General features: G+C 29.9%; 2 protein-coding genes across 3 annotated transcripts; one reads left to right on the plus strand and one right to left on the minus strand.

Moving 5' to 3' along the window:
- Positions 1-47,360: 47,360 nt before the first annotated feature.
- LOC110660286 (plasma membrane ATPase 4) lies at positions 47,361-54,516 on the plus strand. The gene is made up of 16 exons (XM_021818537.2): positions 47,361-47,768; positions 49,779-49,898; positions 50,001-50,237; positions 50,526-51,287; positions 51,370-51,492; positions 51,586-51,690; positions 51,798-51,942; positions 52,051-52,215; positions 52,354-52,592; positions 52,675-52,707; positions 52,803-52,884; positions 52,996-53,156; positions 53,253-53,426; positions 53,552-53,734; positions 53,831-54,012; positions 54,142-54,516. The coding sequence occupies exons 1-16, from the start codon at positions 47,718-47,720 to the stop codon at positions 54,236-54,238; spliced, it is 2,859 nt and encodes a 952-aa protein (XP_021674229.1). The 5' UTR covers positions 47,361-47,717; the 3' UTR covers positions 54,239-54,516.
- A 1,157-nt stretch (positions 54,517-55,673) lies between these two features.
- LOC110660285 (pentatricopeptide repeat-containing protein At3g14330) lies at positions 55,674-58,129 on the minus strand. 2 transcript variants are annotated; one of them, XM_058139955.1, is made up of 2 exons: positions 56,104-58,129; positions 55,674-55,948 (listed from the first exon to the last, which is right to left on the minus strand). In XM_058139955.1, the coding sequence occupies exons 1-2, from the start codon at positions 58,038-58,040 to the stop codon at positions 55,930-55,932; spliced, it is 1,956 nt and encodes a 651-aa protein (XP_057995938.1). In that variant the 5' UTR covers positions 58,041-58,129; the 3' UTR covers positions 55,674-55,929. The 2 variants fall into 2 exon arrangements, with proteins under 2 accessions (XP_057995938.1, XP_021674228.2); XM_021818536.2 differs by lacking the exon at positions 55,674-55,948 and having other exon boundaries at positions 55,983-58,129.
- Positions 58,130-72,089: the final 13,960 nt, after the last annotated feature.

Genomic DNA, 72,089 nt, shown 5'->3' on the forward strand with positions numbered 1-72,089 from the left:
GTGTTATCTCAAGTCTAAAGATTATATGCACTGATACGATATATGACAATGCATTGACAAAAGTAAACTCCACGTGCTTGTCATAAGCGTCACTGGTTCGGCGTACTTATTATCTATAAGTGTCTATTATGTTTGTTATGTGGCATGTGACTCACCACTCCAACTTATTAATATCTCATACTAATACTTTAGGAACAAACATGATTACAATCTATCTGGATAAGTCATGTTCTTTGTGAAGTATCCTCGATTGTGAACCAATTTATGATACTTTGTGCTAGAAATACTGTTACTCATATTCTTAACAATTTAAGAATAGAATTTCTAACAAAATATCAATGAACCTTTTCAATTACACATAAATAGATTATGTAAATAGAAAAGTGAAATTGCTTTTTATTAATGAAATATATATAAGATACATATAAAATAATATGCTCTAGGGCATACTACTAACAATCTCTCACTAGCACTAGAGCCATTCATTATAGTATCTTAGACCCATCTTCTCAAGATGTTAGTCTAACTGAGCTTGTGACATAGCTTTTGTGAATGGATCAGCTGGATTTTAGGCTGAAGCTATTTTTTGTATGTCTACATCGCTTCTCCCAATTATCTCTCTGATAATGTGATAGCGCCTTTCTATGTGTTTGGATTTCTGGTGAGACCGTGGTTCCTTAGCTTGAATGACCGCTCCATTGTTGTCACAGTAGAGAGGAACTGCAGACTAAATGGAAGGAACTACTCCAAGTTCTGTCACAAACTTCTTTATCTAAACAGCCTCTTTTGCGGCATCTGATGCAGCAATATACTCGACTTCTGTAGTGGAGTCGATAGTTGTACTCTGTTTGGAACTCTTCCAACTAACTGCACCTCCATTACAAATAAACACAATAGCTAGAGATAGACTTTCTATCATCAATATCTGATTGAAAATCAAAATCAGCATAACCATCCAATTGTAAGTCGCCACCTCCATAGATAAAGAATAAATCCTTAGTTCTTCTCAACTACTTAAGGATATTCTTGACAGTTATCCAGTGTTCCAAACCTGGATTTATTTGAAACCTGCTAGTCAAATTAACAGCATATGCGATATCTAGCCTAGTACACAATATTGCATACATTAAACTTCCAATTGCCGAAGCATATAGAATCCTGGCCATTTTGTCTCCTTCTTCAGGTGTCTTTAGAAACATCTCTTTTAAAAGATGGATACCATGTCTTACTGGTAACAATCCTCTCTTGGAATCGAGCATGTTAAACTTTTTTAACACCTTTTCCAAATAGACTTTGGGATAAACCAATTATTCTTTTCGCTCTATCTCTATAGATGTGAATTCCAAGAATATAGGTTACTTCCCCTAAGTCTTTCATGGAGAATGTATTTGACAACTAGACCTTGACAGTTGTTAACATACCTATGTTATTGCCTATCAACAAAATGTCATTTACATATAAGACAAGGAAAGTGATAGCACTCACACTAACCTTCTTATATACACATGGTTCATTCACATTTTTTATAAAACCAAATGATTTAATGGATTCGTCAAAATGGATGTTCCAACTCCTCAAAGCTTGTTTTAACTCATAAATAGATTGTTTTAGCTTGCACACCTTGGAACGATCTTGAGATTCAAAACCCCTAGGTTGTTCCATGAAAATATTTTCTTCAATATTCCCATTGAGAAAAGCTGTTTTGACATCTATCTACAAAATTTTATAATCATAGTATGTTGGCAACTGGCGAGAAAGTCTCCTCATAGTCGATTCCCTGCCTTTGGCGAAACCCTTTTGCAACCAGCCTTGCTTTATAGGTCTCTAACTTTCCATCAGAATTAATTTTTCTCTTGAAAACCCATTTATTACCTATAGGTACAATACCTTTAGGTGGGTCAACAAGATCCCAAACTTGATTCTTATACATGGAATCCATTTCAGATTTCATAGCTTCAATTTATTTAGAAGAATCTATATCTGATATAGCTTCTTCATCCGTTAAAGGATCATCTCCATGATCTATGTCTTCATGAATAAACAACTCTTGTTCATCTTCATGAATAAAACCATATCTCTCTGGTGGGTGAGATATTCTGGTTGATCTACGAAGAATTATTGTAGATCTTTCATCAATGGGCATAGGTTGGCTAGATGGATCTATATCCATCCGATTTATTGGTTGGTCAGAATTCTCTAATTCTAACTCTATTTGTCTTCCTTTGCCACCCTCTTGAATAAACTGTTGTTCAATAAATATGGCATCTATGCTTATCATAACCTTTTGTAATGAAGGTAAATAAAAATAATATCTAAAACTTTCTTTTGGATATCCAATAAATAGACCCTTTTCTGATTTGGTTTCCAATTTATCAGTCTTCAGCTTTTTAATGTAAACTGGACAGTCCCAGATCTTAACATGCTTAAGACTTGGTTTTCTTCTATGCCATATCTCATAAGGTGTGAAAGAAACTAATTTAGATGGAATCCTATTCAGAATATGTAAAGCCGATTCTAATACAAATCCCCAAAAAGAGATTGGCATGTCAGTATAGCTCATTATGCTACATACCATATCTAATAGGGTATAATTTCTCCTTTCAGATACACCATTTAATTGTGGCATTCCTGGAGGAGTCAGCTTAGAAATAATGCCATGCTCTTTTAAGTATTCATCAAATTCAATACTTAAGTATTCACCTCCACGATCTGATCGAAGAGTTTTAATACTCTTTTCCATTTGATTTTCTACTTCAGATTTAAATTCTTTAAACTTTTCAAAGGATTCATGTTTGTATTTCATCAAATACAAATACCCAAACCTTGATTTGTCATCAGTAAAGGTAATAAAGTAATGAAAACCGCCTCTAGCCATTTCCTTAAATGGACCACATACATCACCATGTATCAGTTCCAAAATATTTTCAGCTCTTAACCCTTGTCCAACAAAAGGCGATCTAGTCATTTTACCTTGAAGCAGGATTCACAAGTTGGAGTAGGTTCAGAACCCAATGAAGATAAAATCCTCATTTTCTCCAGCTTTGTAATCCTATCTTCTACAATGTGACATAATCTTAAGTGCCAAAGACGTTTTGAACTGGAGTTGATTTTCATTATGGCATTACATTCATTTAGATTGCTTGCATTGGATTTATATTTATCATTATTATCCAAATAATAAAGTCCATCATGCATATAACTCGAGCCAACATATTTATTTCTAAAATAAATATTATAAACATTATTTGTGAACTGAAATTCATAATAATTTCTAGTTAAATTAGATACAGAAATGATGTTTTTAAACACATCAGGTCCAAATACAAAACATGTCCATACATGTACAAAGATTTAGATCCTATGGCTAAAGCTTCAATAGTTGAGCCATTGCAATCCAGAGTCTAACATCTCGTGCTTGTAAGCTGCTACTACTTGTTAGTTTCTACATATCAAAAGAAATGTGAGAACTGGTATCAATATCTAAAACCCAAGCTGTAGATAAACTAAGAGCATCATCAACATCCAAATAACAAGATATAGATATACCTTCTGAAGGTTTATCTTTCTTGTCCTTCAGGGATGCAAGATACTCTGGGCAGTTCCTCTTCCAGTGCCCATCCTTCTGGCAGTGGAAACACTTTCCTTTGCCTTTGTCAGCTTCGGTCTTGCCTTTCTGTTTGGCTATTTTCTTGGAAGGTCCAGGAACTTGAGGTTTCCTTTTCTTATTGCCCTTCTTCTTCTTAGACTTTTCAACAGAAGAAGAAGATGCAACCAAAGCTACCTCTTTTCCTTTATTGCTCGGCATATTCTTTTGGGCAATAATCACCATGTTAAGCAAGCCAGCCAAAGTGCATTCTTGCTTAGTCATATAGAAATTCATCACAAAATTTCCAAATGACTCTAGTAGGGACTGAATGATCAAATCCATCTGTAGTTGGAAATTCATGTGAAAATCAAGATGTTCCAGCTGCTCTATGAACAGGATCATCTTGTGGACATGATCTCCTACATTCTGTTCCTCTGACATCCTCATTCGGAATAGCTATCTAGATATCTCATACCTAGCATTCCTACTATGTTCACCATACGACTCTTGCAGGTGATTAAGGATCTCATTTGCACTTTGCATGTTTTAATGCTGCTTCTGTAACTCATTAGTCATAGAAGCAAGCATATAACATCTGGCTCTCATATCATGCTCCTTCCACTTGTCCAACGTCTCTAATTCCTCTGGAATAGCTCCTGGAGGCAAGGGACCAGGAATCTTTGAATCTAGAACATATCCAGTATGTTTTAAATTCAGGATAAGTTTCAAATTTCTGAGCCAACCAGAAAGATTAGGTCCTATCAACCTATTATGGTCAAGTATGCCCACAAGGATATTGGATGGTGGTGGTTGTTGTGTGCTCATTATTATCAGAATATTTACTGCAGAAAATAATAAGATCAATTAGTATATGTATTAAGTTATTAACCAAAATGATTATAGTCTTTTAATCAAATTGGTCCTCCCACTAACTTGGTGAATCCTACACTTCCATGGTAGGAAACGAAAATCCTAGTTGGATGGATTTCTAGCGGGTGATTGAATTCTTATAGTCTTATTAATCATCCTCAGGCACATCCATTATTGAAATCACAATAAACTATAAGTGAGTAACTCCTTGCCCATCACATCTCATATTAGGTAAAATCATTCATCTGGCCCCTAATGCTCAAAACCTCAGGCACATCCATTATTGGTTTATCTTGCATTAGTTAAGTTGATCCCATTGAGCCAGCAAGCATGCAAATTAACTCAATGACCTTAGGCACATCCATTATTGGCCATTAAGCATTCACGTACTTATAATATCTCATGTTTAACAATTGCTCTTAAGAAAATCTCTTAAACAAATGCATCATTCCCATGTCTCCATAGCTAATAATGCAAGTGCTTAAAATTCCTTAAAGTAATTGCCTCAATGGAGAGCCATGATATAATTACCATAATTATATCATTACCAACTCAATCATTTGTTTGGAAGATTTTGTGGTTGGCTTAATTACTATTATGGTCTCACTTTGCATATTATCCAATTTGGCATGCATATATCACATATTTGCATACATTCATACACATCTCATGTATACATGGATAATCAAACAATATGGTATGATCATGAACTTTCTAAGGGATTCAATTCTGAGCCACCAAGAATTGAATTAGGGCATTCCTAGGTATATTTCATCTATTTTATTACAAGAGATGCTGAAGGAGTACATAACTAACATCTTGATCTAGATCTCCTCCCACTGGTCCGACCAATACTCTTAACCTCCTTGTGCTTCTTGCAATCCATTTACATTGTAACCCTTGGCATACCAAGGTGAATTTACAAGAATTTGGACTTTAAAGTCCTTAAATAAATGAAAATATATCCTAAATTATCACAACATTTATGATATATGCCACTAAAATAAAATTAATTATTTTACATCCTAAAGAAAAATAAAAGAAATAAATCTAATCACATTGGTCTTTTATTGTCCATGATCATCCATCATGCATATTAAAATTTAACAATTAAATAAATATACATGTTTAAAATTAAATTGAATATCACATACTCAATTAGCATTCAATTTGAATCTCATTCAAATCAATTCTAAATTTTAGGAATTTTTCTCAAATTTAATTTCATGAAAACAATTTTCAAAATTATTTGTGTAATTAGAAATCCTAATTAAATTATTTAATTAGGTCTAGGCTTAATTTTGGGTCAAAATTTATACAACAATTGCACAAAATATGCCCAAAATAGCCAAAACACGCCCTAAGTACATAACACGGCTCGTGTAACCATTACACAGCCCGTGGTGCCGATCACATGGCCCGAAGCACGAAATAACATGGGCCGTGTCGTGTGACTCTATCGGGCAGAGAGAAACATGACCCGAGGCTCAAAAAAACACAGCCCATGTAACCATTACACGCCTGTGCCCCTGCCAGCAAACCCAGAAACATGGCCCGTGGCCTAGGACATGCCCAGGCCTTGTTTCTTGCGGCAATTAGGTTTTTCTAGGGTTTTTTTATTTCAAACCTTATCCAATCACACAATTGTGTCCCAAAATCAACCCTGATGGCAAATATAGTGGCTTTGATATCAGTTGAAGGCTTGGGAAGTGTGGGTTTGGGCCATTAGTAGGTTGGATTTCAAAATTTTATCTAGGGTTACATGCTAGCATACCATAGTAGCTTATGAACCTAGCCAACCTCCTATGCCCATGGGTGTGCTAAAACACCTTTTAGCATGTTTTATTAATTCATTTGCCATTAAGGATTGATATTTAGTATTTAATCACATTAAATGCTAATTAAAAGAGAGATGAAGTTCAACTAACCTCCAAGGCGCTGAATCAACCTTCTTAATTCCCTTTGGGAGTTTCCAAGAGCTCTAATTGTAGCTCCTCTAGCTTGTCCACCACAAGCTCACCAAGGATCACTGAATTGCAGCCCCAATCCTCTCTTGAAGCTTGCTAACCACTAAAAACTTAGGGTTTTGCTTTTGGTGAAGGTTTTATGGATGTAGATACACTAGAAACTCTTTTTAGTATTTTGATTCAAGAGAAAATAAAACTTTCTCTTCCTTATCTATGGAAGAAAAATGGAAGAAAGAGAGAGAGCTAATGTGCTGGCCAACAAGAAGAGGAAGAAGAAGATTGCTTCTTCCTTTTGCCTTGCATTTATATATAAGAGACAAAATTTAACTAATTGGTGTCACATGTCAACTTATGATTTAATCTTGCTTTTTCTTGTCTTAATCCCATTAGGCCAAGTGTCAAGCTTAGATTAAATCTCCATAAAGTTGTTTTCCATCATAGGAAGACAAGTGGCACAATCATATGGGTGGCACATGTCACCATGTGAAATTACCATTTTGCCCTTGTATATAATTTTGAGTTCTCTACTCAAAATTATATTTTCTCCCTTAAATTAATTTATATCACATATAAATTAATTGATTAATTAATCTCCATTACTTAATTTCATCATTTGATTTATATTTAAACTCTTTAAATATAAATCTAATTTATGTTATACATCCCATAACCTTGATTTGGTTTCAAGTCATGCTAGAAACTTTGCAATCTCATTACAAATCAAACCTATTTAATTAATTAATCAATTAAATCACAATATACTTAGGGAATTACTTGTGTAGGTGTGTGACTTACTAGGCTCATTACTAATTGGCAATGAGAAATGATATCAACTCTTAATATCATTAGAACTCTTTCTTACCTAAATGATTTCTCTAAATCATTTTAGGCATCTCATAGACCATGGTTAACATCTAGCATAGCATGCCATGGCCATCCAATCAGTAATAAGGAATACCTTAAATGAACTTTTAATCATATGTTACCATGCACTAAAATCTTTCCGTTATAAAATCCCAATGCTAACTGGAGTCATGGTAAATGTCAAACTTCATTTGCTATGAATCTTATGTTCTCTTTTAATTCCAGTTCTTGATTAATTAGACTTTCTTGTTAGAAACACCTTTCTGGCTAAGTCTATCTGTCATGGCCAGGAACTTGAATAATCAAGAATAATTAAATGAGCATAGGATTTTATCCCTATTTACTTAGGGCAATGGATCCCATCTTGATCAATACCTATCTTCATATATAACTAGTAGGAGCCAACACATGCCCGTATACCCATACACAGTACGAGTATGAAAGTAGTATCAAACTCAAACCAGCTATATACAAGATAACTGTGTTATCTCAGGTCTAAAGATTATATGCACTGATACGATATATGACAATGCATTGACAAGAGTAAACTCCACGTGCTTGTCATAAGTGTCACTGGTTCGGCCTACTTATCATCTATAAGTGCCTATCATGTTTGTTATGTGGCATGTGACTCACCACTCTAACTTATTAATATCTCATACTAATACTTTAGGAACAAACATGACTACAATCTATCTGAATAAGTCATGTCATTTGTGAAGTATCCTCGATTGTGAATCAATTTATGATACTTTGTGCTAGAAATACTATCACTCATATTCTTAACAACTTAAGAATAAAATTTTTAACAAGATATCAATGGACCTTTTCAATTACACATAAATAGATTATATAAACAGAAAAGTGAAATTGCCTTTTATTAATGAAATATATACAAGATACATATAAAATGATATGCTCTAGGGCATACTACTAATACTACATTTTAAGCCCTTCCCAATCAAGCTTTGTTCCAGGCAGACATATTTTAGATAATATAATCATAGCTCAAGAGGTGATTCATTCAATGAGGAAGAAAAAAGGAAAGTTGGGATTTATGGCTATTAAAGTGGACCTTGAGAAGGCATATGACCGGATCAATTGGGAGTTTTTACATGACACTTTGATAGATGCAGGCTTGCCCAATAACTTGATTTCGATAATTATGCAATGCATTTGTACAAGTTCTTTGAGAGTTCTTTGGAATGGTAGTACAACGGATGTTTTTACTCCTAAAGGGCTTAGGCAAGGGGATCCCCTCTCCCCATGCTTGTTTGTTTTGTGTATTGAGAGGCTTGCTCATGGCATTCAACAAGCTGTGTCTCAAGGAGCTTGGTTTCCCATTCAGCTCTCTAATAATGGACCCCGGCTCTTCCATTTATTTTTCACTGATGATTTGGTCTTGTTTGTTCGAGCTTCCATGGATAAAGTAGATGTGATTAAAGAAGTCTTGGAGGATTTTAGTATTTTTTTGGGTTAGAAAGTGAGCCTAGCAAAAACTCAGGTTTACTTTTCTCCAAATGTTCGATCCTCTTTGAAGAATGCTATATGTAGAAGATTTGGGTTCAAAGCTATTGAGGACTTAGGCAAATATTTGGGGGTACCATTGTTACACTCTTGTGTTGTCAAAAAGACATATCAATTTTTGTTGGATAAAATCAAGAATCGGTTGTCTTCTTGGCAAAGCTCCCAGCTCTCTCTTGCTGGCCGTGTCACATTAGCACAATCGGTCCTCTCGGCAATGCCTATTTACACTATGCAAACCACCAAAATTCCAGATACTATCAGTGAGGAAATTGAGAAAAATATTAGTTGCTTCATTTGGGGATCTTCTCCGCATAATCAGAAGTTACCTCTTGTGCCTTGGGAGGTGGTTCAACGCCCTAAAGAGCTTGGAGGATTGGGCTTTAGAAGTCTTTCATATTTGAATATTGCTTTTTTCATGAAACTGGGATGGAGCTTGCTTAAGGATCGGGATTCTCTTTGGGTTTAGGTTATTCGAGCTAAATATAAAGTTGATAACTCCTTTATGCCGAATATTGTTGCTAGTTCGAATTATTCAGTTATATGGAGAAATATTTGTAATACGTGGGCTGATGTCAAGACAAATATTCTTTAGGCTTTGGGAAATGGGAAACAAGTGAGATTCTGGGTTAATTGTTGGGTGCCTAGAGTGGCTTGTTTAAAGGATCTTACTATTACTCCCATTCCTGATAAGTACTTAGATAAAAAAGTTGCGGATTATGTTACTAATACTGGATAGTGGAACTGGTAAGCCTTTAGCGCCTTGCTTCCCAACAGTGTGGTTCTCCAAATAGCTGCTATTATGCCTTCTTGTCCTTCATTGGATGAGGATTCTATTTTTTGGCTTGCAACTCCCTCTGGTAAATTTTCTCTTAAGTCGGCTTACCTCTTTCAGATGGGGTACGGGGATTGGAGACGTGATCCAATTTGGGCTAGTGTCTGGAGGTGGAATGGTCCACAATAGATACAAATGTTTTTGTGGTTGGTTCTTCATAATAGGCTACTCACCAATGTTGAAAGGTGCAAACGTCGTCTCAGTTCTAGTTCTTATTGTGCTATTTGTAATGAGGGCGATGAAAATGTGCTTCATGTTTTGAATAAGTGCACTTATGTTGAGCAGGTCTAGAGGTTGCTCTGTCCTTCTTACTTCTGGTCAGATTTTTGGGCTAGCGATGTTGATGTTAAATATTGGGTTGTTAATAATTTAAAAAGGAGTGACATGGTCAATGGATTTCGTTAGAGTTTGATCTTTGGTGTTGCAGTTTGGATGCTCTGGCATCGTCGGACTAAGTTTATTTTCAAAGCATCTCATGATTCAGTTATGTCCCTTGTGAATAATATTTGGAGTCAGGTTGTTTTAATCAATATAGCAACTAATTCTCTTCGAGTTCAGCCTCTTAGCAATAGTGGAGTTCCTCATATGGTTTCTTGGCACGCCCCTCCTCCTCATGTCGTTAAAACTAATACAGATGCTTCATTTATTTATAATGAGGGGGTGGCTTTCGGTGGTGGTTTATTGCGTACTCATCTTGGCAACTGGCTTAGTGGTTTTGTAGTCAACATTGGTAGATGCCATATAGCCCAAGCAGAGCTTTGGTCTGTTTATTATGCGGCATTGCTTGCTAACAATATGCAGTTGAAGAAAATTGTTATTGAATGTGACAATATCCTTGTGGTTAATATGCTACTAGGAAGGTGGGAAGCTTTGAGCTGTTACATCACTATTCTCTCCATGATCAAGCTTTTATTGCAGAACTTTGATGAGGTGCAGATTTATCACATTTTTTAAAGACGCCAATTTTGCAGCTAATTTTTTGGCAGATTATGCAAGAAACTTTTCGCTAGGTTTTCATGTTCTTGACTCTCCACCGGCAGGGATTTCTTCTTGGCTCCTTTATGATATTATGGGTGTCTCTTATTGTCATTAGTTTGTTTTTGTGAGCTTTGCTCACCTTTTCTTACAAAAAAAAAAATAATAAAAGTATGATAATTGATTTTATTTTGTTAGAGATTTTAGATTTTAATTTGCATATGTGAATCTTCTACAAATGGAGCTTGGTAGTGCAGCCTTTTTATCCATTGACGCATTAAGATTTTGGAAAAACAGTTTAGGTATGAAAGATTTAGAAAGATTATTTTTTTATTCAAATCAAACAAATGATTATTGGCTACTTGAAAAATATATATCTTTTGTTAAGATCATTTTTAAACAGAAAGATTCAATATCATTATATTAAAAAATCAATTAATTTTATTGTTTATGATAATAAATTTTATATCTTATTTATGATAGTGAGATCTTGTCCCTCCTATAATTATTTATAATATTTAAAGTTTTAATATTATTAATGAATTAATATTTATCTAAAAAAGATTATACCTTATTTCTACAAAATTATCACACACTCAATTTTTTGTATGCACATAGGGCCTGTTTGGCAGTGCTGTTAGAGCTGCTATTGAAAAAATCACCCTTTTAGACATACAACCTATTTGGCATTGAGTTTTAAAGGCTGAAACTGCTTTTCTAAATAAAAGCACCATTTTAGATATTGTTGAAAAAAACAGTTTGGAAAAAATTATTTTTGTTATTTTAGTGTCTTACGACTAAAACTTATCAAATTTAATTTTTAATTATTTTTTAATACACTCTAACTAGCATATTTAAAAAAGTAATTTTCTCAACAGCAGTTTCAATAGTAATGTCAAACAGGCCTATACTAGTTATAGAGTATTAAAAAATAATTTGAAATTAAACTTGATAAATTTTAGTCATAAGAGCACTAAAATAATAAAATATTTTTTTTAAACTTCTTTTTTCAACAGCATCTAAAATGATACTTTTATTCAGAAAATAATTTTGGATCTCCAAACGCAATACCAAACAGGGCAATATATAGGGAGATGTTCACTAGTAACAACAATCTTTGTTTGTAAACTAACATCCTTAAGAAGGTAAATATTGATTTTATATTTACAAATTGGATGCTTTCTATGTATATGATCTCACATTGCCAAAAGGATTAATTATGTGCAAAGATTTTCTAAAATTTTTTAATAACAATATAGACTTCTTTTATTTTCTTAAAATATAGGGAAATGACCATTTAAATTTTATTTCTATACCTATCTATACATCATATAGGATTATCAAAGTGAAGATTAATGATTATTATTTTTTATTTTACTTATCAACCTAATCACATCACCTTCTCTGTGTTGTTCGTCCCTTCCCAAAATGGATGGGTCATGCATTTTGGACCCCCCAAAAAAAATTAATTGACTTGTAAATGGCCAACTCTAGGGTTCAAAAATTTATGATACTTGCCTTTTCAGTTGTCAATTAGGGACATGTCCATCATCATCATAATAATAATAATAATAATAATAATAATAATAATAATAATAATAATAATAAGTTTATCATAATTACTATTATTTTAATTAATTATGTAAAAATATCCATAATTTTATGATTTAGAACATTTTTAAATAAAAATCTATATTTTTTGGCAAATCAATAATTTGTGATTCCATGAGCAAATAATAATTAAATTATTACTACATTTTAAATTTAAGACAATAGTTATTTTATATCAATTTATAATTATTGTCTTTATGCCTAGAAGATAACAATTTTACAACAATTTAAAACCATTATAAACTAATTGATAATTATAAAAAATATTTAAAAAAATTACAATTAAAATTATTAAAATAATAATGATTTACCTCTATTCAAGGGAAAAGGTTTGTATCTATTATCAAAACATAATTAAACCTTATTTTATGCTATGGTAATGAAAGTAGGTGTAGCGGTTCTTAAACTATTGCCATTGGCTTATGGCTATGATTTAAGCATATAAGATAACAGTTTTAGACTAAATTAAAATTCATTTATAATAATTTTTTAACTATAGTTTCAAATTACAACGTTGCAATTTCTCAATTGAAATATTATAAATGTTTTATTTAGTGCCAAGCAATTAATTTGGAAGTCCAAGCCTATCATTGGTCTAGTGAACTAAATAGGCCTTCTTTTTAGCCCACTAAGGTAAACCCAAATGCAAATCTAACTCAACCATTGCGCTAAAAACAATATATTTTTTTTTTTGCTATAATAAAATTTTTTTACGCATTGTTTTTAAGTTTTTAAATTCTAATCTAATTTTTTAAAAATATATATATATTAAAAATATAATTTAATAAACAATTGAACTTTAATTTAATAGTATTAGAATCATTTTTAAAATATATATCTTTAAATTTAAATTTATCATATATACTAACTTTACCACTTATAACAAAATTGTTATGGTGAGGCTAGTAATAAATTGGTTGAATGTTTGTGTGGTAATGTAAAAAGTTAAAAAACTTTTATACCTCATGCAATATGAGTGAAAAACTCTCTAAAATTCTTTCTCCATGAAAACTCTCTCAACTAACAATGGAAGGGTTGCTTTTGTTGGTGATAGTTCCTCTCTCTCCTCCTTTAAATCTTTTCTTCTTTCTTTTTTTTTATTTTTTTATTTTGTATTTTCTATTAATAGCTCTATGAGGAATGGATATTGAGAATTTGTTACAAATCTATTCTTCTTGATAGATCTTGAATTTATTTCTCTCAACTTTTATAGTTATCCCTTATATTATACGGGTTTAGTTTTTAGTTACTATAAATAAAAGTATGATAATTGATTTTATTTAATTGGAGATTTTAGATCTTAATTTGTATATGTGGATCTTCTATCAATGGAGCCTAATAGTACGACTTGTTTATCCATCGATGCATCAAGTTTTTTGAAAAACAATCTAGGTATGAAAGATTCAAAGAGATTATTTTGTGATTCAAATCAAACAAATGATTAATGACTACTTAATTAGAAGATATATATATATCTATAGTCAAGATCATCTTTAAGCGGAAAGATTTAATATCATTATATTAAAAAATCAGCTAATTTTATTGTTTAAGCTACTAAATTTTATATTTGATTTATGGAAGTGAGATCTTGGCCTTTCTATAATTATTTGTAATACTAAAAATTTTGATATTATTATTCAATTAATAATTTTTTTTTTTAAATTATACCTTATTTCTACAAAATTATCACACACATTGTTGTGTGTGTACGTATATAGAGAGATGTTCACTAGGAACAACAATCTTTGTTTGTGAACTAACATCCTTAAGAAAGTAAATATTGACTTTATATTTACAAATTGGATGCTTTCTATGTATATGATCTCACATTGCCAAAAGGATTGTGTGCAAAGATTTTCTAAAATTTTTTAATACAATATAGATTTCTTTTATTTTCTTAAAATATAGGGAAATGACCATTTAAATTTTATTTCTATACCTATCCATACATCATATAGGATTATCAAAGTGAAGATTAATGATTATTATTTTTCATTTTACTTTGGTTGTTTGTCCCTTCCCAAAATGGATGGGTCATGCATTTTGGACAAAAAAACAAATTAATTGACTTGTAAATGGCCAACTCTATGGTTAAAAAATCTATGATACTTGCCTTTTTAGTTGTCAATTTGGGACATGTCCATAATAATAATAATAATAATTTTATCATAATTACTATTATTTTAATTAATTATGTAAAACTATCCATAATTTTATAATAATTTAAAACCATTATAAACTAATTGATAAATTATATAAAATATTTAATAAAATTACTATTAAAATTATTAAAATAATAATAATTTACTCCTATTCAAAGTAAAAGGTTTTTGTCTGTTGTGAAAACATAATTAAGCCTTACTTTGTGCTACGACAATGGAAGTAGGTGTAGCGATTCTCAAATTATTGTTATTGACTTATGGCTATAATTTAAGCATATAAGATATCAGTTTTTTACTAAATTAAATTTCATTTACAATAATTTTTTTAACTATAGTTTCAAATTACAACGTTACAATTTCTCAATTGAAATATTATAAATATTTTATTTAGTGCTAAGCAATTAATTTGGAAGTCCAAGCCTATTATTGGTCTAATGAACCAAGTAGGCCTTCTTTTTAGCCCACTAAGGTAAACCCAAATGCAAATCTAACTCAACCATTGCACCAAAAACATCATTTTTTTTTTGCTGCAATAAAATTTTTTCACGCATTGTTTTTAAGTTTTTAGTGTTGATAAAAGATGAGGATATTAAAGAAAGTTGTAGAAATTATTTTGATAATCTCTTTAATAATAGTCAAAATGGTAATAGCGTGAATATAAACTACATAGCAATAGAAAAACATGTGAATTATACTAGAAGGATTAGATCTTTAGAAGTAAATGAAGCACTTAAGAGAATGAAAATGGGTAAAGCCTGTAGACCCGATGGAATACCAATTGAAGTATGGAAGTGTTTGGGAGATGTGGGAGTGGCATGGTTAACTAAATTGTTTAATAAGATTCTAAACTCAAAGAAAATGCCTGATGAATAGAGGATAAGTATTTTAGTACCTATACAGAATTGCTTAAACTATAGAGAAATTAAATTCATGAGCCATACTATGAAGTTGTGGGAGAGAGTTGTGGAACATCGACTATATCATGATACTTCTATCTCTCCCAATCAAGTTGGCTTCATGCCTAGTCTTTCAACTATAGAAGCGATCTTTCTTATTAGAAGCTTGATGGAGAAATATAGAGATGTGAAGAAAGATCTACACATAGTTTTTATCGATTTGAAGAAGGCTTATGATAGTGTTCTAAGAGATATCTTAGGAAGAGTGTTAGAACAAAAAAGGGTATCTATTAGGTACATACAAGTGTTGAAAGATATATATGCTGGAACAACTATTATTGTGCGCACAAGGGGAGGGGACATAAGATATTTTCCTATCTCAGTTGGATTACACCAAGGTTTAGCTGTATGCCCTTACCTTTTTACATTAGTTTTAGATGAATTGACGAAACATCTACAGGAGAGTATCCCTTAGTGCATGATGTTTGCGGATGATATAGTTCTAATTGATGAGACGCGAGAAGGAGTCAATAGAAAGCTAGAGCTTTGGAGAAGTACTCTAGAGCCAAAGGGCTTTAAGTTAAGTAGAACGAAGATAGAATATATGCATTGCAAGTTCAGTAAATGCCAAACTGGTAATAGGGAAGGAGTTAGTTTGGATGGAGTGGTATTGTCCCAAAGTAATCACTTTAAATATCTCAGCTCAGTCCTTCAAGTAGATGGGAATGTGAGGAGGATTTTAGTCATAGGATTAAAGCTGGATGGTTGAAATGGAGATGTGCCATAGGAGTTTTATGTGATCGCAAGATTCCCAATAATTTGAAAGAAAAATTTTACCGTACAGCTATACGACCGGCCATGTTATATGGTAGTGATTGTTGGGTACTGAAGAAGTCGTATGCGTCTAAAATAAGAGTTGCAGAGATGAGAATGTTAAAGTGGATGAGTGATCATACTAGACTAGATAAAGTCTGTAATGAGAGTATTAGAGAAAATGTAGGAGTTGTGCTAATTAAGGATAAATTGAGAGAAGGGAGATTGAGGTGGTATGGTCATGTGAAACATAAACATACGGAGGCTTCAGTTAGATAAATAGAACATATTAGGTTAGAGGATAGAAAGAAAAGAAAGGGCAGACCTAAACTGACTTTGAGGAGAGTAGTACAACATGACCTAGAAATATTACACATTTCCGAGGATTTAATCCAAAATCGTTTAGAGTGGAGAAAGAGAATTCATATAGCCGACCCCAAATTTTTAGGATAAAGGCTTAGTCGAGTTGAGTTGAGTTGTTTTTAAGTTTTTAGATTCTAATATAATTTTTTTTTAAATAATATATTAACAATATAATTTAATAAACAGCCGAGCTTTAATTTAATAGTATTAGAATCATTTTTAAAACATATATCTTTAAATTTAAATTTATCATATATACTAACTTTACTACTTATAACAAAATTGTTATGGTGAGGCTAGTAATAAATTGGTTGAATGTTTGTATGATAATGTAAAAAGTTAAAAACTTTGATAACACATGCAATATGAGTGAAAAACTCTATAAAATTCTTTCTCTATGAAAACTCTCTCAACTAACAATGGAAGGGTTGCTTTTTGTGGGTGACAGTTCCTCTCTCCTCCTTTAAATCTTTTCTTCTTTCCTTTTTTTTTTTTTTTGTATTTTCTATTAATAGCTCTCTAAGGAATGGATATTGAGAATTTGTTACAAATTTCTCTCAATTTTTATAATTATTCTTTATATTATAGGGGTTTAGTTTTTAGTTACTGTAAATAAAAGTATGATAATTGATTTTATTTAATTGGATATTTTAAATCTTAATTTGTATATATGAATCTTCTATCAATAGAGCCTAATAGTACGACTTGTTTATCCATCGACGCATCAAGATTTTGGAAAAACAATCTGGGTATGAAAGATTCAAAGAGATTATTTTGTGATTCAAATCAAAAAAATGATTAATGATTAATTAATTAGAAGATATATACATTTTTTGTTAAAATTATCTTTAAGCAGAAAAATTCAATATCATTATATTAAAAAATCAGCTAATTTTATTGTTTATGCTAGTAAATTTTATATTTGATTTACAGAAGTGAGATCTTATCCTTTCTATAATTATTTGCAATACTAAAAATTTTGATATTATTAATCAATTAATAATTTTTTGAAAAAAAAAATTGTACCTTATTTCTACAAAATTATCATACACTTTGTTGTGTGTGTACATATATAGAGAGATGTTCACTAGGAACAACATTCATTGTTTATGAATTAACATCCTTAAGAAGGTAAATACTGATTTTATATTTACAAATTGGATGCTTTCTATGTACATGATCTCACATTGCCAAAAAGATTGTGTGCAAAGATTTTCTAAAATTTTTTAATAACAATATGGACTTCTTTTATTTTCTTAAAATATAGGGAAATGACCATTTAAATTTTATTTCTGTACCTATCTATACATCATATAGGATTATCAAAGTGAAGATTAATGATTATTATTTTTTATTTAGTTATCAACCTAATCACATCACCTTCTCTTGTTTGTTTGTCCCTTCCCAAAATAGATGGGTCATGCATTTTGGACCCCCACAAAAAAAAAAATTAATTGACTTGTAAATGGCCAACTCTAGGGTTCAAAAATTTATGATACTTGCCTTTTCAGTTGTCAATTTGGGACATGTCCATCATAATAATAATAATTTTATCATAATTATTATTATTTTAATTAATTATGTAAAACAATCCATAATTTTATGATTTAGAACATTTTTAAATAAAAATCTATATTTTTTGGCAAATTAATAATTTGTGATTTTTCCATTAGTAAATAATAATTAAATCATTACTGCATTTTAAATTTAAGGTAATAGTTGTTTTACATCAATTATAATTATTGCTTTTATGTGTATAAGACAACAATTTTACAACGGTTCAAAATCATTATAAATTAATTGATAAATTATATAAAATACTTAACAAAATTACTATTAAAATTATTAAAATAATAATAATTTATCGTTATTCAAGGTAAAGGTTTTTATCTACTGTGAAAACATAATTAAACCGTTACTTTATGCTATGATAATGGAAGTAAGTGTATCAATTTCCAAACTGTTGTCATTGACTTATGGCTATAATTTAAACATATAAGATAATAGTTTTTTACTTCTTCCTTATATTCATTAAGTTGTAGTGAATATACTAATATTTTTAAAATTGTACATGTGACATTTAAAATCACATTTATTTATTTATTAACTTTTTTTAAAAAGTAATTTAATTAAATTTCATAAAAATTAAAAAAGGTATTTTTTTAATTCATTTGCTTCTTTATAATATGATATTTTTAACAAAAGTTAATACATTTAACTCCTAACTATTAAAAAAAAAATTAAAACTTTGAATTGTTTAAAAATACCATAAATTCTTCCTTGAAAAGGTGCTAAACCACACACTTTTTTTTTCCCCAATAAATTATCATCCAAGAGTTTCATACTATAATTAGCATAATTGAAAGGTTAGGTTGAAATTGATACAAACAACATTAAAATATGTTTATTTTTAATCATTTACCCTCATTAGTCAAACTTATAGACATTGGATTTGTTAAATTACTCTAAGCTCTTAATCATGGATTTTTTTTTTTTTTTTTTTTTTGGTGAAGGAATAGAAATTCATTGCTGAAGGAGAAAGATCATCACAAAGCAGAGCTAAGAATCTATCTGGTAGCTCTTAATCATGTTGTTAAATACTTAAATTAATGATTATTTAATTAAAAATATCTTGCAAAATTTTTTAATCAAGGTCTTAGTAGGATCTCAATAGACAATAGGACAACTAGTAATTACATAATCATTCACGAAAATTGCCATGTTCTACATGATTTCAAGACAAATTTGATAATCCTTAAAATAATTTAAGATTAATTGAGAGTAAGGCCCAACCAATGATGCATTAAAAAAAAGTTATTAGTTGGTAAGTTTAGTACACTAAAATAAACTAGAACAAAATCTACACTTCATATTAACAAGATTCTTTAAATTTTTTTTTTTACATTAAACAAATATTAAAAATTATTAGAATTTAACTCTTTAATTTTTTATACTATTAAATATGCGAATTCAAACTTAAAATCTCATAATTTTAAGTATGAAAATTTAAAATTTATTCATTACTAAATTCATTTACCACTCATATCCATTTTTTCATTTAATCAAAAGATGCACCACAACAAATGTTAAAATTAACGGTAAAAGTTTTACGGTAATATCAATTTTGCTACCTATAAAACTAATATAAAGCAGCAATATGGACAATTGCTATTAATGATATATGAAAAATATATGGCAATAATTGTTATTATTATGAAAATTTTTGTCAGTAATAATTATTGTTGTCAATTATTTTTTTCACAGCAGTCATAATTTTATTATAAAATACTTATGACTACAGTTTTACAGTAGCAATTTATATATTATTGCCATAAATTTATGACAATAAGTTTTATAATTTTTATAGTTAATTTTTTTTATATCAAATCTAAAATTTCTTGTGGTGATATTATATGGATTACTCATAAATTAGTACTAATATCACTACTATCATGACTATTATATAACATTGATTGTTATGTTATCATTAATTTAAACATTAAATAATATAAATGGATGGTTTAAATCTTCTTGAATTAAATACACATAAATTTTATATTAAAAAAATGGACATCTATGATCGATTTACAATTCAATTTATTTTGATCAAATTTCTACCCATTTATTTGCCACCTTTATTTATCACAAATGCAAGCCTATTGTGGAGCCCAAAGCATATTCTCACAATTCTTAAAAAAAACAATTGGGTTTCAACTACTCTGGAAAAAATTGTGGCCACCAAAAAAGAAAAAGAGAGAAGACCTTTATCAAAAGACCATGAAAACATCTCATTCCCACTTGGCTAGTGGAACTTGTGCACTTCCTAAATTCTCCAAATAATTCAAAGACGTTTCCATTTCAAAGAATCTAACCAAAGATCATTTTAAAGAAAAAAAGAAATCTTTTAATACTGCACTTCTGCAGTAAAGATCTGTATACATAATTATCAAGAATCTCCATAGAAAATACTAAAAAAACTGAACCACGCAAAGAAGAAAAGCAAAGAAAAGAAAAAGAAAGCAAGAATTGGTAGACAGAAATAGGTGGGTCGGTGTACACATAATTCTCTATAGAATGCTTGGTTTCTTTAGTGGCAATTATTTCCCTTCTCATCCTTTTCTAGACTCTAGTCTATCTACAATATTGTGATCAATAATTAAATCAATTTAATAAAAAATTATTAATTTTGAATAAGGATGAATCTGATATGAGAATATGAATTTTATTTATCATTACATTTTGTATGTTCTGCTCTCTATTGTCAAAATTTGGAAAAATTCTCATATAGTCTCAGTCCACTATGTGTATTAGAAAATTTATTTTTAAAATTTAAAATATTATAATGTAATTATTCTTTCTTACTAAAATTATTCAAATGACATATGTTATATGATATTATTAATCAAATGCTACATAATTTTTACTGATGAAAATTATCTTTTTAATTTAAAAAAAGTGGTAATTTTAGAACATATTTAGTATTAATTATGTTTTTATTTTATTGTTTAATTTTAATTTTTTTTTAAAAATAACTTTTTATGGGTTTTACGTCTTGAATTAACTTATTTAGCTTTACCTCCCATATGCTCAAAAAGCAAACCCCTACCTAAGGTCTTGAGCAAACGACAGTTGTAAAGAAACTAAAGGAAATGGCACAAAAACCTCCTCATTTAAAATAAAAGAAAAGTCAAACATGTCTTAGTAATTTTGTGCCATTTCCAAGATGCTCAAAAAGCAGGCTTCCTATCCAGGGTTTTAAGCAAACGATGGCTGTAAAGAAACTAATGGAAATGGCACAAAAATCTCCTCATTTAAAAGAAAAGAAATGCCAAACATGTCTTGGTAATTTTGTGCCATTTCCAAGATGCTCAAAAAGTAAGCTCCTATCTAGGCTCTTGAGCAAACGATAGTTGTAAAGAAAATAACGGAAATAGTACAAAAACCTTCTCATTTAAAAGAAAAGAAATGTCAAACATGTTTTAATAATTTTAAAGAGTTGGATGAGAAGGGCATATAAACTAAAGAAGGGATAGGTCATACCTAACTTCTTTTTTTTCATATATTTTTTAAATATGTAATTTTTTTTATTCACGTTTATAATTCTGATTGATGAAATTCGAAATAAATTATCGAATTATTCTCAATCTTATACAATATTTAACTTCAAATTATTTCAAATTAAACATAAATTTTAATAAAATTATAAAGTACCTTTATAATGAACGAATAAAATAATAAAATATCTTGATAGCTAAATATTAATAAATGAACTGATTTTAGAGATATCTCCTTAAATCAATTATTATTAATAGATTTTGAGTGAATAAATTAATTTATCTTTATTGATAGATCTTGAATTTCATGGTTTTTTTTTTCTCTCTTTTAATAAATTTTTAATGTGTTTTTGTTGTTGGGTTATTTTATTTATTAGCTTCGTAGTTTACAAGGTGCAAATCATTTCTTTGATAGGAAATTTAAATTTAAAAATCATTTGAACGGGCTTGTAAAAAATTATAGAGTCAAAAAATGAAGCGCACAGTTTATTTATTGGCTAATCTACATGCTCTGTGATTAACATCATCAGATTTTTTAAATTCTTTATATTATTTTTTTATAAATAATTAGTTTTATTTATATAAAAATATAATACACGATTCATATTTCTCTTTTGTACTAATTAATAAAATATTTTTTATTTTCATAAAAATATAAACGAAAAGAAAAACTCCACCCGTCCAATCTAGATGGACAAGGTGTGTGTATATATATATATATTTGCTAACCAAGAATGAGGTGGGTCAGTGAGATGTGAAGATATGGATGATATGGATTCCAAGAGTTGAAGTAGTCTGTTTTTTGCCGTACTTTTTTTCTTGTTTTACAAGGAGTACTCTTTTTGCTTGCCTTGGCCTTATATGCTTGTCCCTTACTTTGCCACATTATTCACTGCATTCTTTTCATAGTGAGGTATCTCAGCACATGTATATATAATAAATAAAGCTTAATTATTTAAAAGCTAATTAAGATTGAGGGCAATTTTTTTATTATTGTGTACATGTTATTGTACAATTTTTATCTTACATTCTTAAAATATGAAAACTTGCTTTCTCAACTTTAGGTATTAGAAAGAATATAGAATTCTTTTTATCTTATTTTTAAGAATAAAGAAGATTTTTAAAGTTGTACAAATTATCGAGGTATTAAAGTGATATGTCATATTGAAAATATGAAAAAGAGTGATTAAATGCAAACATAGAGACATTAGTAAAATATTAGAGAACTAATTTGACTTTATACCTAATAGATTTACAATAAACCCTATCATTTTGTTAAGAAGATTAATGAAAATTAATAAAGAAAGGAGGAAGATTTTCATATGGTATTCATTGATCTAGAAAAGACATATGATAGGATACTAAGGAAAGTTCTTTAGTGGGTGCTAGAGAAGAAATAAGTCAATCTCAAATATATAAATTCATTAATGACATGTATGAGGGCATGGTTACAAGTGTAAGAGTAGGAAAGGATATGGACGAGTTCTCCATAACAATGGGTTTATATCAGGGATCAGCTTTAAATTACTTATTTACTATAGTTATGGATGGGCTAACTAGTCACATTTAAGATGATATTCATGGTGCATGTTATTTGCAGGCAATATTCTCTTAATAAATGAAACTAGTGAAAGGGTTATCCAAAAGTTAAAGTTGTAAAACTCTTGAGTTTAAAGGTCTAAGGCTAAGTAGAAGTAAGATGGAATATATGCATTGTGAATTTTGCTTTCTCAGAACGAGTGGAAGGGAGGTTAAATTGGATAGAGTTTTGGTGCCAAAACGCAACCAATTTGAATATTTAGGTTTTATCATGTAGAAGAACATAGTAATATATGAGAATGTAATTCATAGGATTCAAACAAGATAAATGAAATGGAGAAGTACAATGGGTACATGTGGCCATAGGATTTTTGACAAAATGAAAGGTAAGTTCTATAGAACTATGGACAGACTAGCTATGCAGTATGAGAATGAATATTGGACATATAATTAAGGTATAACATACAAACTAGTGTGGCAAAAAGGTGAATGTTAAGATATGTGTTTAGTATTGCAATAATAGATGATAAGATTAGTAATGACCACATTCGCTAGGGAATGCATGTAGCACACATTAGGGATAAAACAAGAGAAGGTCTATTAAGATAGTTTGGTCATGTATAGTGTAGTGTAAGCATCAAATACCTTGGTATAAAAGTGTGGTATAGAAGTGTGATGAGTTGGTAATGGAAGGAGTGAGAAGGGAAAGGAGAATACCTAAAATAATGTGGAGAGAAATAGTATTATAAAATATTTATAACTTTTTATATTATTGTGAAAATTGATTTCAAACAAAGTCAAATGTTGAAAAAGAATACATATAATTGACTCCATTAACTTGAAATTAAAACATAGTTGTTTCTAGTTTGATTTTCAGTTCTCATCTACAATTTGCTAATCAAAAATTCTAAATTCAACCTCAAAATGATTAGGGTTTTCAAATTTTTAGTTTTCACTATTTTTAATTAATAAATTTCATTTTTGTGAATTGCTAATAACTCTATAATTTAATTCTTGGCTCAAAATTTGGTTTCAAATGGTGAACATAGTAATCAAGAGAGTATCAATAAAATTATATAAAAACAGCTTTTCTCTAACTTTTTGGGGTATGCATATGTTTTATTGATACTATTTGAAAATCTAATATTCATTCATTATTTTTAACAAGTTTCTTTCTATATATTAATAGAAAAATGTTGACAATTTGTTACTATCCATTTTTGAGCTTAAACTCTCAAAATTTATAACATAAAATGATGAATGAACGCAACATATAGGCGGTTAAACTAGCTAGTTATTCGTGTTACAATAACATTTTAGAATTTCTTACTATAAGAAATCATATAGCTCGAGCACTTAGAAAAAATAGATGAACACAAATTAGCATTTAACTTAATTAAACATGATATCTATAATCTAATTAATATGCCATTCTTTACTTAGCTAGTATGATTCCTTCCTATACATGGAATGCAACTTTAATACTAATCACCATCAAACAAATTCACTAATTTATGGCTTGGCTTAGATATATTATGTGTCTATTTGGGATAGAGTTTCAGAAGCTAAAAAGTACTTTTAAAAAAATATATCATTTTAAATATTATTAAAAAAATAATTTATAAATAATTTTTTTATTATTTTAATGTTTTTATTACTAAAACATATCAAATTTATTTTCAAATTAAATTTTACCACTCTCCAACCAATATATTTAAAAAAAATACTACAATAATTTCACTAATAATACTAAATTGACCTTATATCTTACTAGACTCAAAGACTCAACCAACCAATACATCAAATGGGAATCACAACCATCTATTAGGAAACACAACATCAATTCACATTCATTAGAGAGCACAAAAATCCCCTCATTCATTTATGGAGCACAACATCCTAATAGCCTTTCTAATTTCTCTCTCTCTTTTCTTTATTCCCTAATTACTTTAGTATGATTGAAGAAATAATAGTCAAGAAATTCGTGAAATACAAACAATAAATAAATATTTATTTCAATATTAATCTTATTGTATACAACTAAATTGTATGATGCAAGATCACATAATTAAAATACGATTGATGTCATGAATTTTTTTTTCTTATATACTCATAGTATTTTAACAAATTGCTCTTTTTATCATGCACACAAAATGTAGACAAAATGTCCAAATTTTTAAAGAAATATTTATTAAATATTTATAAATACTAATTTTAATAAATAAAATATATTTAAATACAGATTATATATTTAGAATTAATAGTATTCTTTTCAGAATTTATTTACTATATCTGTTTATTTTTATTTATCACATTTATTTTTTTTTATTTAAATTTATTTAAACTAGGAAAAGAGAAATTACCTTTCACATTAAGACTTATTTTTAAAAAAATAGAGAAAATATATAGTTGTATTTTTAAATTATATTAATTAAATAAAATTTAAATTAAATTTTGAAATAATTAGTGGTGATACAGTAGACTTCGAAATATAAATATTATTCACGGGGAAAACATCCCATTTATCTAGATTTTTAATTTTATTTTAATTAAACTTACTTTAAGATAATAATCTGCTATAATCACATATCTCATTCGAATAGGAGTGTACTTAACGTCTCTGTCACGACCCAACCTATGGGCCGGACCGGCACTAGGACCTGGGCCAGCTTAAAGCCCCCGAGGCCCGTAGTAAGCCTAACTGTTCATTAACCCAACTCTAAGGCCCATTTGGGCCCAATATCAAGAAAACAAACGGACAGAGTCCGGCCATAAAATGGACTTTCCAATGGGGAGTTTTCGACTCACCCGACCTGTAAACACAATATATAGTCAATTGAGGAGCTCAGCTCACCCTCCACATACTCATCAACATAATAATAAACGGGAGCTCAGCTCCCTCATCCAATCCATCAAAACAGACTTGAAATATTAAGTTTACAGGTCCAACATGAATATAATATTACAGACCAAATTCAAATAATTACTGCTAACACATGCGGAAATTCTAGGAGTAATTAAAATTACACAAATATTAATAAACAACCTGCGAAGTAGAAAAGCAGGTTAACCCAGAACAAAATATCCTCCTGTGGCCTGTAAAAATTTTTGAACAGGAGTGAGCGTTCGACTCAGAGAGTAAAATATCAATTTTAACCATAATCTCTATAACTATCTATAACTAATGCACCCTGTAGAGTGAAATGCAACATCAACATCATATTCACATCATAGCATCAAAAAGGTAATTTGGAGCACTCACGCACCCTGTAGCATCAATCATAATATATTGGGAGCTGATCCCCTATACAGCTCTCTTAAATCCAACCTGGTGCCAGCGAAGAACTCAAGCCGGACTTTCGCTTAATAAACCAAATCGAGGGTCCCAGCGAAGAACTCAAGCCGTGACTACCCCTCGAAGGAACGGGTCCCAGCGAAGAACTCAAGCCGTGACTACCTCGTCCTATCCATAGTCCACACCACATCACACGCACGCCAACGCACGCACACTGCTCCAAATTACCACAACAACACTCATGGCACTTCAACAGTTATCAATGCAACATAAATCGTGCCTAGAGTTTAACTACATAAATATATGCATATAAGTGATGCATGGGCATGCTGAACATATAATAATACCGAAATTACAATTAAAATTAATATTTTACTCACAGACTTGACGACAATCACCGTATGGCGGTGGACGGAGGAAGAAGGCATCCGCTCACACGACAATCATATTAAATTTATTTAATACAATCTGACTCAATACAAACAAAGAAAAGACCAATTACGTCCTAAGTCGTGCCGAAAATCCGGCAGAGTCTCCCCTATACCTAGGACCTACCCAACCTGCAAAAGGGTTCAAAATACACTTTTATACTCACAATCCATACATCCACAACTCAATCATATCACAGAGCCCCTCCTGGGCCCATCAAATCAGTCATCCATCACAATACGCAAAATTTCAATTTAGTCCTTATTATTGATCATTTTTGCAAAAACTGGCCAAACAAGCTCTAAAAATTATAAAACTTTGCCTCATGGTCCTTAGCAATATTACTAAGCTATTGCAAAAGAATCGTAATTTTCTAAGCTACCACGAATATTTTATGGATTTTTAATCCTATTTAAGCATTAGAAAATTACGTAAAAACAAGGTTGGGTTTACCTTTGCCGATTCCGACTTGAAACGCGCGCTCGAATGTCGACAATGGGGCTAGCCAAAACCTCGGTCAATTCGGAGACTTTTCCGTGAACGGGTCCGTTCGGCGAAATTTGCGAACCGGCCAATCGTCGAATTTCCGCTAATCGAGGATACCTACGAAGCCCATAACACGGGGTTAGTACATAAATTTTTCAGAATTTTCTAAGCTCATTAAATGCTCGAAAATACACCGCGGTTCGTGGGACCCACCAAAAGCGGTGTCGGAAAAATTCGAAATTTATGTCGCTGCGAAGCTCTCGACGAATGGAGCGTGCTGGTGGCCTCGGTTTTCGTGGGATTCACGGTTTCGAGAAATCTAGCCCAAAAGTCGAAATGGGCTAAAATCTTCCCGAGCAAAAATCGGACAATCCGCTCTATGGATTTCGCGTTCTTGGTGTCTATGGAAAGCTCTCGCCGAGTAGATGATTTTGGACACAAGACCGGTCCAATCGGTGGCGGATCGGCGGATTTGGCCGAGAAGAAGCTGGCGCGCGCAGGGCGTTCAGCGCATTTTTCCGGCCGTTGGCGGCCACTGGTCATGGGTCAGTGGCCGTGGTGGAGAGGAGAGAGAAACGAGAGAGAGAAGAGGGGAGGGAGCGTCGCGCGCGGGAGGAAGAAAAAGAGAAGAGACCGGTCCGATTCGACCGGTCCGATCCGGTCCGGTTCGATTCGGCCGGTTCGATTCGAAATACAAAATTTTAAATTTTTACTCTGCCTTGGGACCGAAAACGAGGTCCAAAAATTTCGAAAAAATTTCATAAAACTCAGAAAAATACATAGACTCCAAATATATTTTTAGTTTTGCCACGTGATCTTTAAATTAATTTTTAAAAATCATCAAAGTTTATATTTTCGGAAAATCGAACCCGATTTTTAAAATCCAAAAAATCTCAAAAAAATTCCTAAAATTTAAATAAAATTAAAATATCAAAAATACTCATAAATAATAAAATTTAAAATCTTGGGGTGTTACAATCTACATAAAGAGTTCAAATTTTTATAGTCAAATACGCTGCCATCTTCAGTTAATTTTTTCATAATTTTAATTTTAATTAATAACTTAAGTATCGGAGAGTTGCTCAAAGTAATTCACTTTATGTTTTTTTTTTTTATCTTGCAAAGTTGTAAGAAAAATTTAAGATTAATATTAAAAGGGATTAAATAATAAATAAAATAAAAATATAAAAATTAATTCATGTATTTTTTAAAATAAAAAAATTAAATAATAATTTTTCTAAAAATAATAGCTGCCATATTATCCATCCGTGGGTATCACGGGGCAAATAGAATATTTTTATTAGAGTCGGATAAAATGATTATCTAGTGGGCAAAATGCCTGCCCCTACTTCAAAATAGAGGAGTTGAAAGTAAAATAATGTCATTAAATATTCAACAAATAAAAACTTTCATGGCCTACCATCAATTTCCTAGGAGCTTCCCTCCAAAAGTACCCATTAAGGAGACTATGCAAAACAATCATTACCCAAATGAAAATAACTCAAAAAGGTACAATGATTTAGCAAAATGTCTAACACTTTAGCCCCACAAACGCCCTGTTTAATAATTAAAAAATATTTAAAAATTTTAAATTAAATTTAATAAATTTTAATTATAGTAATAATAAAATAATTTTTTTAATTATTTTTAATGATGATTTTTTTCTAAAAAATAATTTTGACCCTTTAACCTAATTGCCAATTCCATCATTGATGTTCTCCATATGGTGCACTCCACTATCTCATAACTTTTTATTAGTTACTTTCCTTTGTTTTGAGCATTACCCTAGAAGCAATTTAAATAAAAAAAATTAAAAAGAAAAAAATTTACCCTAGAAAAATCATTTCAATCCCTCCCCAAGGTCCACAACCATGGGCTCTCCTAATTTCCTTTTAGCAAATTAGTCTTATTGGTATAATTTCCTAGGTCACAACCAATACTTAAGTTGACATTTTTAGTGCGATATTGAACCATGTTGACTATGTAATAATAATGCCATTATGTTTTTAGTAGTAGAATTTTGATTCGAATTTTGTTATTATGCATTACTATGTTCTTAAAATAAATAAATAACTCAATTATTAAATTATTATGTCAATATAATTTTTTTTTTTTTTATTCTTGTGGCTCCAATCACTTTAATATAAGCTTTATAACTAGAATTTTTGTTGTCCACACAAAATTTCTATCTACCAACCCATTAGTGCCTTGCCTATCCTTGGTTTCTCTATATGCTAGCCCACAAGTGGCATATTGGTTGGATCAAATGAATTTAAATTTTTTTTATATAATTGAATAATTAGAGTTTTTTTTTTCAATTTTTAATGAATTTAAATTAAATGTTTTAAATTATGAATTATTTAAATTATTTATTGAGTCATTATAAATAAAAAAAATGATATTTAGAGTAATTTGTGAATTATTTCCAATTAAAATAATTTTAAACAAATTAATATTGAGTTAAAATTTAAATTTATCAAATCAATTAAAATAAGTCAATATTGAATGAATAGAATAAATAATAAATAAAATGAAGAAAATTAGTTTATATATATATATATATATATATATATATATATATATAATGCCTCTAATTTTTCTTATTAAAAATAAACTAGAAAAATAAAAATATTGCGGTTGAGATAGTAGAGGGCAGTGGGGGGTAGGAGGGCCCAATGATGGTGGAGAGAATACGTGAAAGTGCCAAACTGTTTTTGCAAATGAAGCTATCCAAGCACGACCAAATGAATCTTTAGGTAAGGTGTACTTGCTTATGCCATTAATTAATCTCACGTGTTCCTAATTATTTTTCATAATTTCTCCTATTCTTCATGCCAAATGCTAACACAACCTAATTTTAATTTATTTTATTTAAAGATTAAGTTAATAATGTAGTTATTTTTTTCTAATTATTGTTAAAAATATCTTTAATGAACTTACAAGTTAATTAAGATTAAATTCCCATTCAACAATACTTTGTGGCTGCTCCTTCTCTAATTTCTTGTAAGCTATTTAGGGTGGTGACTAATGAGAATTTTCATTGGTAATTATCTTTTCTTTTTGTATTTATTTTATATTTTTCTCAATAATTTTCAAATGTGTATCTTTTTGGAATAGATGTATGTTTATACTCAATTTATTCTTGTTGATATATTTGAATTTTATTTTTTCTTTTAAGAGAATTTGTTATCTATTATTTTGTGAAAATTTGTTGTTTCTTCCATCGTGAGGATTTTTTTTTTAAACCGTAGAGTTATTAGATATTTTGTTTTATTGTAAAGGTAGGAGTGCAATGATAAGAAATATATATTTTCTCTTTATGATGATATTAAAATTAAATGTTTTTCAAATTGGACTCGTAAAAAGACCATTGAGACAAACAGTAATAGATTACAACCAAATGGATCATTGATAATATAACCACTAAAGTAATACCATGAGACAAGTAATGAATAACCAAGTAAATTGGTAAGAAGCAGTCCGAATCAAATGATACTCGAACACTTAATAAGAGAATTACCCATCCAGCTATACTATTGATATTTAGATCACTTTCAAGGATAAGGATCCCGAGATATCCACCAAAATTAGAATTTCATCTGCGACTCAATCAGTGGAGTAGACTCCTGATTTCACTCAACCGGAGACTCCTAATCCTAATAAAAAGTCACATTAAAGGCCTATATAAGGGCCAGGTATACATGCTACTCATTTTTACCCATTCATCTTATTATCTAATTCTCATTACTAATTTAGACATTGGTCATTTAACCCACCTGATGCTCTTCTTTCTTGCAAATTCAATTCCTAAACCCAACATTCATAATCCTCTAGAAAGGAGAACAACATTAACCATGCTTTATGTCGATGGTAAAATCAAATACTCTATCAATACAATTAGGTCATTTAAATTGAAATAATTGCTATTATATTTTATATAAATGATTTATCTTAAATTTTTTATGTAAAATTATAATATAAAATTTTGTAATTAAAATTTATATTTTGTCTCCATTTAATAAAATTTTATCTTTTTATTTTCTAAAATAAATTAAATTAACATTACACTTGCTTATATATTCATAAATGATCCCTTGAATACTGACTTCAAGAGTTAATAAATTAATGGTAAATTCTGTAGTTATTTGGCCTTAGTAAAGTAAACCTTACTTTATAGATAATCATCATTAGAAGAATGAACAATGGTTTATTTAATGATAAAAGTAACAAAGCGCAAACAAAGTGAATAAAAATAATAATAATAAAAGGCCCTAAAAATTTATAATATATTAATTAAGTGTCAATTTTATATTAAAAAATTACAAATATAAAATTTTACGGTTCTCATGCTCTTAAGAATTTTTCATATATAAAAATAAATGGAAATTGTGGCTTAAAATATAATTAAATTAAAGGTGTGGCGTGTGGGAGAGATTATTAAAATTTAATAATTTTTTTATTAGTAAATGAATTTGAGAATATCTCACTGAGTAAACCTGGCCTGGTTGAGAGAAATGTAACTGGGGTAGAACATATGCAACCCACTAGGCAAAGCTGCCACTATTATCCACTGAGCAAAGTTGCCACTATTATTATTATTATTACTATTATTATTATTATTATTATTATTATTATTATTATTATTATTTAGGAAAAGTGAGAATTATCAATAATAGATCATCTATTAATAATGATAGTTACACTATTTAATATATAGTTTATTATATATGCATACAAGCAAAAATAATAAAAAAAAGAAGCTAATGTTTTTTTAATATATATATATATATATATATATATATATATATATATATATATATATAAAGAAGCTAATGTTTTATTATATAGAAAATTAATTTTTTAAATTTAAAAATCAATTTTATGTTATTTTTTATTTTTTTATAACAAAAGTTATATTTTTTAAATGAAAAAGTCACTAAAATTATATTGCAATTGTTTTATAATTAAAATTAAATCATTATTTAAAAAATATTTATTTACGTGATAAAAATTTAATCATATTATTATAAATAAATAAACTAAATATATTAAAATTTTCTAAAATAAAATAATTTTTTAATTTATGACAATTTATTTTTTATACTATTAAAAAATATAAATATTTTTATTTTTAAATTAAAAAATTATTTTGTATAATTCACAGGTAAATTTATTTTTCATTTTTTTTCTTATTTTTCATAAAAAAAAAAAAATTTCCTTACAAAATGAAAAATGACAGATAAAATACTATTTTTCACAAGAAAAGGCGGAATTGAAGTTTGGAGATTAAAAAAAAAAAGCTTTTTTTAACAACTATTTTAACTTTTTTAGAAAAAAAAATATTTCATTATTTTAAATTTTTATAATTAAAATATATTAAATATAATTTTAAATAAATTTTTAATATTTCCTAATTAAAACATTTAAAAATCTATTTTTCTAGATAATAATTCTAACAGTAACATTGACTAATAAGAAAAATTTAGCATTCTCTTGCAAATAAATGGTCTATGATTTAAAATTTCATTATAAAAACAAATATATTTTAAAGAGTGTTCTTTCAACGTTTCCATCTCAATTTTATATATTATTTATATACTTGATGCTAAGGAAAATTCATTTAAAATATTTCTTATTAATATTATTAGTAAGTTTTATTTTACAATCCACGGCCATGCGAGCAGCTTAGACAGAACGATACGCATACGTCCCTTTCAAGCATGGATTGGTCAAAGCAAAAAATAAATGGTAAAATTCACAAGCGTGGCCTTGGCGTTAGCTTACCAATTTTGGCTTCTTATTATTTTTAATATTTTTAATAATAATTTAGAATTTTGTACTCCCATGAAAAAAGTATATATAAAAAGGAAAGTTCTGTATCAATGCTATGATAATCATTTGATTTTATCTTATTTTATTTTTAGGTTCTGATTAAATCTTTTAATCTAACTCAAAAGTCAACTTGTAAGTTAGAAGTTATAAGTTAATATATAAGTCAGACTGACTTTAAGTATTCAAATAATGTGAGATTTTAGCTTCATACGCCCTTCATCCTCGACTCTAATAATACTTAAGCCTTTAGATCTAATTCAAAAATCGATTTATGAGTTAGAAATGCTCAGTTAGTATATAGTTCAAGCTAGCGTTAAGTATTCAAGTGATGCGAGATTTTAATAAAAGTTTTTTAAATATTTATCCATTTCAATATATAATCCGCTATCATTTTTCTTTGATGCTAAAAGTTTATTAATTATAAATGAAAAATTAAATTAAATCATTTTAGTTTTATTTATTTTTTTTTGGTTTAGCTGCTTGGTTAGTCATGTGGTTCAATTTAGTAAATATATTTTGAAATTTTTTTATTTTTATTTAATTAGATTGTTTTTATAAAAAGATTGAAAAATTATATCCACAAATTTGGCTAATTTATAACAATTTTTGCTCATTTTACCAACTTTGATAGAATATAATGTATAATTTATGAAATTTATAACAACCCTAAAGAATAAAAGTACATAAATTAAAAAACATCAATGCAATAGGCTCAAATCAATAAATCAAATTAAATTAAATCTTTTTCTTTTTTTATTTGATTCGGTTCTATTCATATTTCAGTTCCATTAATATTATTTCTTAATTTGATTTTTTAATTACTTTGATTCAATTTAATTTGAATCGAACCAATTAATTACACACCATAACTATTAGGGTTTAGATTTTCTTTTTAATTTACTCAAAATATTATAATAATAGCTAAGTTGTAATATTAAATTAATTGAGATTAACTAGTTTGAATTCTAATTAAAGCTAAATTAAAAAAATAATAATAATAATTGTGTGACACTTAAGGCATGTAATCTCTAAATTATTGACATTTGAGTTAAATAATCAAAACTATCACCGGTTATGATGTTCATAAGAAGCTTTGCTACTCTTAGCTTGTCTATAATTGAATATTTACAAGTGGCAAAATATTAAAAATGATAATTGTTTATTTTTGGAGATTATTTGACTCTTAATTCATGCCTAAGTAAATATAAAATTGTAATATTAAAAAAATAATTTAAAATAATAAATATAAATAAAAATAGTGTGAATTCATTAGCATGTGTTCCAAAAAAACATTCACACACAGATGGCCTTTGCAACTATTTGTTGGGATTTTTTTTTCCCTTCTTCTTCTGTATATTATTTATTTATTTATTATTAAAGCTAAATTGGCAGAAAATGGTAGGTACATTGCAGCATTCTTTTTCTTCTTCAACAAGAAATGGTCATGGTGATATTTTATTTTTGTTATATTATTTTTTAAAAAATTTTTATAATAATTTTTTAATTATGTTAATAATATGTACATTACTTTTTTTTCAGATTGTCAATATTTTTTAATTTATTTTTTATTTTATAATTAATTAAAATATTATTGACTAATTTTTACTTGCCTTTCAAATTTTTGGCTATTTTATAATTTAGTTTTTAATTTATTTAGCATTCATAAAAGTTAATTTCTTTTTTTATGAATTTAAATTAGTCTCTAAATTATAATTTTTAATAATAAAATAGATATTTTTATTGAAATTTATCATTGGTCAATCATAATTGAATCTGTCAATCTAAATTTAAGAGATTACGAATATTAAAGTAAAATGTGATGGAGTAAATTGTTATCTTTTTTAATTTATTAACGGTAAATCTGAACATATTGATTATTTTATTTTTGACATATTTTATGAATTAATTTGTTTTTTATAAAATATAAAAAAATAAATTATAATTTCATCATAATTTATACCCTAAATTATATATTATTCTAAGTTTTTTTAACAAAATTTTATATTCCAAATATAATTCCAACTGATGGGTAATTATTTTTTAAATTAAAAAAATATTAACATTGGATTTTCTATATCTTTTATTGATTTTTATTTAATAGAAATACTGGAATTCATTAATTAAAGCGCACGTTTGGACAGGTAAAACGTTGTTGCCTTTGACCTGCCAACAAAAGTGGTGATTGCATGTGTCGGTGGATATCTCAGCATACATACAATTATATATATATATAACTTCACTTTAAAAATTAATTAAGGAGAGAGAATTTATCTAAATTTTATATATAGTATAAACACTTTATCTCAGATTAATATAGGATAATACACTTTTTTCTATTTAGATATAAATATCTAAAACGTAAAGTTTATGGATAAATATATTTATGGATAGCTTAACATTGAAATATAATAAATTTCAGAACCACATAGAGAAAATAAATCGAATTTAACTCTATTTTAAAAAATAGTTCAAATGATCCAAGTCTTGTATATAGTACAAACACTTTGTCTTAAGTAATATGAGATAATATGAAAAAAAAAAATTTATAATTAATTTTTTTTTTTAACTTTTTAACTTTAAATTAATTTTGAACTTAAAGTTACAAACTTAATAAGCATAGCATTTGAAATATTTTACGTCTATTTTTTTCTCTTTAATGTAATGGAAATTAATTTTTCAATATTTCAACACATAATTTTTTTTTTTTTTTGTTATTGGTTTGATTTTGATTCGTAATTTTAGAAATAATTTTAATATTATTAAATTAAAATATATTAAATTAACAAATTTTAAATTAATATTAATAAATTTAAATTAAATTAATATTAGTAAATTTAATTTAAATTTATAAAATTTTAAATTAAAAATCTGTTTAGCATTATTGTTAGAGCTGTTATTGAAGAAAATATATTTTTAAATATCTTAATTAGAAAATATTAAAATAATTTAAAATTAAATTTGATAAGTTTAGCTATAAAATCATTTAAATAATAAAAAAAAATTTTAAGCTATTTTTTTCTAATAATAGTTAAAATTATATCAAAAAAACAATTTTAATCTTCTAATTTCAATGATAAATAGTCATTAAGTATTAATCATAATTAAATAAATTAATAAAATATATCTAACACATAATAATTTAATTATAAAAGTCAACTGCATTTGAAATTGTTTAAAAGTTATACACTCGAGGGGATGAAATATTTTAAATAGTAGGAGACAATTAACCAACTTTTTTTTGTGTGCATCAGGGCATGTGCTGAGCCTTAGAAGAAGGCTATTCCTATTTTTTTTTTTCTTTAATTGGCAAATAATTGCACCAAAAATTACTTTTTTTTTCCCTAAAATCCTGCAACTAGCTTCCATTAGAGTGTATAGCTTAACATACTCTAATAGTTGAATTCATATAATTTACCTGATAGATTTATATTTAAATTCTTGTTCTCTAATTTCTTTTATATATATATATAACTTCCACAAGATCAATTGAAGCCTTGAATTGCATCGTATCAAAAATTAAAACTTATGGATTAATGGTTTAAGAATTCAAATCAAAATCGGATTAATTATAGAGAGGTTCGATTTTGGCTCCCTCCTCAAGTAATGAATTGAAATTGAATCGTTTTCAAATCAAAATTAATATCGTCAAATTTTAAAATTAATGCATTAAATTTTTCATATTTTTAACAATTCCCACATGTTTAATTTTGAAATTTGTTAGATGATAAACAACTTGTCAACTTAGGTTAATGCTTTTTTGATTTTTTTAATTTTGATTCTATTAAAGATTTAGAAAGTTCAAAGCATATGAAAGAATTTTTCTTAATGAATATTGTGAAAAAACATGCCATAAGCTTAACGCAGCATCAAATCCAACCCATAACTTTTAGATAATGAGTTTACGAGTCATTTTTACTTATATATCTTTCACTCATTTTATCTTTTTTCGATTTAAAAATTTTAACACTTAAATATTTCTATCATATCCAAAGCATTGTGAAAAGTGAAAAGGAAATGTATTATATATATATATATTTTTTTCCTTCCTCTTTTATCTTAGAAACCAAGTCAAAATTGAAATACAAAATATTTAGAAGTAGTTCCATTATTGAATGAATGACTTCATCTTGCAAATGCAAATATAATTAATTAGTCAAATTTGAAACTATTCAAATTATTAAGGACAAGTGTGATTGCAAGCTCATCATGCACGCCATGGAAATTTAGGAAAATTCTAAGAAAGTTCCTTCTGCTCCAATTTTTCTTCGTCTTCTCAATTTTTTATTTTTTTATTTTTCTCACCACACAATTGCGTAGCGAATTTGATTTATGTTTAAATTGAATATTGCTTCAAGTCAACTCATAACTCAAACATGTGCATCTAAATGGATAAATTATATATGGATATGGTTGTGTAAATATCACACGCAGTCACTCAATTTTATGAGTATTTTCATAAAGTTATTAAACTTTATTTTCTTTCATAAAATTTATTGAATTTTAATTTAATTTTATAAAATCCACTATAATAAAAAATTAAAGATTTCAAGTTAACCTACTTACTGCATAAAATACGTTCAGTTATCTCCATTGCAATCAAACGCCTCCCACTTTTCTATTTCTTCTCCACCAATAACCACTAGTTAGATAATTTTATTTGTAAGATAATTGACATGCCAGAAGATTAACTTAAAAATTTTTAATTTCTGGTTTTAATGAATTTTATGAAATTAAGTTAAAGTTTAATGAGTTTTTATAAAAGAAATTAAAATTCAATGATTTTTTATGAAAATACTCATAAAATTGAGTGATTGTGTGTGATAATTATCTGGTTATGTTTCATAACTTGGAAGCTGCTCAATTTACTGCTAGAGAATTTAAATGAGTGAAGTTATTTTTGAGTTAATTATTTAAATTTAATTTGCAAAGTATTTGAATTAGATTCAAATTTAAAATTCAAAGTAGTTTGAGTAGTAAGTTCAAATAAATTTATAGTATTGCTTACTTGATGAGCATTTAGATTTTTATATATTGATATTTAATTAACTTACAATAATCACCTCAATTTTTTAAACTACCCTCAAATTAGTTATAATTCATAATTATTTTTATTTATATAAAAAATCTAATTACATTAAAAAAGAAGGGTTGGATCACAAGAACAAAAGGTGGGGAGGAAGTTAGCTTAAAAGCTTTTTTAAAATATGATAATTACATATTTTATAATATTTATATATTGTGTTTATATTAATTTAAATTTTCATGTATATTAATATATTTAATATCAAATAATTTGATTAGACATATTAGTAGTGATGTTATAATTTTTTTCTTTTTAAATAATATTAGTAATAATATTTCTATAGTATTTTTTGTAAGTTTTTTATTTTTTACTTGTAATTTGTTATCTTATTGATTAATTGATTTTCAATTTTGGTTAAAATTTTTTGTTATCTAAAGGATAAAAAAATAAAAAATAGAGGAAATTTTATCCTAGTGTAATGTTATCAATTGATTAATTGATTTTCAATTTTGGTTAAAATTTTTTTAAAATTGAAACGTTTCAAAAATTAATATAAAATTAAAATTTTTAAATATAATCGTAAATTGACACAAACATTTGGATTTTTTTATACAATTAGCTAATTAAATTTTGTACAGATTTTTTTTCAAAGGCCAGTAAATTTTAAAAATATTAAACATAAAAATGAATTATTATAATTAAACCAACAGGCTAATCAATTTATGATTAGGGCAAATTTTATTTCTTTTGTATATAAGGATTAGAGCAATATTGACAAAGAAAACATGATAAATGGACTATAAAATAATATATTAAGTAACACTTTTTTGTGCATTATAATTAATATTAACTTAATTAACCTAATAATAATTAGGTTGGATGCCATTCATAAAATCTATCTTATTCTTAGCTAAAAAAAGGGAAATCTTTCTTAAACCATAATAAAATAAAACAACAAAATGTGTTTAATTATTGATACTTTTTAACCAATAATAAAAAAAAATTAGCAGTACAATTATAATTTTAAAATTGTTATAATTAATTTAAGAAAATAAATTAATTAAAAATTAACTTTTAGCATTTAATCAAATCAAAATTTCTTTCCAAATTTCTTAAAAATTTTTATTAATAAAAACCAAAATAGAAAAAAAAAAAAAAGTCTACAGGAACAATTTACTATCAATTCACATGAAATTTTGACATGAACTCATATTATAATTATAATAGTATGGGTCAACAGAATCATATTCTTTGTCATACTTTAAGGATTATAGCCTTTAACATGCCCAAAAGCTTAATGAAGACAAAAGGCAATAGGCTATGGAGGGAGGGGACACAAAAATCAAAAGTTTAATTTAATATATGCCTTTTCTATAATATTATATTATATAATAAAATAAAAATACCTTTTAAAGGAATCCAACGGTCAGGACGCCACCTCTATTTGGTGCGCTAATGGGAAACGGAACGGGATGGGGGCGGTGGGGAACGGGACGGGATGGGATGGGATGGGACGGGACTAAAGGTTCAATTATTTGTATTAATTAAAAATTAAAAGAAAATCCTAAAAAAAATATATTATTGGTGTGATACTTCTAAAATATAAGGGCCCACCAAAATTAAAAGTCAAATCTTTTACCCAAAAAAGAGAGTATTTTACTTCATTTCTATCAATATTTTTTAATTATGCAAAAGAGAAATGTTCCCCCGTAATATTAATTATTTTAATAATTATTAATAATTTTATTAATAGTTAGTTGAATATTAATTAGAGTTAAGTATTTGAATTAAATCAAACTAGGTCGTTAAGATCAAATTATTATATTTTAAAAAATTGAATCAAATCAAAATAAATAAAAAAATAAATTAAATTAAATTATTTTAATTTTGTTTAGTTTGATTTGAATTAATTTATTTTTGAGTTTTGATGTATTTTTTAATTTAGACTTAATTTTTAAATTATTTAATCTGATTTTGATATTAATTTAAATCTAATAATATCAGTATATATATAATTTAAAATAAATAAAGTAATTCGGTTTTAGTTTAGGGCTTCATTTATTTTACGAAAAATATTTTTCTGTTAAAAAAGAAAACTAAGTAATTTTTAAGGAAAATAACTTCAATTTTTTGAAAGAGAAAGTTATTTTTTGTTTTTTAAAATTTAATAATCTTATTACAATGTGAACATACTATACATATATGAAATAAATACATACCATTAATTTAACATTATAAACAAATAATGGAAAATATATACAAATTATTTTCTATGAAACAAATAGAGTTTAGTTCAATCGATTTTTCTTTTTTAAAATTGAACCGAATTAAAAAAACTAAAATTCTTAAAATTCAAAATCGAACATAACTGAATTATTTTAAAAATTAAACTGAATTATTGAATTAAGATGATTTGATTTGGTTTGGTTTAATCAATTCAAGCTAAATAGTATTTACCCTTAATATTAGCTGTTAGTATTTAGTTGCCTATATAATTATTTAAAGCAAAAGCTTTGGGTAAAAATATCTATTATTGATACTGATCAAAACACTTTATAATTTCTGAAAGCTATAAAAGGCTAAGTTTTTATAAACTAATCTTATAACCTCTAAATATTAATATAAATATTATGTAACCGGATAATATAAATTAAAAAATTAATATTTTAATTAAAGTTAAAATATTAAATACTACCTTAAAAATTATTGCTAAATAAATTATAAATTATGCTTTTGCATTTGCTGACTCTCTTACCTTTGATGATTATGTTGGGAGGAGCCTCATCAACTTTTTTTTTTATTATTATTATGTAACGATTATAAATTTTTTTCAGAGATTTTATATGAATAATTAATATATATATATATATTAAATTTAATTTTTTATTATAATTATTTTCTGTTAGAATTCAAAATCAAGACCTTAAAATCTGGATATGATTCTGGTAATAATAAACTAAAGTTTATAGATTACTAATTTTTTATTTATAAAAAAATTGAGTATTGAATTATATATTTTTTTTAAGGAAGAATGAAAATATAATAGGCAACCAAGCTATTTTCATATGCCTAATTAATAATAATAATAATAATAATAATAATAATAATAATAATAATAATAATAATAATAATAATAATAATAATAATAATAAAATTATGCAGCACACATGCATATAGTGGAATTTTCTCTCTTAAGTCTAAGCCAAATTACAATAGTGGTTTTATTAATTAGATCTTAGGACGTAAATTTTTCATCAATTATAGTCTTTAAATTATACTATTATAGGAAATAATAATTAATAACAAATTAACTTTTAATTGAATTTAATTGGTAAATTTTATTATTTTACATAATTAGTATTGTTAACAATTCGTTAATTAATTAAAAATAATGTATTTTTTCTTACAAATGTATAAAATAAATTACTTTTCATGCACCAAATATATCTAAATAATTTTTTAAATCAAAATAAAAATGATTTTATATAAGGTGAATAATAAATAGATGAAAGATGTAACACCCCTAATTTTTAAATTTATTATTTTATGGGTAATTATTTATATTTTGTTTTATTTAAATTTTTGGAAATTATTTGAAATTTTTCAGATTTAAAAATCGGGTTCGATTTTTCGAAAATATAAAATTTTGATGATTTTTAAAAATTAATTTAAGAACCACACGGTAAAACTAAAAATATATTTGGACTCTATGAATTTTTTTGAATTTTTTAGAATTTTTTTGAAATTTTTGGACTTCGTTTTTTATCCCAAGGCAAAGTAAAAATTCAAATTTTTATATCCTGAATCGGACCGGCCGAATCGAACCAGACCAGATCAGACCGGTCGAATAGAACTGGCCATCTTCCTCTTTTTCTTTCCTCTTCGCGTGTCCTCTACGTCCTCTCTCTCTCTCTCTCTCTCTCTCTCTCTCTCTCTCTCTCTCCCATTTTCTCTCTCCTCCCTCCGCCTCTCACCGGCCAGCCGCCACCCAGCCCTCCCCAAACTCCGGCGCACCTCCCTCGCCTCTCCCCTACCACCGAAAAGCCTCCAGGACGCCGGCGCAAAACCCACCCAGCGCGCGCACACTGTTTCACCTTCCCGAGTTGATTTTGGCCAATCTAGCCACAAATCAGATCGAGTCTTATCCCAAAACACTTCTACACCTCGAGAGCTTTCCATAGACACTAAAAACACCAAAATCCATATAGGCTTTTTCCCAATTTTTGTCCGAAAAGTTTTAGCCTATTTCGACTTTTGGGCTAAATTTCTCGCAAACAGTGAACCCCATGAGAAAACCGAGATTACTAGAGTGCTCCACTCGTCGAGAGCTTCGCGGCAATACTAATTTCAAAATTTTCTGACACCGTTTTTCGGTGGATCCCGCGAAATTTCGTAATATTTTTTTGAGCACTAAATGAGCTTAGAAAATTTCATAAAAATTATGTACTAACCCCTGTGTTGTGAGCTTCGTGTAGGTACTTTCAATTCAAGGAAATTCAATGATTGTCCAGATCTATAAATTTCAGGCCAGACAGATAGACTACCTAAAAAGCCTCAAAATTGGGTTAAGATTTTAGCAACCCTACCATTGTCAGATGTCTCGAACGCGTTCCCTGGGTCAAAATTGGCATAGGTAAACCCGAACTTTACTTTTTCTTAATTATTTAGTGCTTGAATTCGATTAAAAATTTATAAAATATTCGTGGTAGCTTAGAAAATTATAATTCTTTTTGCATTAGCTTAGTAATATTGCTAAGGACCGCGGGGCAAAATTTTAGAATTTTTAGAGCTCATATGGATAGTTTTTGCAAAAGGGATTAATTATAAGGACTAAACTGTAATTTTTCACATTGTGATTGTTGATTGTTTGGATGGGCCCAGGAGGGGCCATGTGATGTGAATGAGTTGTGGATGTATGATTTGTGGATATAGAAGTGTATTTTGAACCCTTTTGCAGGTTAGATAGGTCCTAGGTATAGGAGAGACTCTGCCGGATTTTCAACACGACCTAGGGTGTCTTTGGTCTTTTCGAAGCTTGTATCGAGTTAAATATATTAAATAATTGCTATAAAATTATCAGGTGAGCCGGGACAGCCTTCCTTCTCCGCCCAGCTACCGCAGTGACTTTGGTTAAGTCTGTGAGTAAAATATTAATTTTAATTATAATTTCGACATTATTATATGTTTAAGCATGCCCATGCATCACTTATAAATATATATCTATGTAGTTAAATATTAGGCATAATTTATGTTGCATTTTAAATTGATGAAGTGTTATGGATGTTGTTTGTGATAATTTGGAGTAGTGTGTGTACGCTGACGTGCGTGTGGTATGGTATTGGATATAGACAGGACGGGTAGACACGACTTGAGAGACACTCATTGGGACCCAGTCCTTTATGGATAAGTCTAGGTAGACACGGCTTGAGAGACACTCGCTAGGATCCCGCACTTAGTTTATCAAGCAAAAGTCCGGCTTGAGAGACACTCGCTGGCAGAGGTTGGATTAAGAGGACTGTATAGGGGATCAACTCCCATATATGTATTGCTTGACAGTATTGGATGTGTGAGTGCTCCAAATTGCCTTTTTGCTGTTATGATATGAATTGTATGAAAATTATGAGGATGTTGCATATCACTCCAAATGGTACATTAGTTTTAGATAGCTGTAGAGATTATGATTAAAATTGGTGTTTTACTCTCTGAGTCGAACGCTCACTCCTGTTCATCTATTTTTTCAGGCTACAGGAGGATTATTTGTTGTGACTAGCCTGCTCTTCTTCTTCGCAGATCCATTAATAGTGTTTAATGTATTTTGTACAATTGAGTTACATTTTAGACTCTGCATGTGTTGAAAGCACTTATTTTTATTTTAGGCCTGTATTATAAAAGTTATGTTGGATCTGTAAAATTATTAACTGTATGCATGATGGGATTGGATGAGGGAGCTGAGCTCCCATTTGAGTTATGACATTTTGATTATGTGGAGGGTGAGCTGAGCTCCCCAATTTATTATATATTGTGTTTACAGGTCGGGTGAGTTTTACTTTAGGCTTACTACGGGTCTCGGGGGCTTTAGGCTAGTCCAGGTCCTAGTGCCGGTCCGGCCTATAGGTTGGGTCGTGACAAAAGAAAATTTTATAACAATTAAAAATAATTAAAATAGTTTTTTAAATTTGTGAAAATTTGAATTTTAATTCAAATCACAATTAAATAATAAAAAAATGAATTGAAGAATTGAAGAGAAAAATAATTAATTAGTTAGGTGTAACACCCCTACCTGGTCTACAGTGTAGCCGAGCAAAGTGTGCTACATTCGGTGTCGGAGCACCCTATTCTATCTTGTCATGTACAATAAGACAGTTTGAATGTTTGGAACTACCTAAAGTGAGGGCGTTACAATAGAAATTTAAACAAATAATATATGTCTCAATACATGTTATCATTGCTTACCAAAATTTCTAGTGAATCAAAAAAGGATGCTTTTAATAAACAAGAACGAGTTAAATAATTATTAAATTAAATATTTATATTAAAATATATTTATATTAATGAAAGTGTATATTTATTTATAAATATTTAATTTAATAATTAATGAGCTTGTTCTCATATATGTTTGAACTCTATGTAATCAACCCATAAAAAAAACCCTAAACATCATGTAATAATATCATATTTTATGAAATTATTTAAATTGTAATATTTTATGAAATTATTAAAATTTTAAAATATAAATTATTAAAAAAATTTATGTAAATTTTTAAGTAAAATATATAAAATTAAACGAGTTCAAGTATTTTATGAGTAATGATAATTAGTTTGGAATATGTTCAAATAGTTAATTTTGATCAAATTTAAACGAATTTAAGTTTTAAAAATATTAATTAAATTTGAATTCAGATAGGGTAATTTTTGTGGGTGCTCTACCGTTCTCATCCCTACCTAAAACATCTAGTTGACCAAGTTCATATAATTAATTGAATAAAATTATTGAATAATTAAGTCAATTAAATCATACTTTTATTGTCAATATGAAACAATAATAACATTCATAGGTGGACCTAATTAGCATGGCGTGCAAACCACATTGACTTCAATATATAGAAAAAATATTTCTGAATTTAGAATTATAGGTTAACTTTTATTGAATTTTCAATATTATATTAATTTTATCATGTGTCCACACAAAATCATATTAATTTGACTCCTAAATTGGCACTTTAGTGTTGGTATTAAAACTAAATATAAGAACAAAATACTGGTTACCTAATTATATTTATATTTTTTTAATTAATTAAAACTTATAATAATAATATTTTTTTTATTTAATTAAAAGTTTAAAAATTATTATTATTATTATTTTCAAAAGTTTAATTTAAGATTTTAAATTTTTTTATAAATTACTTACAGAAAATATATTAAATTAACAAAAATGATATTTTAAAATATATAAATATAATATTATTATAAATAATAAAATATTATATTAAATTAAGAATAAAGGAAATTATTTAATTTTAATAATACTGTTATTATTAATTCAATTTAAATAAAATTTTATTATATTATTTATAAAAAAAAATGCTATATCTTCATTTTTTTAAGTTTTACTGATTTTAAAATAATCTTATAGAGTGTCACAATTTTTTTATTAATCTAATAAATTTTTTAAAAATAATTACTTTACAAGAAATTATTATATATATATTTTTAAAATATATTTTTTATTAATTTAATATATATTTTATAGTGATTACTTAAAAAATATTACTTCAAATAAAATTTTATGGAATAAAAAAATAAAAGTTTTATAGAATTTTAATTTTTTTTTATATTAAATCATTCAATTTTATTTAAAATAAAGTACCACACTCGCAACTATTTTGAGCTTTTATATTAAAAAATAATCCCATAGTAAATGGGTATGGTTGTAAGTTGCCATTTATTATGAAAGGAAATCAATAGTTGGTATAGGCAAAATAAAGGATAGAAAGTGAAAAATATCTTCACAATTTTGGGAGGCTAGTAAAAATATTATTATTATTATTATTATTATTATTATTATTATTATTATTATTATTATTGTTATTATTATTCAAATAAATTTTTATTTAATCTCTATATTTGATTAAAATTAATTATTTAGTCCTATTTTTTAAAATTCAATAAACATTCATTTATTTTATAAAATTAAACTATTTTGTTTTATTCAAAGAAAATGTTAATTAATGTATTTTAACATTGAACATTAATTTATACTATTTAATGTCTATAATTTTAACTATTTCTACTATTTAATCCTTTGAACAAGATTAAAATAAATTAAATAACAATTTCATCTATAGAAATTTAATAATAGAACTAAAGAATATTTATAAAATATAATTAAAAATGTTTTAATTGAGTTTTAAGTTTAGCACGAGGTTAATAAGAAGATAATTATTACCTTTTATTATTGTTGTTTGGATATTTAAAGATATTAGATTAACTTTTTACCTCATTAATGTTGTAGAATCGACTATTGTGTCAAAAGGATCTAGGCAGGAAGCTGGCTTACTGAGTTATCCCCACTCACTGCCAATTCAGTAAGCGAGCAATCGCCTCCAAGCACTTGTTAGCGATTCGAATCTTACTGACCTATTCCCACTTATTGCTAACAATCTCCTCCAAGCACCCATTACGGATTCAAAACCATAACTTTGACTTTGATACCAATTATAACATCGAGCACTTGCCATCATGTCAAAAACTTAAATTATTAATAGAGGCGCAATTCTAACTCCTTATAACATAGCAGTCATAGTGCTATGGATTTAAAGGATCTACACAGGATGCTGGCCACTGAACTATTCCCACCCAGTGTCAACAACCTAGATTAATTATTATTCATTTTAAAGATTAAAACTTATAGCATTTAATCTTTAATTTTTTTTTAATTCTTTATCAAAAATATAAAATTAAATAGTTAATTTTGACAAACTATAAAATCTAATAATAATTTACCTTTATTATTATTATTATTATTATTATTATTATTATTAATGTAGGGGCATATGAAGTTTGGACTCCCTAGGCATCATCAACATCACCATCAAGTGTGAGAAGGAAGAGAAAAAAGAATTTAAAAAAAAAAAAAAAGCAAACCTCCCCAGGGCAGGGTCCCAGGTTAAACGGCGGGGTCATATTAGCTAAGCTAAGCTTAGCACAACCACCCCTCTCTGGTTCAGAGAGAGAGAGAGAGAGAGAGAGAGAGAGAGAGAGAGAGAGAGATCTACCATACATACAATACACTCCTCACCAACGTATATAAAAGGAGAGGCATGCAGCCTCTCTATAAAGAAACCTCATCTTCATCACCACCATCATAATCATCCATCACTCTCTCTCTCTCTCTCTCTCTCTCTCTCTCTCTCTCTCTGCCTGTTGCCTTTCTTGGGATAGCAAAATCTCATTTAATGGCCCTTAGCTTTCTTTCGATCCCCTCTCTCTTTCTTCTTTAACTGACTTCTTCATCTTCATAATCTTATTAGGCTACTTGCAGAGACTGTTCTTTTTCTGCTTTGTTCTCGTGGGGTTTTGCTATTGCTTGAGATATGGCTAAGTCTATCACTCTTGACGAGATCAAGAACGAAACTGTTGATCTGGTATATATATTCATTCTCTCTTTCTTTCTTTCTTTCTTTCACTTATTAACTTTACCTGTTTCTTGTGCATGTTCTTGCTTCTTTTCATAGCGAATGAAACGAGATTGATCTCTTGTTTGTAGCTTGTTTTTCTTAGCTTTGGTTCAAATCAGTATCTTCATGAGCTATTTAATTTCACCAACTTTTTTTTTTCCCTTTTGATTGTTTCAATTAATTGATGAATTTGAATGATTATTGCCCAGAAAGTGAAATATCTTAAAGAAAATTAATTCTTTTTGGCTTTATTGGCTCTGGACATTAATTTAATTGCTTACTGTTTCCATTTTCTTTTGAAATTTTCATTAATTTTCTCTCTACCCAAACAGACTAAATCGTTAATTCTGAATGGATCTTCACATGAGAAATGGAAAGAGAGAGAAAGACAGATAAGAATAGTTGGCTTCTGTCTCTCTCTCTCTCTCTGCTGATTTAAAACTGTCTTTCTTATGGCATATAAAAAATATAAAGGACTACTTTAATTTTTATTCTAAAATTATCAACTTTCCTTTACCGTTTTATTTTTAAAATTAGACTATTCAAAAATTTTAAAATTCTGTTATATTTTAATTATTTTCTAATCTATTATACATTATTTTTATTAAAAATTACTTATAATTATTTATGATAAAGGGTATGTATTTTTTATTTAATTTTTACATATATACTAGATTTTTCTTACCTAATCTCTTATTACAGTAAAACTCATATGAATCTTATTATAATTCTTATATTTTGAGTATATGATAAATCGAATTTAAATAAAAATTTTTTATAAGGTTACTCATATTCTTATATTTTAATAATATAATTAATATTATTAGTTTAATATTTTAAGAATGTAAATATAAATATTTTCTAAATAAAAAGTTTTAAGTATTCAATTTGTTTTGTTTTTATGAGATAAATATTTAATTAGGGAATAAAAAGACAAAAAAAAAAAGAAACTAAAAGTTAGGATAAAAAAAAAAAAGTATTTTTTCTCGAAGAACAAAAAGAAAGGCGCTCCTCTGTGGGTTTTGTTGGTTACTTTGAGGAATTTTTGGTACCATTCCGTGGTACTTTAGCCTTTTCTCTCTTTACAAAGTAATAGAATTTTTATTTATTTGTTTATTTATTCCTAACCGCTTCTTTTCATAACTCTCACGTTCAACGGTACTGACACTACGGTTTCATTTCAAAAAAAAAAAAACACTATGGCGATTTGACAACTTTAGCCCTCCATTCTCTTGAAATTTGCACCGCAGACCTATAATGCTGTTTGATTGCATGGCAAGTGCGTGGAGCGTGTATTACACGCGCCACTCTGATTGGGAGTTAGTGGGGGTGCTGTCCCATGTGAGTCACAGCGCCTTTTTCCTGTCATCCTGTGAGTCAACGCTTGTTTTGTTTGATCGGCTCTATCAAGACAACTCGTCAGTCCGAGTTGGCCTGTGACTGTGAGTCTGACTCGCATGCCTCTCAGTACAACTCGGATTATTAATTTTATTATTTATTTTACGTTTATCTATTAAATTTATATTTATAATTGACCACCAGAAAATAAATATATATTCACATAGATAATGTGACTGTTCTATCTATTAAATATTTTTTTAGTATTTTTTTGTAAGAAAAATATTATTTTAAATATTGTCAAAAAATATTTTGAAAAAATTATTTAACTATTTTGGAATTCTTTATAATTTAATCATGTCAAATTCAACTTAACTAATTTTAATAACCTTTAACTAACATATTTAATATTGTGTTTTTCTCAAAAACAGTTGAAATAACTATGCTCCAATCATAATTAGTAAATAATGAACCAAGAAATTAGTATAATCATTAGTATTAAAGCACAAGCACTTACTAAAATTATTTTTTGAATGATCAGATGAAATTTATTTCGATATATAGGAAAGGTATCATGCTCATAAGCATAGTAATCTAGCCAAGAAATCTAATATATTGGTAATAATTTTTTTATTGCAGGAAAGGATTCCCATTGATGAAGTGTTTGAGCAACTGAAATGCACCAGAGAAGGTTTATCTTCAGAGGAAGGAGCCAACAGGCTTCTAATCTTTGGCCCCAACAAACTAGAAGAGAAAAAGGTTCTTATTAATACAATAGCATCAATTCATAGGTCATTTTGGACTGCTTATCACGTTCAGTTCTTTATGGACTAATTAACACTCTGTGCTTGTAATGAACAGGAAAGCAAAATTCTCAAGTTCTTGGGGTTTATGTGGAATCCATTATCATGGGTCATGGAAGCTGCAGCTGTTATGGCAATTGCATTGGCAAATGGTAGTGGGCAACCCCCAGATTGGCAAGATTTTGTTGGTATTGTTTGCTTGCTTGTTATCAACTCTACTATCAGTTTTATTGAAGAAAATAATGCTGGTAATGCTGCTGCTGCTCTTATGGCTGGTCTTGCTCCTAAAACTAAGGTAATTTGCTAGACCCAGGAAGCTACCTTTTTCTTGAATATGTAAAAATTTGATGGCTTGGAGCTATTGCCTCTAAATTATCTTTCATGGTTATTTTTAGTGGAGGAAGTGTCAAATGCTACATGTATTCAATCTCAGCAAAAGAAAATAAGAGGGGAAAATTATCTGTGCTGATAAATTTAAGTTGTCTTTCAATACTGATGTAATTATTTTAGTTATCTTTCATTTTTCATTATAATTGTTTGTATAAGCTTTTTCACATGTCATGTGGTGCTGGTGCATGTATAGGTGCTTAGGGATGGAAAATGGACTGAGGATGAAGCTGCAATTCTGGTTCCTGGAGACATCATTAGTGTCAAATTGGGAGATATCATCCCTGCTGATGCTCGTCTTCTAGAGGGTGATCCGTTGAAGGTTGATCAGTCTGCCCTTACTGGAGAATCACTTCCAGTGACCAAGAATCCTGGGGATGAAGTTTTCTCTGGTTCCACTTGCAAACAAGGAGAAATTGAGGCTGTTGTCATAGCAACTGGTGTTCATACCTTCTTTGGAAAGGCTGCACACCTTGTGGACAGCACCAACCAAGTTGGGCACTTCCAGAAGGTGCTTACTGCTATTGGGAACTTCTGTATTTGTTCCATAGCAGTAGGAATGTTGGTTGAGATCATTGTGATGTATCCAATTCAGCACCGCAAATATAGAGATGGGATTGACAATCTTTTGGTTCTCTTGATTGGAGGTATCCCAATTGCTATGCCCACAGTCTTGTCCGTAACAATGGCTATTGGGTCGCACAAGTTGTCTCAACAGGGGGCCATCACTAAGCGTATGACTGCCATCGAAGAGTTGGCTGGTATGGATGTGCTTTGCAGTGACAAAACTGGGACCCTGACCCTCAACAAGCTGAGTATTGACAAAAACTTGATTGAAGTGTTCGCAAAGGGAGTGGAAAAAGATCATGTGATCCTGCTTGCTGCCAGGGCTTCTAGAGTGGAGAATCAGGATGCGATCGATGCTGCTATGGTTGGAATGCTTGCGGATCCTAAAGAGGTAAAATCATGTGCTATGAGCATTCTGAGAAGGAAAGTAGTGAATGCACTATTAACTTGAAAGTTCATGCATATAATTGCAGGCTAGAGCTGGTATAAGGGAGGTGCACTTCTTGCCATTCAATCCTGTGGACAAGAGGACTGCTTTGACTTACATTGATGCCAACGGCAACTGGCACCGTGCAAGCAAAGGTGCCCCTGAACAGGTAACTATTTACAGTTCTTTTACACACAACTTGATTTGATCGTTACTTTAAAAGTCACTTTTTTCACTTCTTCTAATGTGTTTCCGTGAATAGATCTTGAACTTGAGCAATGCAAGGGAAGATCTCAGGAAGAAAGTTCATTCTGTTATAGACAAGTTTGCTGAACGTGGGCTTCGGTCATTGGGTGTGGCTAGACAGGTTTTAATTCCCACACTTGATGTTCCGCATTATTCTATTCTGCATTCCCATTTCAGGAAAAAAAATAAAATTCTTGTCTGATCTCTATTATTTTTCTATGTTTGCAGCAAGTGCCTGAGAAATCAAAGGAAAGTGCAGGTGGTCCATGGGAGTTTGTTGGTCTGTTGAACCTCTTTGATCCTCCTAGGCATGATAGTGCAGAAACTATCCGCAGGGCTCTTAACCTTGGTGTGAATGTCAAGATGATTACTGGTAATTTAGTTCATTCATTGATTAACTGCTTGGGGAATGCCTCTATTATTGTCTTCTTCTCCTTCATCTCAAGTTTGTTGCTAACTTTATGTTTATGATAATGTCCAGGTGATCAGCTTGCCATCGCAAAGGAGACCGGGCGAAGACTTGGAATGGGAACAAACATGTATCCATCTGCTTCTTTACTTGGTCAGGATAAGGATGCTAGCATTGCTGCACTTCCTGTCGAAGAGTTGATTGAGAAGGCAGATGGCTTTGCTGGAGTGTTTCCAGGTGGGTGATTTTGCTATTCTGGCTGTTCATGAACAAGAAAATAGGCACTTTTAAATCTTGATTTGCTCGGATGATACGTTCCTTCTAAGGTCAATTCCTCATAAGGTCCATTCCTCATTTTCCTTTTCTTCTCTGCAGAGCACAAATATGAAATTGTGAAGAAGTTGCAAGAAAGGAAGCACATTGTTGGAATGACTGGTGATGGTGTTAATGATGCACCTGCTTTGAAGAAGGCAGATATTGGAATAGCTGTGGCTGATGCAACAGATGCTGCACGAGGTGCATCCGACATTGTTTTAACCGAACCTGGATTGAGTGTTATTATCAGTGCCGTGCTGACTAGCAGAGCTATTTTCCAAAGGATGAAGAACTATACTGTTAGTTGCATTCTTATCATCTTGAAAACCTTTATTTCTTTTAAGTGGAAGCAATTAGTGACTTCAATATTTTATTCTGCAGATCTATGCAGTTTCCATCACAATCCGTATTGTGGTAAGTAGACGTTAAGTTCGTTCAATTTTGTAAGTGTAATTTGCTATTTTAAACGATACATCAATAACCATTTGGAGCTGATTCCAATTTTGCAGTTTGGCTTCATGCTTATTGCTCTGATATGGAAGTTTGACTTCTCTCCTTTCATGGTTTTGATTATTGCCATCCTAAATGATGGTGAGTTTTCAGTTCATGTACTTGTGTATGTTTTTGAACAGTCTTCTGTTGCTCTGCAAAACAATTCGTAAAACAAATGTATTTTATCTGATGCAAAATCATGTTTCTTAGGAACAATTATGACAATCTCAAAGGATAGAGTGAAGCCATCACCCTTGCCAGATAGCTGGAAACTAAAAGAGATATTTGCTACCGGAATTGTGCTTGGTGGTTATTTGGCACTGATGACAGTTATATTCTTCTGGGCTATGCATAAAACTGACTTCTTTCCAGTAAGAAAGCACTGCATTTTGCTTTACCAACTTACAATTAATTGAATTATTCAAAATTTCAGTTTTATTGTTTAACTCGGCTTTTCACAAATGCAGGACAAATTTGGTGTAAGGCATATACGAAATAGCGAACATGAAATGATGGGTGCTTTGTACCTTCAAGTCAGTATCGTAAGCCAGGCTCTCATTTTCGTGACTCGATCTCGCAGCTGGTCGTACGTCGAACGCCCTGGTCTACTACTAATGACTGCATTCATAATTGCACAGCTGGTATGAACTTTCTGCCCTGCAGGCTCTCTATTGATAATCGCCATTGATTTCTCACTTGATTTGGTCATGAGGCTAAAGGTTCTTCTTCATGCTCTTAGAAGCTAAATCAACTCTGGTTTTTTCAGGTTGCAACTTTGATTGCCGTATACGCCAACTGGGGCTTTGCAAGGATCAAAGGAATTGGCTGGGGATGGGCTGGAGTTATCTGGATTTACAGTGTTGTTTTCTATGTCCCACTTGACTTCTTGAAGTTTGCCATTCGTTACATCTTGAGTGGAAAGGCTTGGATGAACTTGCTAGAGAACAAAGTATATCTTTGCAGTTTAATTACCTTTTTGATGAACTTGAATTATGGATTCAAAGATCAGAACTCAATCTGCTTTAAATTTTTCCTCGTGTAACAGACTGCATTCACCACCAAGAAAGATTATGGTAAAGAGGAGAGAGAAGCTCAATGGGCTCTTGCTCAAAGGACCTTGCACGGACTTCAACCACCAGAAACTGCCAGTATCTTCAATGAAAAGAACAGCTATAGAGAGTTGTCTGAGATTGCTGAACAGGCCAAGAGACGAGCAGAGGTTGCAAGGTATGTCACTGCAGTTCTTTAAACCTCACTTGCACACAGATAAATATTCAAGAAAAAGAAAAGAGAAACAAGTTTTTGTTCAAACATTTTGTAGCTGAACTTTTTTCTTTTTTAACCTTCTAATAATAGGCTTCGGGAGCTTCACACGCTGAAAGGACATGTCGAGTCAGTGGTGAAGCTCAAGGGTTTGGACATTGATACCATCCAGCAGCATTATACAGTCTAAAAAGACAGCCTGCAATAACATTTGCTTGACAAGGAAAAGGCTACAGTTCAATGATGAACCCAAATCAAGAAAGCAGAGAAGGATATATAGTTAATGCCTTCTAGAAAGAGAAGAAATGTCTATGCCATAGTTTTCCTAATCTATTTTCGTTTTCTCTTTCTTTTATTTTTCAACTGCTGAAAGAAAGGATTGTGTTTACCAACTTCTTGCTCTGTGAAGAGCAAATGTCATCTTGTTACACCGTTTTCAAGTTTTAATTCTACTTTTCTTCTGCCTAATTTCTTACATGCCTACCGTTTCTATCCATGACGTCTTACTTTTCACTATTACCTTCAATTGCTTTAACCATTGTGTTCTTGTCTCAGCCTGTTCAGTTAAATTTACTAAGCAGGTAGTCTAGTTTCTGAGAATTAAGGGAAATCAAACCATTAACATTTCAGGAAATAAACAAAATCAACTATTTGAACTTCTTCAGCTTATTTATAATGACCAAAACAATGCCAGAAAGTCGGAAACCCCTACTTCTTGATGAGTAATGCCAACTAAAACATCGAATTCAATAATCAAATGACCTTAACTGAAGGGTTCCCCTTGTGGAAAAGAAATTGAATCGTTTAAAGGGACATGATGCTTTCTTTCAAAGGTTGACAACGATAATAGTTTATTAAAATATGCATTTCACATTTCTGAACAATAAGAACCTTCATTTTATTCTTTCCAATTAAAAGATAAGGTCTATATATGCAAAATCATAAGCAGCAACAATATACTCAGACTAGTTTAATTATCAGGGGGAAAAGAAAGTCCTTTCCATTAATGCTGATATGGAATAAGAGTGTGTGTGTGTTTTATTTATTTATTATTATTGCATATGGATGATATAAAGGGACGATTAACTCCTGCACACTACACTGAATTCACCTTTAACATTTCAAATGAGACCATGCATGTCATCTAATATGATGGGCTGGATTGATCTTCATTAGAGTTGGCACCAAGCTATCAACATATTCTGACAAACATTGTAGATTTTCACTATATTTACTTGGTTCAAGAGAATAAAACATATCTTCACTTATTCGCGTGTCCCTCCACACAAGAAGGACAAGACAATGCAGACACTAGACAAAGAAGGATGCGTAGGAACACGCTAGAATAAGAGGTAAAACATAATTGAAAAGAAAAAGAAGACAAACCAAATAACTTAAGAGAAATTTAAATAAGTTCAAATAATTATTTGCAAGACAAAGAAGAGTAGACATAAAGAATGGCGTTCAGAAAACCAAGAACCTAGGTGGAATCACTAGGATTGTGAACAAAGAATTGTGATTTTGACATTGACTATGCTCAACCAAATATATTTTGACATATGGATTGCCAATACATAAAATTAATGCATTCACACATCCCAGAATTTGAGAGCAAATTATGGAAGTAGAGTCAATATGAAGTTCCCGAACAAATAACAAAAACATAACATTCATGTGCAAAAATATTAGGCAGTCTACGTGAAGTGGGCACGCGGCCTCACATGCTTTCTTTCTTTGTTTACTCCCTTGTGCATTGAGAATATCAGGACAACAAATAAATGCCCTGATATGACTACTTGCTGTTGCTGGTGCTCTCGTTTTAACTTGTCATTTAATTCTCTCTTACAGGCCTTTTCTTCTTGATATCCTTATCCCCTTATTTCAAATCAACCAGCTTAGCCTGCCACTTCATTCCATCATATATTGTTATAGAATTCACTATCAAATTATAATGTGAGATTTTATTAAATGCTAAAAAAATGGGATAACAAGAAACAACAAAGAATACAAAAGATTCAAATAATTATGTATTTGTACAAAGGCTTTACTGATTACCAATAATCCTTACAAGAGCATACACCTTCTTTGAAGTGGTGGAACCGGTTTGTGTCTCTTAGAACAATCATCCTTCCAGTTACTCTAGACACAACCTTAATCCAGGAGTGACAATCTATACAGACACGAAGATTCTTTGTAATCCTAATAGGCATTCCACTGGTAGTATTAATGAGTGCAAAAATTGTTGCTAGCCGCTCACTATGCCCACATACCCACATTGCTTTCGTTTCTTCGTTTACATCATGGAGAACAACGCTTGTACCAGGGACATAACCAATTTTTTTCATAGCTTCTGACAATTCATTCCACATCTTCCTATACTCAGCAGAATTACGGAACTCAAAACCCCCACCAGCCACAAAAGAGTGAACTCTATTCTTTACTTGTGTCCAACTACATCCAGCCTCTTTCTTAATTCCTCTTTTTTGCATAAGCTCTCGAACCTTATTTACAGAGTCCCACATACCTGCTTTTGCATAAATATTTGAAAGTATTACATAATTCCCAGAATTATTTGGCTCATGCTCAAACAATTTCTCCGCTATAGCCTCTCCAAGAGAGACATCACCGTGAAGGTGGCATGAGTTGAGCAATGATCCCCATATGCTGGCCCTGGGCTTCATGGGCATGTTTTTAACTATCTCCATAGCCTCCTCAATTCTTCCAGCCCTACCCAGGATATCTACCAAACAAGCATAATGCTCTAAACATGGTGAGACGCCAAAATCTATGTCCATTTTATCAAACAATTTCATCCCATCTTCTGTAAGCCCAGCATGGCTGCAACCTGATAACAATGCAATGAAGGTAACCTCATCTGGTCTCACGCCAGATGAAACCATTTCATCAAACAATTCCATTGCTTCTCTCATGCGCCCATTGATTGCATATCCAGTCAACATAGCATTCCAAGATGCCAAGTCCTTGCTTCTCATTCCATTAAACAGTCTCCTGCCATAATCAAACATTCCACATTTGACATACATATCAATAAGTGCATTTAACACTAGGACATCTGGTCTTTTTGCTGATTTAACTATTTGTGCGTGCAACTCTTTTCCACTGTGAAGAGTTGTCAATCGTGCGCAAATTGGCAAAATTGTTGCAATGGTAACCCAACTAAATCCCGTTCCCTCACTCTGCATCTTTCTAAACATATCCAGTGCCTCAAACAATTGATCTTGCTTAGCAAAACCTGCGATCAAAGAATTCCAAGAAACAACATTCCTTTGAGGCATTTCATCAAACATCTTCAACATTTCACTAGAACACCCACATTGCGCATACAGTGTTAAGAGGGCGTTATTCACCACCTGATCAGGCTCTTCACTAGACTTTATCACCTGACCATGAACCCCTCTACCAAGCCTTGAATCTTTCAAATTCACACACGCCTTCAAAGCCACAGAAAAAGAGAAATAACCCGGTTGTATATTATGCCACAACATGTCAATGTAAACAAGCAAAGCCTCTCTAAAACGTTCATTTTTGGAATACCCAATTGCCATTGCCACCCAAACCGACTCGGGCGCCCCATGATTCTCAAGGCCATCTTCAAAAATATGGCGCGCCACTTCGAGACGGCCACAGATGGAGAAAAGGGTAATGAGCTTGCTCTTTAAAGTGGGATTTTGAATAAGGTTGTGACCTTCTTGGCTTTCAGAGAGGAGTTGCAGATAGATTCTTTGTCCATAGTCTAATGATTTATAGGAGATACAAGCATGAAGAAGGAAGGCATACGTCTCAGGATCCGTAAACTTGGACGATGAAGATTCGATCCGACGAATAGCCTCGTCGAGTTTGCCTGATTTGGAGAGGGATTTTAGGGTTTGATTGAGGAGAGGCTTTTGTGGTTTGGACGATCTGGGGCCTGAGATAACCGTTGCCTCGATTGGGCTAGCTGTGCTGCTTAAGATGGAAATGGCGGGAATCATTATCAGAATGTGCACGGTGCACCGTTATTAGCTGGACTCGAGCATACTCGTCCCAAATAGTCCCGAGAAAGAGGAAGTGAGAATAAATAGGTCAAAAGTCCAAATTAATCCTCAATTTATAATTTTTTTTATTTTAAAATTTATAATTTTAGAGATAATTTTAATATTATTAAATTAAATCTTATTAGTAAATTTTTTTAATATTGTAATTTTAGTAAATAAAGTCGATTAATTAACAGTATTTCACCATTAAATTTCGATTGGTAGAATTAAAAATTATTAATGCAATCCATCTCCCCTTTATAAATTACAATTTCTCTAGTACAGTGTTTTGCGTATAGAGAGGGTAACAAAGAAACTCAAATTTGAATTCAATTAACAATTTTAATATTTAAATTCATTCTACATTCAATTGAAATTTATAATAAATTAATTTTTTTTTTAAATGCATTACACCTTTTTTTATACTCATTGTATGTATTTATAATTTAATATTTTTATATATTATTTTTTATATGATACATTATGATAATATAATAATTTTTAATAATATTTATGTTGCATATATAATTATCATTTTTATATTAAATTAATAAAAATAAAAGTATACTAATAGAAATGAGAAATTATAGATGTAAAATTTATAATGAAAATTTATTATTATAATATAATTTTATAATTATAAGAGTTTTATAAATATATAATTTTAACTATTTGTTAATTTATTAACTTTAAGTTTATCATGAATAATTAGTTTTTACTATTTTATACATATATGATTAACGTGAAAAATTTAAAATTTTTCTAATATTATGTAAGAGTTTATACACATAATAATAATAATAAAATAAATTTAATTTTGTATAATTTCATATAATATTAATTTTTTTATTTTTAGTTATTTTTAATTTGATTTTTTAGTTTTATTTAACAAAATTAATTATATATATCCATATTAATAAGTATTAATATTATTAATTTTTATTTAATATATAATATTTTACATAGTTTTATTTTTTTATAATATTGAGAAACACTTTAAAAATGAGATTGGAAAATATTCTAATACTAATAAATTATTTATAAATAATAAATTGATAACTAAAATATTATTTTCATATAAAAAATAAAAAAAATGATGCTAATAAAATAAAAAATACTGACTTTAATATTATTATTTTCAATTATAATGATTATAGTAAAAAGTATATGAACAATTATTCAGTTTATAGTAAAATATTTTGTCAAACTAACTTATAACGTATTTTTAAATTAAATTTTATAATTATTTTTTTAAGAGTAAATGTCAAATTTTAATAAAAGAAGTTATTAAATCTATACAAATAAAAATTTTATTAAATGATACAATGCTTGTATTCATAGGAAAATTGTATATTTTTTTAATCAAATTATCGATTTATGTTTAAATTTAAATATAAATTTATTAAATTAAAATAATAATTTTATATTTAAAATATGATTTATAATTCTTTTTATATGTATTCACTATTTTTCAAGTTAGAATAATATTACAATAAAAATTCAGTATTATAAATTATATCATCCTATTAATTACATTAATTTTATAATTAAATTCAAACTTAACATATTCTATTAATTATTAATTTTTTAATAATATATATTTATCTATTTAATTTTTTCTCATATATATAATTTATTTTTTTTTATTCTTTGTACCTAATTATGTATCATTTAAAACTTTTAGATTCATATAAATTTAATGTATTACATACTAATTATTTGTCAGCTATATATATATATATATATATATATATATATATATATATATATATATATATACTTATCAATTAGTAGTAATTTTAATAATAATTAAGAATTTTAGAAATATATTTATAATTAAGAAAAATATAAATTTATTTTGTATGAAATATTTTTTTAGTGAATTTATAAGAAATTAAATTAAATGAATGAAAATTTAAAAGACAATAAGAAAAGAATCCATATGCTTATCTGACAAAAATTAATTTATTTTTTATTCTTCTATATAGATTCAAATATAATTATATTAAAATAATTTTAAATAAATAATTATAAGATAAAGATAAAAATTTATTAGAATTCATTAAAAAAGTTATTTATATAAATAAAATATTTATTAAAAAAGTTATTTATATGAATAAAATATTTTCCTAATTTTATAAATAATACAAATTATGAAGGTATTTTTATAAATTTTTATTTAAAATTATATTATAATAAAAATTAAGTAGACTATAAATAAAAGTAGAACTAAGAATTTTAGATTTATATAAACTCTAAAATTCTGTAGACAATTAAATTTTAAGCCATAAAAATTTTAAATTTATATAAACTCTAAAATTAAATTAAATATTAAAAATATAATTATAAATACTATAAATAATGAAGGAAAATTTGGTCAAAACCAATATTCTCCCTCTTCACATATTTATATATTACTAGTTTTTTTAAATGTATGTTGCATATTTTCTATACTCATTGTAAATATTGTAATTTAATATTTTTATATATAATTTTTAATTAATTTGTTTATATAATATACTATTATTATAAAAATATATTATTATTCTGATAATATAATAATTTTATATTTTTTTATGACATGTATGTTGTATGTATATTTATTATTCTTAAATTAAGTTAATGAAAATAAAATTATATTAATAAAAATAAGAAATTATAGAGGTGAAATTTTAAAAAAAAAATTATTATTATAATATAATTTTATAATGCTAAGTGTTTTATAAATATATAAATTTAACTATTTATTATTTTCTTGATTCGTAAAATTTCATATTAAATTTGTTCAATAATAAAATACATGAATTTATCAAGATTAATTAGTTTTTAGCATTATAAAAAATTTTATAAAACATATATAATTAGTATGAAAAATCTAAACTTTTACTAATTGCATTTAATAATTTATATATATAATAGTAAAATAAACTCAATAAGGTATAGTTTTGTATAATATTGAATTTTTAGTTATTTTCTATTTGATTTTTTAATTTTATTTGATAAAAATTAACTTTGAACATTCATATCAATAAGTATCAATATTATTAATTTTTATTTGATATATAATATTTTATATAATTTTATATTTTCTTATGATATGGTGAAAAATTTTAAGAATAAGATTCATATATATATATATATATATATATATATATATATATATATATAATTTATAAATAATAAATTAATAATTAAAATTTTATTTTATGTAAAAAATAAAAAATCAATACTAACAAAATAAAAAACACTAATTTTAGTATATTATTATTTTTAATCAAAATGATTATATTAAAAAAACGTATAAATAATTATTCAATTTATAATAAATTTACCAAAGTAACTTATAACTTACTTTTAAATTAAATTTTTTATAATTATTTTTTTAAAAATAAACGTAAAATTTCAATAAAGAAAGTTATTGAATTCAAATAAATAAAAATTTTATTAAATAATGTAATACTTATATTTATACAAAAATTAGACTATTTTTAAATTAAAATATTAGTTTATGTTTATATTTAAATATAAATTTATTTAATTAAAATAATAATTCTGTATTAAAAATATAATTTTTAATTTTTTTAAATGTATTCACTATTTATCATACTAAAATAAAATTATAATATTAAAATATTTAAAAATATAATATTTCTTGAACTGAAAATGATATCCTGTCCAGTCAGCGCACCAAATACCTCTTAAGCTCTCAGTCAATCGGGCCCAACCCATCACGACTCCACTTGCGCAGACTCTGGGTTCGCTGTCACACCTTACCCCTCTGTAAGGCAGTAGAATACTTAATGAACTACTGAACTTCACCTACCGATAATTTATTAAGTACACTACAAGGGATTTTAAAACTATTTTCTTGCATTTTGGAAGTGGTGAGCATTTTGGTAGGAATTAAAACTATTTATTCAAAGTTTAATTACTAGTAAAAATTTTTGTCCATTTTAATTTTTCCACAAATTTTATAAAAATTTTGACAGAATTCCATTTGTATTTGGGGAAAACAGTTCTTCAAATATCTGAGAAAAACACTTCCAATAATTTTTCACAACTCCCAACCTCCAAATAATCTCAAGTCAACCCAATTCAAGTCATTCCAAAAATTTATCTACTTAAAATATTTCATAACTCCATCCACAGTACATATAGTATGAATTTCACAATTACAAATCTTAATTTACAGAAGAAAATTCAAAAATAATATTAAAATTTATTTTACAACTGCTCAACTTTACATTGATACATACAACATTACTATATTTACATCAAAATTAACTATAAGGGTATAAAATAATACCCGTACAAAAAGACCAGTGTAGTCCTAAATTCAATAGCAGCTCACTCTGCTGCTTTCTCCTTGCTCTTATCTGCGACAACAAAATAAGCTATTGCTGAGTATAAAAATACTCAGTGGTGCACAATAAAAATTTGAAATACAATACATAAATCATTCATTATCAAAACACAGTTTAAATATTTCTCAATCACATTTCACAAATTATCAAAGCTCATAATAATACAATTTAGTCAAATAATTTAAGAAATACAGTGTTGCCAATTCATACACAACTTAAGCCATGACACAAAATTTTCGATCAATGCCGTGTTGTACACCACGACAAAACAATCTACAACCTCACTAATCGAAATCAATGAGGGAGGTGGCTAGCTAGCTAATGAGTACTCATCCGATCTCAACCTCAACTGGCAAGCCAGAGAGGGAGAAAAATAAATAATCTCAACCCCATAAATGGAGGAGGAATAATGTGATACTGTCATGCTAAGTGTGAACATAAAATCAATTCAAAACAATTTATTCAAATAATTTGTGAGAAATCTGATCAATTTTCAAAGTCATATTTGCGATCATAAAATGGCAACACAATACATAATTAATAACAAAAGTCAAATTTTCGAGAATAAAATATTTAAATAAGAATTATGGTGCACAGACCTGACGTGAGTCGCCTCTAGGTCTTGACTCAGTCTCTCCGAGCTTCCACGTCTTTTTCAGCTAAAACACACAGTTTCATAGTGTTTCAGTACCATAACTTAGCATAAATCCAAAAATAAATTTAACTTCACTTTTATCTAGCTCTATTGTGCTAAACTCGACGTTCTTGAAATTTTTGTGTTTTGGGTTACTATTCACTACACTATTCAAGTCAAATTGTTGACTTTCTAAAGCTTAATAGGTATGGGAATTTGAACTTCACCCACATACCACATTTTGGTCACCAAACTTGTTGGTTTTAGTCATTTTCTCAAAGCTTAAGTCTTTTAGGCAAAATTGTAAATTTTCAGTTTTGGTGTTTCTAGTTGCACTGTTCCATTGGTCATTTTACTGTTGGAATTTGGCAAAACTTCCTTCATAGAAAATGTTCTCTATTGTCTTAAGTTTATTCTCCTTTTTGAATCACCCCAATTGGAGTTTTGTAGCTTAAGTTATGGCCATTTGAACTATGGCTGCTGGATTAGACACAACCCAAATTTTCTGGGCAATTTTGGTGCTGGCAGTTTTGAGTCACCAACTTGGGGTGGCCAAATGGCTTGGTTGCTGGCAGAATTTGGGTTTGTGTTCTTCATGAAAGTTTTAGGTCTATATCTCATCTAACCACTGGTAAAATTTCACGTCATTTTGACCTGCCTAGCTCGAGTTATGACCAAATGAACAAACACTGTTCATTTGGTCAATTTGTACAGGGACAGACTGAGATTTTCCGAATTGAGTCAATTTGTTCACTAGGTTTTGGTCACTTTTTGGGCATGGTTCCTAAATGAAAATTCTGTCATTTAGTGTCTATTTTCACCCCCAATTGGTCCCATATCAATTGGACTTGTAAAATTTCATTTTTGATCCCTCAAAGGAAGTTTGGTCATGCTGCCAGCAGCATGACTACACTCCCTCCGAATTTAGCTTTGACTCCACCCATTCCAACACAACTCATTTGGTCACAAATGACCATTTTTCACTTCACAATAGGTTAAACATATCATTTATCCACTTCTCCAAATTTTTGCCTCAAAACCCTAGGTCTCAAATCCTAACCACACTAATTCATTGCATTTAATCACATTTAAGCATTTCAATCTTACTACCACTTTTATACAAGCTTACTAACAAATTTAATTCATTCAAAACACATCATATTCTCACACATCCATGGCTGGCTGAAATTCCTTTTGGTCCTCTACAAATGTTTTTATTTCATTTCTTTAGTTTCTAAGCTCATTTCAATAACTAAATATGCATTTGATTAGATAATTGGTAGTTAGAAGACTAACCTTTGCTTGGAGGGTTTCTAGGCTTTCCTTTCTTCAATTCTTTCTTCTTCTTTTTACTCTCTAATGTTTCCTCAACATGTAAGGATAATTTTTTGTGTTGGGACTTTGTGAATTTATGGGATAGAGTAGGGAAATTCAAGCTTCCTTTCCCTTAACAATAGTGGAACAAGGTGAAAGAATGAGGAGAAAGAGGTGAGGCGACAATGAGGATAAGGAAGATGACTTATTTTTTTTTCTTTTCTTTTCTTTATTTTAGCTTATGGAAGACCCCAAAAAAATCTAATTAATTAATTTATTAATTATGACATTTATGACATCATGCATGATGTCATGCATGATGTCATCTCTCTACACCTTTTTCATTTTCTTTCTTTTTTTTTTCTATTAGTTCTTTAATTTAATTATCAATTCCAAAATTTTCTTTTCTCCGATTTTATTTGACAGTTAGGTCAGGAGTCAGCTCTCGGGGTCAATTGACCAAATTGCCCCTCGCCGGTTCATCCCGGTGTGCAAATAATTCAATATTTCTTTTGGCTCCCTGACCTAATTATTTGACTGACTTAACAGTTCTTTTTTGTAATTTTCTCTTTTCCACTATGTTCATAAGGGTCCTAAGGATCGCAGCGTCACATTTTACAGTTCGAAATTTGAGTTTAAAATGACTTCGTAGTCCTTCCCGAGAAGGTCACCCATCGTTGTGACTCTCGGCTCGTTTAACTTCTTATATTCTGTTTTTCTTGTTTATACTTAACTAATTGGCAATTACTAATTATTTGTATTTGTCGCTTCTCTAGTTGTCTTAAGTATGGTTCTAATCCCCTTAATTGTCCGGATCGACTCCGGTCACTGGAACAGTGAAATATACCAGGCTATACAAATAGGGGTGTTACAATTCTTCCCCTCTTAAATAAATTTCGTCTCGAAATTTTACCTGGTATCAGTCTCTGAATAGCTATGGGTGTTGTCTCCTCATGTCCTCCTCTAGTTCCCAAGTAGCCTCCTGGCCCGAATGATGGTTCCACAGCACTTTTACCAACGGTATCTGCTTGTTCCGTAGTTACTTCACCTCATAAGCCAAAATCGTTATGGGTTCTTCTTCATATGTGAGGTTTGGATTCACTTCAATTTCTTCTACTAGTAGTACATGAGATGGGTCTGATCGATACCTCCTCAACATAGACACATGGAAGACATTATGTATCTTCTCCAACTCTGGAGGTAGTGCCAAACGATATGCCAAAGGACCCACTCTTTCCAGAACCTCATATGGCCCGATAAAACGAGGACTTAGTTTCCCCTTTCTGCCGAATCTCATAATCCTCTTACAAGGAGAAACCTTGAGGAAAACTTTCTCATTCACTGCATACTCAATATCCCTTATTTTCAAATCAATATAGGACTTCTGACGGTCTGATGTAGTTTTAAGTCGATCTCTGATCACCCTGATTTTCTCTTTAGTCTGTTGAACAATTTCGGGTCCAATCATTTTTCTTTCACCCATGTCATCCCAACACAACGGGGTTCTACATTTTCAGCCATACAAAGCTTCATATGGAGGCATCCCAATGCTTGATTGGTAGCTGTTGTTATAAGCAAACTCAATCAAAGGCAAGTGTGTATCCCAACTACCCTCAAACTTAATCACACAAGCCCATAGCATGTCCTCCAAGATCTGAATTACCCTCTCAGACTGGCCATCTGTCTGTAGGTGGAATGCAGTACTGAGATTCAATCTAGTTCCTAGGGCTCTCTGAAGACTACCCCAGAATCTAGAAGTGAACTTAGGATCTCTGTCTGATACAATGGATACTGGGACTCCATGAAGTCTCACAATCTCATCGATGTACAACCTGGCCAATCTGTCTAAACTGTAGTCCATTCGAACTGGCAGAAAATGAGCAGACTTAGTCAGTCTGTCGACAATGACCCATACTGCATCATGACTCTTCTGTGTCTTTGGAAGTCCCATCACAAAATCCATAGTTATTCTTTCCCATTTCCATTCTGGCACTGGTAGTGGATGTAACAACCCAGTGGGTACTTGATGCTCTGCCTTTACTTGCTGACAAGTTAGGCATTTGGATACAAACTCTGCCACATCTCTCTTCATACCCATCCACCAGTAATGCTCCTTTAGCCCTCTATACATTTTTGTACCACTAGGGTGCATGGCAAAAGGAGACTCATGTGCTTCCTTCAAAATGATCTGCCTCAAATCAACATCATTAGGAACACACATTCTGCCCTGGTGTAGCAATAGACCATCATCTCTTATTGAGAATTCTGGTTTCTTACCCTGCTGGACTTCTTCCAACAATCTTTGATACTTCTGATCATTCTGAGCAGCCATTCTAATCTGATTAATCAACATTGGCTGTACATGCCATGCAACTGTTGTCTGCCCACCATCATTAATCTCTAAGCTGGCATGCAATAATCTTAACTCATGCACCAAAGACAAAGGAGTAACCCGTAGACTTGCCATAGTTTTGCGACTTAAGGCGTCAGCCACAACATTAGCTTTCCCTGGCTGATAGTCTATTAGACAATCATAGTCTTTTATCAACTCTAACCATCTCCTCTGTCTCAAATTCAACTCTTTCTGGGTGCCCAAATACTTTAAACTCTTATGATCTGTGTAGATGTAGCACTTCTCCCCATACAAATAATGTCTCCAGATCTTAAGAGCAAACACAATAGCTGCAAGCTCCAAGTCATGTGTCAGATAATTCCTCTCATGCGGTTTTAGCTTGCGTGGTGCATAGGCAATGACATTTCGATCTTGCATCAATACACAGCCTAACCCATTGTGAGAAGCATCACTATAAACTGTATATTCCTTACCCGGTGTAGGTAAAGTCAGGACTGGAGCCTCAGTCAAACATCTCTTCAATTCATCAAAACTTTGTTGGCATTTGTCCGTCCACTGAAATTTCACATCTTTTCTAAGCAGCTTGGTCAATGGAGATGCCAACATGGAGAATCCCCTCACAAATCGACGGTAGTATCCAGCTAACCCCAGAAAACTGCGAATTTCCGTAATATTTCTGGGTGGCTTCCAATTAAGGACAGCTTCTATCTTGCTAGGATCTATCTTAATACCCTCTACTGATACTATGTGTCCCAAAAATGATATCTCCTTCAGCCAAAATTCACATTTCGACAATTTAGCGTATAGTTGTTTCTCCCTCAAAGTTTGTAGTACAATCCGTAGATGTCTATCATGCTCTTCTGCATTCCTCGAATAGACCAATATATCATCAATAAATATCACAACAAACTGGTCGAGGTATGGTTTAAAGATAGTGTTCATCAGATCCATAAAAGCAGCCGGAGCATTAGTTAACCCGAATGGCATGACCAAGAACTCATAATGGCCATAGCGGGTTCTGAAGGCAGTTTTAGAAATACTCTGCTCTTGTACTCTCAGCTGATAATAACCTGATCTCAGGTCAATTTTGGAGAACACAGTTGCACCCCTCAACTGATCAAACAAGTCATCAATACGGGGCAATGGATATCTGTTCTTTATTGTCACCTTATTCAACTGCCGATAGTCAATGCATAACCGGAGAGTGCCATCCTTCTTCTTAACAAACAACACTGGTGCTCCCCAAGGTGACACACTAGGGCGGATAAAGCCCTTGTCAAGTAATTCTTGCAATTGCACTTTCAACTCCTTCAATTCTGCAGGTGCCATTCTGTGTGGTGTTATGGAGATTGGGTCCACACCAGGCATAACATCAATTTCAAACTGCACTTCTCTTTCTGGAGGTAATCTTGGCAATTCATCAGAAAATACATCTGGAAAGTCATATACAGTAGGAATGTCCTTCAGTGCTGGACTCCCCACTTGGGTGTCTATCACATGTGCCAAGTACGCCTCACACCCTTTCCTAATCATTTTTCTGGCCAGTGCAGTTGAAATGATGTTTGAAGGCAATAGCTGCTTCTCCCCATGAATTACTACATCACCATAATGAGGAAGACCAAAAGTGACTGTCTTCAGTCTACAGTCAATCATCGCATGATGCCTGGCTAACCAATCCATGCCCAAGATAATGTCATAATCTCTGAAGGGCATTTCAATTAAATCAGACAGAAAAGTGAGTCCTTGGATCACCAAAGGACAATCCCTATATAATTTATTTACCCTGACCTCCTGGCCTAATGGACTAGTTACTAGCACATCATAATCCATTGGTACACACTGAATAGCAGTAGAACACATCACACTAGCACTAACATACGAATGTGTGGAGCCAGGATCAGATAACACATGTACATCTTGGTCAAGGATGGAGAAAATACCAGCTACTACGTCTGATGTTTCAGCTTCCTCCCTCTGACGCATGGTATACACTCGATCGTGCGCCATCGATCTTGGCTGGTTATGATGCTTTGACTTCCGTGAGTGTTACCAGACCCCTACCGCCTCTACCTCTAGCGGTGATCGTGACCTCTAGGTGCGAGACTTGGGTGATCCTCGGATGTAGCAGAAGGTCCAGACCGGCGCAGACTAGTGCAATCCTTGGCGAAATGTCCGCTCCCTCCACAGTTAAAACATGCACCGGTAGCTTTGAAACAAACCCCACCATGAGTTCTACCACAAGTTTCACACTGCTGTACTGATAGAGCTCCTCGGGGTGCTTGTTGGGTCTGCTGACCAGACCGAGGTGGTCTTTGGCCAGAGAATCTGCCTCCTCCAGATCTACGGGAGCTGGATCCCCCAAACTGTTTCCTCTTTCCAGAACCACTCTCAAATGTTTATCCCGCAGTCTTTTCAGTCTTCTCTTTCTCTTGTGTACCCTTCTTTACTGCCCCTTCTGATTCTATCCTTTCTAGCTCCAGGGCCTGTGAGATCAACTCAGTGAAATTCTGATGTCGGAAACCCACAACTTGCATTCTTAGATTCGGCCTTAACCCGGACTCAAACCTCTTACATCTGTCTCTGGGGGTGGAGACTAAGCTTCCAACATAGTGGCTTAGCCTTGAGAAGTCTCTCTCATATTCTGCTATGGTTCTGTCCCCTTGTTTCAAACTCAAGAATTCTTGTAACTTTATATCCACATATGCATCAGGGACCCACTTATATCGAAACTCCCTCAAAAAGTCTGACTAGGTTAACACGGGTGGCTCAACCAGGCTGTGGGGGATGGTCTTCCACCATTCATACGCATTCCCTTGCAACAAGGAAACAGAATACTCGAACTTTAGCTCTTCCGTACACTGTAGCTTTCTAAAAACCCGTTCCATTCTTTCCAACCACTGTTCTGCCTCCAGTGGATCCACAGTGCCTTTGAACTCGATGGCCCCAAATTTCATCAACTTTTCATATTGCCGAGCTGAGGGCTGTGATTGTGCTACAGGCACTTGCATCTGAGCTTGGGGTGGCACATTTCCTGCCATTTGCTGGAAAAACGCAGCCATCTGCTGTACAAACCGAGGTGAATCTGCGGTCGGAGTAGGAGGCTGGAGTAGTGACCCACTCACATTCAGAGTCTTTGGGGCTTCCCCTTGAACCTCAGCCTCAACAGATTGTTCTTCGGAATGATCTCCTCCTTCCATTCCGTTTTCCCAAATTTTCTACTTCCTGAGATCAAACACAAGGAGGTTGACCTCCGTTAGTGTATATTCATGATGTAAATATGTCATATGTATCAATTAAAGACACTTGAGCAGTTGTACTTATCAAAGAAATATTCACATAAGTAGTCAAAATTTATTGCAAAACCATGCTCTGATACCACTAAAACATGTCACACCTTACCCCTCTGTAAGGCATAACATGATCCCGTAGAATACTTAATGAACTACCGAACTTCACCTACCGATAATTCATTAAGTACACTACGAGGGATTTTAAAACTATTTTCTCGCATTTTGGAAGTGGTGAGCATTTTGGTAGGAATTAAAACCATTTATTCAAAGTTTAATTACTAGTAAAAATTTTTGTCCATTTTAATTTTTCCGCAAATTTTATAAAAATTTTGACAGAGTTCCATTTGTATTTGGGGAAAACAGTTCTTCAAATATCTGAGAAAAACACTTCCAATAATTTTTCACAACTCCCAACGTCCAAATAATCTCAAGTCAACCCAATTCAAGTCATTCTAAAAATTTATCTACTTAAAATATTTCATAACTCCATCCACAGTACATATAGTATGAATTTCACAATTACAAATCTTAATTTACAGAAGAAAATTCAAAAATAATATTAAAATTTATTTTACAACTGCTCAACTTTACATTGATACATACAACATTACTATATTTACATCAAAATTAACTACAAGGATATAAAATAATACCCGTACAAAAAGACCAGTGTAGTCCTCAATTCAATAGCAGCTCACTCTGCTGCTTTCTCCTTGCTCTTATCTGCGACAGCAAAATAAGCTATCGCTGAGTATAAAAATACTCAGTGGTGCACAATAAAAATTTGAAATACAATAGATAAATCATTCATTATCAAAACACAGTTTAAATATTTCTCAATCACATTTCACAAATTATCAAAGCTCATAATAACACAATTTAGTCAAATAATTTAAGAAACATAGTGTTGCCAATTCATACACAACTTAAGCCATGACACAAAATTTCCGATCAATGCCGTGTTGTGCACCATGACAAAACAATCTACAACCTCACTAATCGAAATCAATGAGGGAGGTGGCTAGCTAGCTAATGAGTACTCATCCGATCTCAACCTCAACTGGCAAGCCAGAGAGGGAGGAAAATAAACGATCTCAACCTCATAAATGGAGGAGGAATAATGTGATACTGTCATGCTAAGTGTGAACACAAAATCAATTCAAAACAATTTATTCAAATAATTTGTGAGAAATCTGATCAATTTCCAAAGTCATATTTGTGATCATAAAATAGCAACACAATACATAATTGTAACACTCCAATATTTTAAATTTTATTATTTTGTGAGTATTATTGATATTTTAATTTTATTTAAATTTTAGGAATTTTTTTGAGATTTTTCAGATTTTAAAAATCGGGTTCGATTTTCCGAAAATATAAACTTTGATGATTTTTAAAAATTAATTTAAAGACCAAGTGGTAAAACTAAAAATATATTTGGAGTCTACGAATTTTTCTGAGTTTTCTGGAATTTTTTCGGAATTTTTGGACCTCGTTTTCGGTCCCGAGGCAGAGTAAAAATTCAAAATTTTGTATCCTAAATCGAACTGGACCGGATCGAACCGGTTGAATCGGACCGGCTCCTTTTTCTTCTTCCCTTTTCTTCCGCGCGTCCCGACCTCTTCCCCTTCTCTCTCTCTTTTCTCTCTCCTCCCTCCTCCCTGTCGACACCATATTTTGGCCGATCCCCCAGAGTCAATAAACTTCAAAACCGATCCCCAGTACTAAGTCTCCCTTTGATAGCCAATTACGTTCCCGATCTCTCTTTGCTAGATAATTACATTTCCGATCTCTCCGCACAAGGAATTGAATCAATGCTAAGTCCTCTTATCAGTCAAAGCCTTACCGGTCTATTAAATCGCTCACCAATCTCTCAAACCCATTGTCGAGTCTCCTGACCAGTCAAGTATGTTCCGGATCTCTTTGGACAAATGAGATTGAACTGACAATCTTTGTTACTAATTTTATTACCGATCCCCCTTTCAAAAATATTAAAGGTTCCGTTTCGGTTTAATGATGATCCCGATCTTAAATGTTCAAGCCAAATTTTTA

Source organism: Hevea brasiliensis, chromosome 17 (genome assembly GCF_030052815.1).
Source record: "Hevea brasiliensis isolate MT/VB/25A 57/8 chromosome 17, ASM3005281v1, whole genome shotgun sequence".
NCBI classification, from domain to species: domain Eukaryota; kingdom Viridiplantae; phylum Streptophyta; class Magnoliopsida; order Malpighiales; family Euphorbiaceae; genus Hevea; species Hevea brasiliensis.

Coding starts and splice junctions, on each gene's coding strand:
- LOC110660285 (XM_058139955.1), bottom strand. CDS start 58,040: ATGATTCCCGCCATTTCCATCTTAAGCAGCACAGCTAGCCCAATCGAG.
- LOC110660286 (XM_021818537.2), top strand. CDS start 47,718: ATGGCTAAGTCTATCACTCTTGACGAGATCAAGAACGAAACTGTTGAT. Junction 47,769..49,778: donor AGAACGAAACTGTTGATCTG/GTATATATATTC, acceptor TTTTTATTGCAG/GAAAGGATTCCCATTGATGA. Junction 53,427..53,551: donor CATTCATAATTGCACAGCTG/GTATGAACTTTC, acceptor TGGTTTTTTCAG/GTTGCAACTTTGATTGCCGT.